At 39.8% G+C, this 56,552-nt stretch overlaps 3 protein-coding genes across 9 annotated transcripts; all 3 read left to right on the top strand.

The window, feature by feature from the left end:
- Nucleotides 1-1,146: 1,146 nt before the first annotated feature.
- Nucleotides 1,147-27,537, top strand: TLCD4 (TLC domain containing 4). 4 transcript variants are annotated; one of them, XM_054285543.1, is made up of 7 exons: nucleotides 1,147-1,342; nucleotides 6,305-6,470; nucleotides 10,979-11,068; nucleotides 13,967-14,025; nucleotides 15,863-15,957; nucleotides 17,823-17,896; nucleotides 21,167-27,537. In XM_054285543.1, the coding sequence occupies exons 2-7, from the start codon at nucleotides 6,316-6,318 to the stop codon at nucleotides 21,480-21,482; spliced, it is 789 nt and encodes a 262-aa protein (XP_054141518.1). In that variant the 5' UTR covers nucleotides 1,147-1,342; nucleotides 6,305-6,315; the 3' UTR covers nucleotides 21,483-27,537. The 4 variants fall into 4 exon arrangements, with proteins under 4 accessions (XP_054141518.1, XP_054141519.1, XP_054141521.1 ...); XM_054285544.1 differs by lacking the exon at nucleotides 1,147-1,342 and adding an exon at nucleotides 1,633-1,719; XM_054285546.1 differs by lacking the exon at nucleotides 1,147-1,342 and adding an exon at nucleotides 1,940-1,996.
- Nucleotides 17,858-36,199, top strand: LOC128942885 (holocytochrome c-type synthase). Of its 2 annotated transcripts, none has more exons than XM_054285542.1 (7): nucleotides 17,858-17,896; nucleotides 31,942-32,091; nucleotides 32,792-32,940; nucleotides 33,543-33,691; nucleotides 34,817-34,936; nucleotides 35,473-35,559; nucleotides 35,982-36,199. In XM_054285542.1, exons 2-7 carry the CDS (start codon nucleotides 31,977-31,979, stop codon nucleotides 36,178-36,180), a joined length of 819 nt encoding a protein of 272 aa, XP_054141517.1. In that variant the 5' UTR covers nucleotides 17,858-17,896; nucleotides 31,942-31,976; the 3' UTR covers nucleotides 36,181-36,199. The 2 variants fall into 2 exon arrangements, with proteins under 2 accessions (XP_054141517.1, XP_054141516.1); XM_054285541.1 differs by lacking the exon at nucleotides 17,858-17,896 and adding an exon at nucleotides 31,483-31,506.
- An 8,867-nt stretch (nucleotides 36,200-45,066) lies between these two features.
- On the top strand, nucleotides 45,067-52,345 carry RWDD3 (RWD domain containing 3). Of its 3 annotated transcripts, XM_054286178.1 has the most exons (5): nucleotides 45,091-45,151; nucleotides 49,251-49,396; nucleotides 50,337-50,815; nucleotides 51,465-51,580; nucleotides 51,679-52,345. In XM_054286178.1, exons 2-5 carry the CDS (start codon nucleotides 49,375-49,377, stop codon nucleotides 51,791-51,793), a joined length of 732 nt encoding a protein of 243 aa, XP_054142153.1. In that variant the 5' UTR covers nucleotides 45,091-45,151; nucleotides 49,251-49,374; the 3' UTR covers nucleotides 51,794-52,345. The 3 variants fall into 3 exon arrangements, with proteins under 3 accessions (XP_054142151.1, XP_054142153.1, XP_054142152.1); XM_054286176.1 differs by lacking the exon at nucleotides 49,251-49,396 and having other exon boundaries at nucleotides 45,067-45,151; XM_054286177.1 differs by lacking the exon at nucleotides 45,091-45,151 and having other exon boundaries at nucleotides 48,429-49,396.
- The last annotated feature ends 4,207 nt before the right edge of the window (nucleotides 52,346-56,552 follow it).

Raw genomic sequence — 56,552 nt, 5'->3', positions numbered from 1 at the left:
AGGAAAGCAAACTTCAGTAGTTCTGATGTTTACACAAACACCTGGTCGTTGGTTCATGCCCAGCAATGGATTATGCCAAGCTGGCTGGAAACAGTTAGAGCTGCTGGCAGTGTGCCCTGCCCACCTCCCACAGGTTCCCACTTCTGCAGCAGGAATGGCTCAATGCCTCATTAATCAGCACCTGGGTTTCTGCATTTTCCAGATTGGCACATTAAGGCAAGCCAACATCAGTTTCTGTTCAGGCCAGAGCATTCCTGCTGTGGGAGATGTTTGGCAAGAGAGATCAGTGTACATAGTGGGGTAGATGACTTGTCAGCTGCAGCTTAAACTGTAGGGTGAGATGTATAGTAGTACCTTCATCATTATTTTGTTAGAGGAGAATTTTTAATTTATTAATCAGAAATCATTAATGGAAATGTAAATTTGAGGTGGTTTAGGATGTGGATGATAGCAGAAGAATATAAAGAGGAACAGTCATGACCATTACATTTTCTAGTTGGTGAAACTATGTCTATCTATCATATTTAATTTTGTCAGCGTAAGATTGCTTCTGTTTTTCAACACAACAGCTCAAAAATGTAAAATTAAAAAAAAAAGAAGTTGTCATAAATCATAGCATTGAACTTAGTAAATGGCAAGTATTGGCAATACATGTTCTCTCTACGATGGGTGTGTTCCCCATGGCTCTGTGCTGTGCAGTGCTCCCAAAGAGTGCATAAATGGATTCCCAGGGCACGAACGGTCACGTCAGCATTTTCCCCATGACACATTACAGACAACCGGGCTGTGCAAGTGAAAGACACAGTGACTAAAATGTTGTTGGAAGGTGAGGTGCAACGGCTGACCGGCCTTTATGCTGGCCGACCACAAGCACCATGAACGTTCAGCGGCGTTCAGGGCCCCTCCGCCCGCACCGGGCGCTCGCAGGGGCTCGGGTGCCGCCGGCGGGGCTCGCTGTGGGCACGGGCGGTGCTGCCCGCGCGCTGTCCCCGCGGCTGCGCTCGGGCCGTGCCGAGGAGCCGCTGGCCGGTCCCGGGCCATCGCCGGGGGCACCGAGCCCCGCTCTGCGCGGCCCTTCCCGGGGGCGGCTGCGGAGAGGGGGCGGCGGCCTCAGCGCGGGGCGGGAGCGGGGAGGGTCCGGGGAAGCCGCGGCCCCTCGGAGGCGGCGAGCGGAGCCCGGCGGCAGGTGGCGGCGGCGGCTCGGCCCCTTTAAGGCTACGGCTGCCGTAACCCGATCCCCGCCGGAGCATCCTGCGCCCGGGAAGGGCTGTCCCGTCCCCGAAGCGGGGAAGGCATGGAGAAGGAGGAGGCGGCGCCGCAGCCCCCGTAACCCCGGTCCCAGGTGCGGCGTGCGGGGAGGGAAGGCGGTAGGGCGCTGGGAGGCCGGGGCTGGCGGGGCGGGGGCGGTGCGGCCCCTTTCCCCCGCCCCGCGGGGCTGCGCGGAGCGGCTCCCTCACTCCCTCCCTCCCTCAGCGCGGGGCGGCCCCGGGGGCCGAGGGCCGCAAGCGGCGGCGCGGAGCGCGTTGACAGCGCAGGGCTGCGCGGGGCCGCCTCCTCCGCCGCCGCGGCCGGAGCGAGCGCGGAGGGTGCCCGCTGCCTGCCGGCTGCCTGCCCGCTGCTGTGCTCTCCTGCCCGCTGCTGTGCTCTCCTGCCCGCCTGCCCCGCGGCCGCTCGGGGCCGGTGCGAACGGCGGGCGCCGCGGGTGACCGGGACCGCGAGGTAATGCCCGGCTCGGGGCAGCGTCCCTCGGGGGCAGCCTGGGGCTCTCCGCGCCCACTCAGTATGGGCGAGCTCCCTCCTGGGGGCTTTGCGGCTCCAGACTGCCTGCGGGGTTTGAGGAAATTGGGTAAATGGTATCGCAGCGGCCACCTCATCCTGAGTACACTGCCTTTATAAGAATGCTTCATCTGCCGGTTGCTTTGATGTTCTAAGAGCAGAAAGCTGAGTGGAGTTTAGGGTGTGAATAGCCTTAAATACAAAAGGGAACGGCTTAACTGTGAGTGGCTTGAATTTTGTTGTGTTTCTCCTTAACGCTGCTTACTGAGCTAAATAAGGTATCAGACGAATAGGATCTACCATTGAGAACCAAGAGCACAGCGAAGCTCCAGCACTGCTTTTGTTACTGGGCTTATTATAAAATGCGGGAACAGTCAGTAGTCCAGTGTTGCTCTCTGCAGATTGCTCTGACAAGTTTTACAGCTATTGGATTTGGCTTTCAATTTTAAGCGGATCAGGAGAGCACAGTATTGCATGCGATGTCCTGGTATCAATAGCAGCTTTACGGTGTAATCTTGTTTGGAAATTGATCCAACTCATCTGGAAATCCAGCCTCGAAGAAAGTAAGGGCTGTGGGCCTTAAACCTTCCACTGCACCTTCTTACCATGTCTCGCTATACTGTTGCATTTCTTATTATGATGATGTGGAAATAGTAAGAGGAGGAGAACATAAATGCTAAATGCTTTTGATGATAAAACGCTTGATAACTTTCCTGCTCCTTTATCCTCTTTATCTTCTTTCATTAAGTGTCAACTTGTTTCTATCAGGACTTCATAGTGTTATCGTATTGGGGGTGAATGGATATTGCTTTTTCTTCTTAATCTCAAGTAGAAACAGAATTGCAGGAAAACCACTGCATGTTAATAGCAAATGAAAACTAATATATTTTTAGCTCTTATGGAGTATAATAAAAAAAACCTGTGTTATTAACCTTTTCAAAGTTATTGGGTCAATGGAGTAATTTGAAATACACAAGGCATGTAAGCAATACCTTGCTGAAAAAAATGTTAGTTTCAAGTGCTTGGTAATGTTTATTTACCTAAAGACTCCATTGGATAGCTACAAGAGTGAAGCTCTGATCATATGTAGTTACTGTCTAACCGAATGTTTATTTGGGTAATTTTGGGTAAGCAAGGCAAATGCTAATGGTGGAGACCCAAGCTGTATATTGTACTGTTTTTCCTGCGTACAAAGTGGTTACACTAAACCTCCTGCCCAGCCAGCCTCCCATTAGCTCAAACCCTGTATCAGCTGACAGAACAGTAATCAATGACTATGCAGTTTAGGTGATAGAGTGTCTGTTCATACATAATCCACAAAGTTCTGTATCTTGATCAGACTGTGCTGTACAGCTAATAGAAGATATGTGGAAAAAAACCCCACAGTGTAGTTGAAGCTGCCTGGCTTACTAACTTTGGACTTTGTCAAGGAAAATTGTAATCAGAAGCTAATTGTGCTTGTTTTAAGTCAACAAGCACAATGCAACAAGCTGCTTAGGTTCAGCAACATGAATAATTTTTCTTGTAAATTAAAAGAAAATCTGGTAAAAACCAGTAAATTTTCATGTTAAACAAGATACAGTTGAAAGCAACCTAGGGATATGAGAAAATAACAACCTATAGATATGGGACAATATTTATAGCTGAACACATGTGAAATGCTGTATTTACACCGGGTCCTTGAATTGAATTAAAATATGACACTATTAATTGCTGAGGTAAAGCATGAAATTATTCTGGACTTGGTACTTACTATACTTGAACAGCATCTTGATAAGCATATATGAAATCAGGCTTGAAAAACTTGAGCATCTGTTAGACCAACCACAGAGGTTTAGTGATTAATTTTTTGTCTGCCTCTCTTCTTCTCTAAAGCCATTGTACCATTCTCCTTCATGGGCATCATGGTTCTGCACTTGCTGAAAGTCAGGTCATGCACTTTGCATGCAACTACCTTTTTTAAAAATGAGTTCCCTCCACAGGCTCCTTAGGTGAAAGATTAGTCCTCTAATGCACTTCTTTCAAGGGATGTTTGCAAGGTTTGCTTAATTCCTTAATCTGTACTAAAATGAACACCTATCAAAAGCTGAAACATTACTTACCTAATATAACCTAATATAATCTTCTGATACTAATGAAACAAAACAAAACATGGCTTTCTCTTGTCCAAGAGATTATGTCAGTGTCTTCAAAACTCAGAGATACAAGTGTAGTCACTGCAGATGAATAAAATGTAGCATCATGGGAATTGCTGTATTTTAGTCAAAAGGATAAAGTAGGTGTGGTTAATGCTTAGTGGTTTTGCTGTTTTTCTGAAGAGATTGTACTTGACCTGGATTTTGGCTTCCTTCATTAAACCAACTGATAATTTCTTTTTCCTTATGTTGTCCAAGAGAAGACTTGGTTGCTACAAATGAGATAATGGAATAACAAAGCTTTGTCCTTGGGGTTAGAATCTGGAACTGGACACCATACAGTGCTTCTCAGTGGGTTTAAACTGGTAGATACTAAATTGTTTTATTCCTTCAAATGGTAAGGTTTTAGAAAGTTGAGCTTAACACCCATTGTCTCTGGTACTTTACACTATGTGAAAAGGATATAAAGTTTGATTTGTGTTTTGTGTCTTCTTCATCCATGGAGGCAAATGGAGAAGTATGTGGAGGATCGAGAATACAGAATATTCAGGATTGTAATTGAAATTGGAAGTTTTGATAGAGTAACGTAAAAAAGTATGCAGGACTTATATGCTGCTGCACTAGAGCAGGCCATCAGAAAATACCTGGAATCAATTAGTAGGATGCAATGCACTGCAGTGTGTGTGCATAAAAATTTTAGTTTGGATTAAAAACGCATTTATGAACTGAATCACCGCCTGTGATTTGTGTTGCATAGCTGTCCCAGAGTCTGGAAGCTGGGTTCCTTTTGGGTTCAACTGGGCAGGAAGATAGGCCCTAGGAGCACATCAAATATGTTCCAAGAATTGTGGAGTCCCTAGGACAGAATTAAAGCTGGTCTGAAATAAGCACTTGAAATCTACATGATAGAGGCAGGTTTCACTCAGCAAATCTGCTCTTATTTGTCCTGCATTCTGTTTTTATACCTGTAGCTCTGTGGGCACTACTCAGAGGAAGTTTATTGTCTTTGGTTATGGGAGAATAAATAGAAAAGAAGGAGGTAGAGGGGGAAAAGTTTGATACCATTGAACCTTCTGCTTCTAAATCTTTGAAGATAAAAGTATGTTTTTTCTGATCTATATGTTTCAATATACTCACCATTTACACCCCAAAGTGAGAATATTGTACTTAATTTTAAAAGATGTTATTTTGTTATTATGGTGGACTTTATCCTCTGTTTTTTCCTCCTGAAGTTCAAGTGTCTTACTATCTGCAATGCAGATACAATTTCAAAAATCTAAGGCGTGTTCACTCATTCTGTAATGCATGTGAAATAAAGGTGGACATAAATGTATTATGTCATTGTATCGCTTTGCTGACCATTTGGTTGCTGTGGTAACATCAGATTATGCTGTCCTAAAAGTCTTCATTTTATTTTTAGATCTTTTCTTAAGTAAAACTAAAATAAGTGACAGCAGGTTTTTAATAGGTATTAATTATTTAAATATTTGAAATGAAGCCATTTGACTTTTTTCCCCCTTTCCAGTTCAACATAATATAAATTGACATTTTTTGAGTTTGTACCTTTTGCCAGTCTTGGAGTGTACACCACTTCACTGTCAAATTGGGGATGCATGTCAGAGGTTTGTGGCTTCTGGGAAAATATCATTCTGTGTTGCAAATACTGGCGACTCAGGAAAAACAACTGAAGCATTTAGAGACTGACAGTTCTGTTTGGAATTGTTTTGGTATTCAGACCTCCTGAAATAGCTGAGCATCCAGCAATTGAAAAGCCAGGCAGCACTGATGGCTTTCCACTGTGCGTGGAGGTTGGAGTTCCGTGGAGGAGGAAAGCTCCAATGGCCCACAGCCCGTCCCAAGGACGAGCTCTTGGCCGAGCACAGTGGGAATTGGGAGCTGCTGTCCCTGCAAAGTGCACAAACTGAGCTGCAGCAAGGCCACTGCTTCTCTGGGCTGACCCAAAAACCTCTCTTCTGGGCTTATCTGATTGCACGGTTGCGTTTTGAACTCCTGTTGGCAGCAGGCAATCTGGCAATAATGAAACAAGTTTTAACTTTGGAGGTTATTGGGACAGGAGTGGAGGCTGCAGAGCTGGCAGTTGGCCTGGTCTGTGGTCGTCACTGTTCTTTCTGTGAAGATAAAATACATGCAATTTTAGGCCACAAAAATGTATACTATGCAAATGTTAAAACAAAACCAAAATGCAACTTGTGTATCTAAAAGTTTGGGCATACTTTTATACTGTTAATGCTTAAGTAGAGACATTGAAAAAGTAGAAACTTTTAGTGAATAATATTTCTGTTGATAAGTTTGCTGTCACAAACACTTTCTGTGCTTGTTTAAAATAGTTAAATGGAGAATAGAGTGAAATTACCTTCTGCTTCTCTTCACAGGTTGAAGAACAATGGCTTCCTTCAGCAACCTGACTATTGGCATTGCTCTTGCTAGTTTTACTGTATTTCAGCTCCTGTTCCACGTTGTAAGTTCTTGGGTGTCAACACGAATAACACCGGGTTTTAACAATCTCAGCCAAAAAAGGAAGATCGAATGGAATTCAAGGTAAAGTGTTCAAAACAGCAACAGTTAAAGACTTGGCTGAAATAATGGACACCTGAACCACCTCTGTGTGTGTGTGTGCGTAAGGCTGAAGAAAACCCTATTAGTTAAAGGTAAAGATCAGAGGGCAGGCTCTAGACACTGGACAAGTAATGCATGTGAAATGCTGTGGCCCCTTCATGGAAACACAGCATTACTAACACTTGCACATTAAATGCTTTGTTAGACAGTGATGCCCAAGTAAAAGTCAGTACAAAGATAAAACAGTGACTAGTGAGAGGTAATAAACTGAAGAGATGCTCTGTGATGCTTCTAGTAAAGAGAAGAGATAAAAAATTCCTTTCCAAACATGTATGAAAATCAAAACTATTGCAATTTATTCAAAATCCCAATGTATCTCTGGTCATGCTTTTGGAAGCAAAGCCGTTTGTTCACCTGCTACAAACTGTTTTATATTGGTTAAGGTTTTCCAAGGAATTTGATGACACTTGGGTGTAGTATTGAAAAGAGTCAGGTTCATGTGTGTTGTAGGGAAGAAGACTGCAGGAGGAGGAAGGGGAAGCTATAGCAGACACAATGTACACATGCAGGAAGGAGTTGTGGAAACTCAGTCCAAAAACATTCCTCACTCTCTCTGTGTTTCTGTGTTTCCATCAGTGGGATGGATCCACCTGCATTTCACTTGTCCCCTCAGATACAGGACTTCTAGAAACTTGTTTGACCCATGAGTCTTTTAAGCCATAAGTAAGTCTTTTAAGCCATAAGCCATAAGATAGTAATTGAAAATGGGGTGATCAATGAGGTTTTATTTGCAACATACTACTCTGCAAGGGTATATATAGTACACAAGGTTCTCCAGTTGAAATGAATAGGTACAGTACACCTTTGCCCATTACAACTTTAAAATATTTTTTCAGATGTTTCCCAAATTCAAAGCTCAAAAATGTGTACTGTATGGTTGTCACTGCACTCAAAATGCATTAGTTGCAGTTCTGTTCCTCCTCAGGGCTGTTTAGTGTCAGGTGGATACTTTTAAAGTTGTTTCCATTGTTCTAGGCAGCATTAGCAACTCAAATAGCCTTGTCCTTCCATCTGGCAAATGTCCACTTGCAGTGTTCTTAAAGGCACCATCTTGATTTCAGTTCCATCTTTGAATAATTACCTATCTGCCAGAACAACTGTGGAGGATGCCAGTTCACAGTATCAGTGCAGCTTAGGTTTACCTCTCTGTTCCGATTAACAATAAGAGGCAGACAGGGAAAGTAAACTAAACTGTTCCCATGTGAAGCTGAGCTATTGTCTATAAGCCACATCAAATGGCCTTTGAATTGCATAATAGGCTTTATGAGAACTTACCCCATGCCTGGTAGTGCTGCACTGGTGTAGTGCTTTGCATAATAACATGAATTGTTTTACACATCACAAGTGTGCTGGAAATAAGCTGCTCCAAATCTCTGGGCTACTTTGTTATAAGGTGTTTAACTGCTCAGTTGATACAGTAATACCCCATACTATGTCCTTTTTTACCTCTTTGCACATTTTTTCCCCTTGGGGTTGATAGCAGGATGTAGATGTTAGCACACAGATGGGTTGTGGTCCCGGGCTTCATCCAGCTCAGGAGTTAGAAGGCATGAAGCACAAAGCATGCATGGTTCATCAGCATCTTGTGGATGTTATAACTGAGGAGGGCACGAAGGGAAAGAAAGGCTAGCTGTGCTAGTGTTACTTCAGCTCTGCTAACCAAACACAGTTTGTCAGACTGCCCTGTCGCTCCAGTGTTTCACCGAAACGAAGAGAGGCCTCAAGGAGTATCTTGCAAGTTCAGAGAATGCAGATGAGTATGTATCTATTCTGCAGAGAGCTATGCAGTTAGAAACAGTTACTATGTCCTACTAAAATCTGTTGGTTTCATTTAAATTATGTAAAAGTAGATGGTTGTTATTTTGTCCTATATTGAACTGGTGTAGGGAGTGCACACACAAATGATTCTGTTGGCAGTGCTAAGGAAACTGGCACAGAGGATGGTTATGCATTTTTATCAGCTCAGCTGGGTCTGGAAGAGGGCATCTGCCTGAAATGAGCTGTAGCATTGAAAATATGTTGTTACAGTTTGGAGAGCTTTGTAATCAAGCATTTGAGCTGCAGCTCTTGGCTGTATTTTCCATGCTGTCAGTTTGTTCATTCTGACCTTCCAAGAATTATGAACCAATAAAGTAATTGCTTCTGGCATCTGAAGTATATGGACACTCAAACTGAGTTAAAAACTATATTTGGTCATGGATGTAGTATAACTCTTCAAGTTGTGCATATATTCTTGTCACCTCTCCTGTAATACATGCTTGTACTGCTATTAAATAGTTATGAAAAAAAATATATTCAATAATAAAAAAGCAAGTCTGCAACCTAGCATTGCAGCTTTTTTTGTTTGCAGCTTAATGAGGAGTTAAAGGATGCAAGCTTTGAAAAAGATTTCAAGGAAATATACAGAGCTTGATAGCTTGACCTAGATTCCTTATTAAAATGGACTGTTGTACTATTTCCCTTTTTCTGCCCTGCCTATGGAGAAGCTTCAAAGTCCAGAGTTAAGGAGGAAATCTGCTGCCTTTTCTTTTCTTTCTTATTTTTTCTTTTATTTCACTCCCATCAAGTGTTCTACTTGTGTATGACTTGTATTCTAAACAGAAGGGTTCAGGTAAACGGCCTCTTCAAAAACAAATTACAACTGTAAACTAATGAGCTATATTTTAGGACAAATTTTCCTTCTTGTAGCATTATCCTCTCCTCAAGTTCAAAAATTCCAGGTATTTCTCAGACACTAATATTGCATGTTCTGCTTTGTTTTAAAAAAGAAGGAAAGTTCCTATCTTTTTTTAATCCGGTGTTACAAGAGTAGACCTTTTAATTAAACTATTAATTATCATTACAATTCTGATAATTAAATTTTCTTTCTTTGTTCAAAAAAGAGGAGCAGAAGTGCAGCCTGTGCTGTAATGATTATTAATTGTTCTCATCCAGTTTTTGACTATCATAATATACTAACCTCCATTCATTTTCTGGCACACTGTTGAAAAAGCTGCTGAAAATAGCACAGTGACACTCTTGAAACAAATTGTAAATACAGTCTCTTTTATGAATAGTTATGGGATCTTCTATTGCCAGTAGATAATAATGCCACTTTTGGAAATGGAGTAGGGATTATAACCCCTTTCTTTGCAAAGTCTTCTGCAGGAAGTCACATGTTTTCTTCAACTCTTGCATGGTAGAGCTTAGATTCCTGAGAGTGCCTTAAGGACATCTAAAATATTAATGACTTTCAAATACATGTATTCAATATGTACAAAGACAGGAATGATAACTAACAGTGTCTGTGTATTTGTGTGTATATGTTGGTGCTGTGAATATGGTGTGAAGTGTTTTCAATTACACAGCACTGAACTTAGTTCTCATCTTTCAAAAAGTATCTGTGATTCCCTATGGATATTTTTTCACATCATTGTTTTTCTTTCTAATTACATTTGCAAAGTGGGAAAGCCAACAGTAGCTACACAGTATTAGGTGCAGCTTATAGTTGTGTTAAACCCATGGCTGGAGCAGGAAGGTTACACATTTTGGAGCCATGCCCATTGCATTGTTCTATCTTCCAAGAATACATGTGGACTGAAAGGGCAGGAGGGGCCCTGGCCTGTGTGCTGGCAGAAACCCTGCTGGGGCTTCTGTAAATAGATATTTCTCTAAAAGTGCATGCTTGTTAGCATGCAGAGTTTATCTACACTGTGCATGCAGCCTGTAAACTGGAGACTGTTGTCTTTGGGGGAAAAATGTGTCTAGCACACAGGTAGGGACAAGGCAACTTTGATTACTGTGATGTTCATTTTATATTTCCCTTGTCCAGTACAAAGCTGCTAATTGATATAAACCTGTAGCTGTTATACCTTGGGTACTCAGCTACAACCAAGTTATATAAGTTTTCTCTTTGAAAACCAGAATCTACTTCAAATGCACTAGAAATTCTATCTGAAGCTTAGGATTTTTCATTTAATGCCACCTTCCAAATCCAAACTAGACTTTTTATGGGTCTTTTAACTTGGTGCCTGAAAGGAGAAACCTGCTGTTGCAGGACTCCTGGGCTAATCTGAGTATGAAATTGCATATACATTTTCCACCAAATGGGACAATACAAAAAACATTTGTTAGAGAGCTAGATGTCATACTGTCTTTAAGGATTCATTAATATATGGGATAATTTGAAGAAAACTTAGATCTCCCTTACTTTTAAGAATCACTTTGTATCTAATATCACCAATCCCACTCCAATCTAACAGACTCCTTCTTCTTGACTGTTTTTTCCCACCTGTCATTGTAAGGGGTTGATGTAGCATAGGGAAAAGATGATTGTCTCCCACGGAAGTATCTGCAGGCAGTTGAGAATGCCTTGGGATACATCCTACCTTAAGCACAGCATGGGAAGTTGTAATGGCAGTACCTCCTTGTGACTGTGATCTCTTTTTCAGGACAGTGTCCACATTCCACGCCTTGGTGGTTGGAGGGTTTTGCCTTTACATTTTATTGTACGATGATGCTGTTAATGCTGACCATCTCTGGTAAGGCGTGTTGCATGCATGTTGTGGTTACACAATAAAAGAACATAACGGAGAAGAATAAAAAAGAATCCTGCAGTGTATTAAATACTGAATTATTGTTTTATTTTCCATTAAAATATGTAGTTGTGATGTGTTCATTTTTATGTCTGTACTATTTGAAAATTTGATAACTATTGTGTCAGTATTAGTGTCTTAGTTTAGTGTGTCTCTGTGAAGTGGAATAGATAAAATACAAGCAGTTGATTTGAAATATTAAATTCAATATTAAAATTAAAAAATCATATTAAATTATTAAAGAATAAACTGTAACTATAAGTCAGTATGACTGAAACTCTGCTATTTACTGTAATCATTTTAAAGTGGAATTGAAAAGCTGTAGTCAGTCTGGATAGCGTATATCTGTGTGAAAGTTCTCCATTGAACCCTGCAAAGGGTTTGGGTTCAGTGGAGAGAGCATGTGGTACTACTGTCAGGTAATGCCTGAAAATAGATACAGTAGATCATAACAGGGATTGGAGCATTGGTGAGCTCCAGGGAGACATCAGTGTTGTGTGTGACATTTTTTGATGGTCTAGGATTTCTCATAAAACTTTTCCTTTTTTCTGTATGTACTAGAGACTAATATAGATGATGTAGAAATTGTTTTTGTAGTGGTGAGAATCACATGGTAGAAAATGTGGAGGTGGTAGAGATCAGATAAGGAGAGGGAGAAGATGTAAATAAGTGGATTATGTTGTAGCTTCATAGGAGAACAGGCTCCTTCCTATGACTGTTCACTTCATAGTCATTACAGTTTTTCAAGTGTGATGTTTGATTAGCATTTTATATGACTCTGTATCTGCAAAGAAGTTTGAAGAAAGTCAGTTGTATGGACTTTTGTTTGTTCTATCTGCCCGTGCATCTTCACGTGTAATTCATTTGCCACACATACCTTCTTAGCAATCACCAAAGAGATAGTTCTTCCCATTTGCTTATTCAAGTCACTCCCTGTTTGTCACTCTGGGCTCTTGCTTGCATCAAAACTGGCCTGCAGACATCAGGGCTCATTAATTCCATTGCACCTTCCATTCAAGGAGATAAAATTTAGTCTAAAATCTTCCAGACTGCCTGACCTAAGTTCTTCATTTATTGAGAATAATTTGGGATTCTGACATAGACTCTTCTTGACGGGATGTGACAGGTGGGACAGTGCAGCCATATATGTTGTTGAAGTGTTGGTTTAGAAAGCCTAGAGGAGGTTTGATGCAAATTAACCATTCTCTGGGGGGAAAATAATGAGAGGAATGAACCATTCCCTGTTCCATCCAGTTAAGTCATGTCTACCATTATCAAGGAACCAATTTCATATACTCAGTCCTTTGCATGTTCTCTGGAGAATATGAAGGCTCTTGAGTGCAGGCTGTCTTGGTGGTGATGTGCTGAAGTGTGTTGGGACCCCTAAGAAGTTTAGTTATGAGGCTGCTGCTGCAGCTGGGAGCTCTAACATGAGGCCTCTATGTAAAGAGTTCCTGCTAAAGTTAGGAGAACATATCTGCCTCTATGTCTAAACCTAAAGAAGCACTCAGCCCACAATATATGTAGCTCATGTAATCAAATTTTGAAGCCATAGAAAAATGTTCCCATTTCAAGCTGTATTTAAAAGAACGTCTATGGCCAGTCTTAACAGATGGAGTGAATTCCAGACTCTCCTAGTAATGGTTTTTCTTCACCTAACAGCAGAATTCTGGTTTAGTGAGTCTTATTTTTCTGTAAACTACCCTCTCATTGAGGGAACAATTTGTTTTAGACACTAAGCTTTACAATTTAGTGATCAGATTGTAATTATACAGGAAATCTCTTCCCACTGCTCCATTCCAATAGGATTAAGAAAAAATAGTTAAGTAATAGCATTTCACTGTGTTCTGGCTGAGGCAGACTTTGTATTGGAGGTGGCTGTAAGCACAGTTAGGTTCCTTTTTTCTGGAAAGGTTTACAACAAGGATTGTTTTCACAGCTTGTCTTGAGCAGTCTACATTGTATGGATCTATTGACCTCTCACTTGAAGCTCAATTCATATTTACACAAAACATAGCCAGATTAGTTGCATAATTTAATTTAAAAATTAAGTTACAATCCTCATGCCAAGGAAAAAAGACTTGCTTACCAAACTCCTCAAAGTAGGAATGCACAGAGAACAGTGGAGAGAAGGACAAACATGGCTTGCTGTAACGTGGATGCTTCCCTTTCTGGAGCTGTATTCACAAGTTTGGGTTTGTTGAACATTCTAGAGGAACTGAAGCTGTGTGTGTGTTACTAAGAGCTTTGCCTGCTCAATGTTTGGCACCAAAAGGGAAGGGATAGAAGGTGTGGAAAGTACTCTGAAAAGCATTTCTGCTCAAAGGTTCTTTGGCTTCAGAGAACTGGCAAATAATTCCTTTCCTGTGTCCTTCCACTCTGTTTATCCCTATAAACATCCATCTGATTATGAATATGAAAAGCACCAGCTGAGCAAGATATTTTTGTCACCCTTACCAAACTCTTAGCATTGGCAGAACACAAAAATGGAGACACAGACTGTCAGTTAAAGGGCTAAGAGACAGAGACTGGGCTGTTCTCTTTTATCCTCAGTTTCCTGAGAAGCCGGCTCAGAGTACTTGCTGGGTTTCAGTTCAAATCTCTTGGCAAGGCTCTTGGGGCAGTTTCTGTGCTGAGGCAGGGGTTGATCCTCATTAGGGTAGCTAGTAGGTGTCTTGTGTTTGGGTGGAAAAGGAATTCACTTGTGATTAGAACCCTTCTTAACTAGATTGCATAATCTCTTACTGATGAGCCAAGAATAATGTGCCCTGATGGCATTGTGTTTGAGATGTGTATGTCCTTTGCAAATTAGGCTGTAACTATGTATTTTTGGTGTGTTTACAGGGGTGACCCTTCAATTGTGAAGCTGAATATTGCTATTACCACAGGCTACCTCATTTCTGGTAATTATGCAACATGTAAACAGCATGCATGACCTGTTTATTTATATTGAGTCACTATACCTTTATGTTTATCCTGAGCCACTGTGGTGGAGATGTGGTATGTGTATACAATACAGTTCTGCTGGGGCTTTTAAAATTGCTGATGGGTTTGTGTGTTGTGGTGAAATCACAGCATCTTGCTAGCAGATGTCAAAGATGGAATATCTCCCCAGGCACTGAGGAAATACCACTGTGTGGCTTTGTCATGGTTTGATGTGCAGCCACCAGCTCCAGCTCAGCTTTGTCCTTTGGCCAGCTGAGAAGGTGTTAGAGCAGTGCCCTTCACTCTTCTCAGTGCCTACAGCTCGTATCTCTTCTATCAGGTGTTTCTTCCTATGACCACAGAACGCTGGCAGAAGAATTTTAGTAACCCTCAATACAAGCTGAGGCAAACGGATCCTGCCTGCCCATCTTTGTCTCCTTTTAAACCAAAATTCAATCATGTATAAAACATGGCAATTATTTATTTTGTATGTTAGTTATTTCTACGTATGTCTTATAGTTTTAATTTTTCTGTCAATTAAAATTGGCATGGGAATTTTGCTACAAAATGCTTTGGAGCTTTCTTTTATGTTATGTGGGGATTATACTGGCTTGTCAAAGCAAAACCTTGTGACTTGGACTACTTTCAGTGAAAACTTCTCATGTTAGGATGAAGTTTCTGATCAGAGACTGGGCCACAGTCTTGGTTATCTCGTACTTCATTTCTGCACCCAGTGGAAGTGATAATCTGGTGATCAGCATATTCAGTTAAACTGTGCGTTACTTTAAGTGTCTGGAGTTTTTCATAGCTTCAGCTGCCATGTTTAAATTAATCAGTATCTATTTTTGAATAATTATACATTAAACTTTCATTATGAATTAATGAATGCCTTTGAACAGGCATCTCAACCTGACCACTCATTCTCTCTCACTTCCCTATATAGTTGATGTTTAATTATTAATAGGAAGTGAGCAGCTATGTCAGATGATGTAGAGCCCTGCCTGAGGATAGCTAATATAAAAGAGATCAAGGCACACTGGACTTTAGAAAGGCACAGGGGTAAAGTCTTTGATTTGGAACCTTGGTCAATAATATTCCAGTCCAAAGTACTCATTTGCAGAAAGTAGGGACAGAAATTGCTTGTTCCAGTAGAGAGAACAAGATCTTCTGAATTCTCAGACCATCATGGGAAAAGAAAGATTTTTTTTTTTAGGTTTTTTTTGGTTTATTGTATGTTAAAACTTTCTTTTTAACACTAACTTGCTATGTCACTTTTGCAGTAATTAGAAAATTGGGATTTAATAAAGTAAATGTGCTTCTTATTCCAAATGCCTCTTGCAGAATAGTTTTGGTAAATGGTACCAAATTTACTAATGTACTTTACTTTTTGATTCAGAGGTTCTCCATGATAGATCCCTGCATTTGTTGCATCTATTTGTATGTTTGCTATGCCCCCTGCAGACCTGCCTTTTTTTATGTCATATGTTCCAGATTTTTGGGGTTATAAGTGTGAGGTCACTATGAGATTCAGGATCCACCTTTTCCTTCCAAACTACTTTGGCTAAAGTTACTGCATCTGTATTTCCATTGATGTGGAAAGTGATAATTTATGGAAATTGTTGGGAGAATGCTGTTGCCTAATACTTTGACTGAAGTGAAGTCTTTGGGATGAAGATGTTCTCTTCAGACATCATTAATTCAAAGGGTTTCTACTGATGCCATGTCTTGGTATATCTCTAAAATGTAGAGAAGCTATTCTGAGGTCAATGATTGTATAATAAATAGTTCTTTATAGTTATTTCTGTTCTCTTGTAGATCTATTGCTTATTATTTACTACTGGAAGGCAATTGGTGACAAATTTTTTGTAATACATCACTTGGCAGCTCTGTATGCTTACTATTTCGTACTGGTAAGTGCTGTATTTTCTTGTAACATAAGCAGATGAGATTAAAGAAACAGCTTTTATAGACCTCACTTGCTTAATGTTAAAAAAAATTACTGGTTAATGAAAGGCATACTTATACTTTGAATCATTATTTTAACTGTTTTTATCAGTTATTTGTGGTAAATGCATGACTTTTCAATGTTACACTACAATAAAAATGTGTAACTTTGTTGAAATTAAAAACTCTTCTCAATTTTTGCTGTAAAGAGACTTTGACAGAAGAGCTTTTCATATGATTATAGAGCAGGGTTTTCAATAAAACCACAAGCTTGAATATTTAGTTGGAAAGTTAGAGGGAAATGGTTTCAAGTGGTTATGTTCTGCTTCTGTCTCCCAGGTTACAAGTGACAGGACAAGGGGAACTGGCCACAAGTTGTGCCAGGGGAGGTTTAGTTTGGGTAGTAGGAAGAACTTCTACATTTAAAGGGTGGTCAGGGAAGTGGTGGAATCGCCATCCTGGGAAGTTGGAAAGGTGTGTGCATGTGGCACTTGGGGATATGCTTTAGTGGTGAGCACACAGAGCTCAGTTAAGGGTTGGACTCGATCTTGCAGATCTTTTCCAACCTTAATGATGGCTTCCCTGCCTACTGTGTGAATCCCAGGCTTATAATACTGAAAGTGTTGAGATGCCAGATTACTGTCAGATTTCCCATGTAAGGGTTTAAACGGGCCTGAAGTATGCTGTCAACTAAATACTCTATTTCTGGTTGAAGATAATTAAATTTACTATTATTATCACGGATGAAAGTGAATTAGAGCTGAATATTAAATAAATTAAAATACCACTACCAAGGCTGATCCTCTGTGCTGAAAATTCATTAACTGTTTCTGGAGGAAACAGAAAGCATAATATTAGTGTAAGCTTCTTTAAAAGCATTTATTTCTATGTGGATATAGCTCTGCCTGTGGATGCTGGTGTGTTGCTCTCAGTCTGTTGCCTTCAGAGAAAGTCACCCCTAAATATGTTATTTCCAAATTGCCTTTTGGGGATAAAAAGAATTTGGTTAAACACACAGATTTTCTCTTTGGTGTAGTGCAAACTGCCATGAAAAGCTTGAAGCAGTGGGTATTTGCTTGCTTGGTGGGGAAAAGAGGAATCATGACACCCACTCCAGAGGTTGTTCAGGGAAGCTAAGGAAATTAAAACCCCCCAATCTTTTTATCCCTACACTTGCAAACTGCTGCTTACTCAGCAGTTGTGTAAGTGGATTGTGTGTGTCACCTGGAGGGGATGTGGTGTGGATGTGCCCCACGGAGGAGCTGTGCCCGACCCACAGGCAGGGCAGGGACTGGCAGAGCCGCTGGCAGAGCTGTCCCTGCCCTCTGCAGGAGGGAAGGAAGGGCTTCCTGTGCCCTTCCCTGCTCTCAAATTAGAGCTGGCAATTCGTCTTTGCTTTGGCAAAATATGCTCCTACAGCAATGCAGGGAGATTTTTCTTCAACATAAAGTGTTTCTATTTGGGCTTGTTTAAACATTGAAAAATCAAAAATGTTTATAATTATTTCAGGCAGTAATGCTATCATGGTTATTAGTAATCTATGACTACTTGTGCAAGTCTTCTCTAGTTAGCTTTTCATGGCCATTTAACTGTAGGTCTTATAAGATTTATTTGAAGTAAGAAGCTACTGATTGGAGATACCTGAAGGACAATTGCAGCTTTTGTGAAAAAACTTGCTTAGAAAGTGCAGGAAACGTGGCCACAGCTGGCAAACTCAGCTGGATTAAAGAAGTTGAGATGATGTATCATTCTGTGTATACTTAAAGGCTCAAATGACAACTTCACATCTACATTGTTGATTTTTGTGTGTCTGTTTTGTTTTGCTAACCAGAGCAAAGGTCTGCTGGCTTATTTTGGAAACTTCCGTCTCCTTGCAGAGTTCTCCACTCCTTTTGTCAATCAGCGGTAAGTGGTTAGGGAGGTTTTCCGTAGCTCTTTTAAAACTGAATCTGCATTACTATTTCTGTCACTTAGGAAGTCTTTTTATAGTTGTGGAATGTCTGCTGACAGGGAATTTATATATATTGAACTAAGGATTACTATATGAAAGTCTTTCTTGCTATGAAAACATTTTGCTGCTATAGCTGCAACAGTATAACTAATGTATTCATCTCCCAGTTCCTTTCTGGATTAGACCAGGCTTTGTATGAAATACCAGCTTTTTATGAAAATACCAGACAAAAAAAAATCACAAATAAAATATTCTTTATTAACTTTTGTATATTCATTTATTTTTTATAATAAAGCCATCTTCAACATGCATGTTTTTTCTTGGATGAGGAAAAGAGGCAAGATATTGTCATCAGAATCCTAGAATGGAATTGCATTGTCCTGTATAATTTGAAGTTTATTTTCCAGTATTCTACACACATGGATCAATATTTATATATGCATTTAATATCTAGAATAATATAAATGCATATTCTTTATTTGCCTTCAAAAACAGTTCTGCAAGCTATTGTCAGCACTTAACTATAATGGTTATGGTTAATCTTCACACCTGTGGTTAGAGAAGAAAGGGGCTGAAGCTTCTCCTGCAGAGCTCAGAGCCTGCCCTGGCTGCTGGTTGAAGTGTTTTCCCTGATGTGCTGCTGTATCAGAAAAGGAGGCTGGTAATGCCACGTACTGCTGCAAGGGGAAAGCTCTCATTGGAGTTCCATGGTGCTGAGGGGAGGGTGGCCTCTCCCCTTACTCTGTAGCCTTCAGGCCACAGCTGGGGGTAGGATTTGCCCCACAAAGACTTCACCTCAGGTGAGGGGCTTTGGTGCAGAGCAGGGCTGCAGTCTTCTCCTCTTTCTCCAGTTTTTTGCAAGGTAGGATGAGGACTTTCAGTGTATCAGATGCCATTTTCTTAACCATGCTTTTGGGCTGTATTTCTGCCTTACTGCTTCTACAAGTGTGGCATCTGTTTGCTTTTCCACATGTCTGATAAAGAAAGGATAATGCAAATAGAAACTGTATTCCTCCTGCAGACAGGCTATTGCCCATTACTGCATTGTGACTTCACCTCTGAAGTGTTTTATGACACTGTAGCATTCCTCAGTGCTCTTACAGATAAAAAAGATTGTGCTGTGGTCCCTTTTGAACATCGGTCTGGTAAACTCAAACTCCCAGGAGGACAGGGTGGGATAATGGAGCTCTCCAGAGGCTGCTCTCCTCTGCCCCAGTGCAGATGAGTGGGAGATACCAGTCTGTTGCAGCCTGTGCTCTGTGTGCACAGAGAAAATAAAGACTAAATAAACATTTCCTCAAACTTAATGAAAAAAGGGTTTATATTGCTATTCATGTCCTAGAGAATTGCTGTTGTCCCAGCTTCTATCAAGATAGGATGTCATCCTGGGTTCATGTGGGTTCCTACTCTGATGCTTACCTTTCAGACTGTGGCATTAGAAAGAATTGTGGTGCATCTGGCTATTAAAAGTAATTTATACTTTTAAAAGTAATTTTATACTTTTAAAATGCCCATGGTGAGATTATGGGTCTTTGAATACTGACATTTAGCACTCTCTCAGAAAAGCAGAAATTGCTGCAGGAGATAATAAAGTCCCTTGCACTAAGAGATGTCATCTCATTAGTGCATGATTTTTTTCCATTAAATTTGAAGTGAATCAGACCCTTAAGAGAGTAAGTAGTGGATAATGATAACGACTTACATTATGCTTCTTGTTTGCATTCTTAGTCTACCAAAAGTGCTCTTATTAAAATATAAAAGATATTCTAATCTTAGAACTGTCTCTGTGTTTCCTGTCTGTGTTGTTAGGGATCTCTAATTGGATGTTGTCTCCATGCCAAGCATTTAGATCTTTTAATGTTAGTATCAACGTTTATGTAATTAATTCTGAACTGTGGCGGGTAAAATTGTAATGGTAACTGTTATTTACAGACTTTTTTTATTTGCTGGGAAAGGGAAGTTGCTAAACAGATGCAAACATACTGGCACATTGCAGTATGTTTGAAAACCATTTTTTACATTAATTTTTGATTCTGCATTGTATATATCTTTGAAAGTGAGAGCTTTGATTGTTAATCTGACCAAACATGTCAGGTCTTCCTTTTCATGTCAGTAAGTGTTTCTATGGTGAGGGCTCTTGCTTCCGGGCTGGACTGCCACCTCGAGTGCCTGGATTTTAATTGTCCTAGTTGCATGCTTAATGAATTTCTAGAATATTTCTGTTAGAGCTGGATGTCTGGAAAATCTTTCTAGTGTATTTATAATTACCTAGGTAATTAAAAATTATTATAATCTGTAGGTAATTAAATTAAAAATTACTTTTAAAACCAGCTTTAGAACTGTTTTTTTGTTAAATCATTTTAGCCTTGTATCTTCTTGGAGAAAAACGGATTATTTAGTTCTCTTCCCCATCCCCCATTAGGAATACAGTGATTTAAGTTATTTTGCTCTGGTCCCATCTGCCATTGCTGCAAAAATTTTACTTGTTTATTCTGGTTTAAGTGTGAATGACAAAGGATTAGTTAGTTGTTCCTTTTTCAACCCTCAGGTTCTGTGTGCTAGGCAATAGATAAGTTAGGCCTGTCTACTATATCTAGGAATAAATATGCACGAATTCTTTTTTAAAGACCATTTATGACCCAGCAGTAGATGGAAAGGCAGTTTTTAGATTTATCTTTTTTCACTGGGTAACGTTCCAAGTTGTGACATGATCAAGAGTTGACAATGTCTGGCTCTGAAAATGTTCTGGTTTTGAGTTGAACAGAAGCAGTCAGAAAATCCCAGTTACAAGAAATTAGAGCTCTGTCTGGATTACCAAATCCAAATGCAATTTTAGAGTTGCTTTCAATGAGACAAAGAATTTTAGCTGCTGTTGGTATAAACTATAACAGCAAGTAATAAATATTTCTTTATAGTTTTATTATTGTATATTATACAATAGTCACTGAAATGCATGTGGTTTGTCAACTGGTTCACAATTCATATCAAGGTTTTCTATGTGTTATTCTGCAGTATACTGGATCTCATACACTGCTTAAGTGGTGGGGAAAAAGTGCAGCCAAGCATAAGGATTAGTAACTAAGCCAAGACAAAGTGCAATAATTTAGAAATTATAAAGGTAGAAGCAATTAATACATGATGAATTAAAAATAAACTTGAAGAAAAATAATTTTTAATGAGATGGCTTCAAGTCTGCCTGGTATTTGTGAACACTTCTTTTGCAGGTGGTTTTTTGAAGTACTGGGATATCCCAAATCTTCAAAGGCCAACATCCTCAATGGTGTGCTGATGACAGTTGTGTTCTTCGTGGTGAGGATTGCCGTCATGCCTGTGTATTACAGCCACGTCATTTCTTCATTTGGAACAGAAGGCTTCCGGAGATTAGGATTTGCAGCCCAGAGTGCCTGGATTATCTCAAGCGTTGTCTTGGATATTATGAATGTGATGTGGATGGTCAAAATTGCAAAAGGATGCTACAAGGTCATTTGTCTTATTGGACAGGAGGAAGCCAAAACTCATAGAAATGGAAAATCTGCCTAGAAATCATACATAAATTAAATTTCTGCTATGAAAATAATTTGGGAAACAGTGCACATTTCTGCCATGGAATGCTCCTATTATGGAAACAAGGTATTACCTCTGTACTGACCTTACTCTTTCCCTAGCCACACTGCCTGCACACCCAGGGCCACGCTTTGCGGATCCTGTCCAGTGAGGAATAAAAGCAAGAGCTCACACAGATGAGCTCCACATGCCTGTTGTAAGCAGTTGCAAGCATCAGAAATTAGAAAGGAGCAGACTGGTTACTGCTTATTGTCCACCAGTGTGTTCAAAGTGTTTCTCTCAGGTTTCTCTGATTAAAATGTTTTATAAATCCAGTGAATACTGACATATCTGTTTTTTTAGAAAATGAAAGATTCCCCAAACTCCTGATATGGTGCAATTTTCCAGGCACGTTTCTATGTTTTCTTCTAGGAATAACAATCAAGATTTCATTCTTGACAACTTTTTAATTTTTGCAAGAAAAGCTAAAAATTTGGCTTTGATTCTATGAAGTCTTTTACTGCTTTTTGTTCTGCCTTATATGAATGCAAACCATTTTGGGAAATTTTGGAATAATTTTATCTAAAATGCTGTATTATAAGACCACATGATATCTTAAGAGCTGTTAAAATTCTCCCATTGATGGGACGGATTCCCATGTGCTGTCCTAGGTTATATGCAATTGTACATCTTCTAAATTCCCCATGGAACATTTTTGTAAGTTAATATTGTAGATGATGTGTGGAAATGGCATAGTTCTTACTGAAGTGCTCTTTCCTTTGCTGCTACTACCTTTGAGAAGTGCTGCAATTCTTCTCAGAGTATTTTTAACCATTGGCTATTTAGATTCAAAATTTAACTGCAAAGATATAAAAATCTTGTGTATATGTGATGTGTAACTTTAAGTAATACTTTTTTCTTTTATCACAAAAATGACCTGTTTGATATGAATCGTTGAGGGTTTTTGTCACATTTTTGATGCTAATCAAGTCAGAAATCCAAGATCTGACTAAGAACACTATTGAATTAACTGTGCCAAACTCCTCTAAAACTGTGTGGTAATTCTGTAGAAGGAACAGTTGACCTCTGTAGACACAATTTTTTTTTTTTGTTTTGTTTTAAACCACACATTTGTCAATAGATACTCATTTACTCTGTCTGTGAACTTGAAGACTTGGAGGTCATCACAGAGGATTCTCACCATCTAGGAATAGTCCTAAATCTCATTTGTGATTCAATTTGAGGAAATTCTGAGTTATGTTTTATTTAAAATTATTTTGAGAGCTATATTTATGTGTAAATTTGTTTTGTTTTACTTCTTTTATCTTGAATTGTGACTGATTAACTTCTGGGGTTTTTCTTCCTTGGTGTAGGAGTGGTAAAAGTGTCCATTTTCACTGCAACTTCAGTGCACATCCCAATTATTGTAGCAATCTGTTTAAGCAATTTATTTTTAAACAGAAAAGTAGCATATTGACTCTGTGTAGGGTGATTAGTCCTGTTCCCTCTGACAAAGCTGGGTGACATGAGCTCTCCCCTCCATAGTCAGAGGTGTGAGTGCCCTGTGCTGTCCTCCCTGGTGAGGGACTAGGCACTCCCCTCATCCAGAAATTGCATGTAAGACCCAGGAGAGCTGCATAGGCTGAAATGCCTCCCAACCAAGGCAGCTGCAATGAGTTTAGTTCCCCAGCTGAAATGCTGTCAGGGAGTATTGTTTGGACTTGTGTAAAATGCACTTTTGAAAGCCTAGTTCCATTGCTCAGCTCGGCAGGCTTTTTTCTAAAAGTTTCCCAATCCTGCCTCGTTGAGGGAGATAGCAAGGATTGTCAGTACTTGTGGGTTTGGATCCCATGGTTATTAACACTTCACAGCCTACAGACAAAAGATTGGGAGAGTTAACAATTCACCTCTTGAGCTGTATGATCTGAGTGAGTGCATTGCCTCGTTTGGGTACCAGTAAATCCACAGAGTCCATGCTGCTCAAAGCAACAGACTATCTTTTATGCTCATTTGCAGAATCTGGTATCTTTTAAAATGTGATTTCAGTATACCTGATGCAAAATAATATTTTCTTTACTTTTTACATCACTAGATCCCTGTGATTAATAGTTTTGTAAAAGCTGGTTCCTTTGTAAAATTAAGTAAATTCAAGCGTTTTGGAGAAGTATGCTTGAAAATAGAAGTCTGCTTTTCTTTTTAGGGAAGTAGGATTAAAAAATTGATAAGATGATTTGGAGAAGCTCTTAGGGTGATAATTCATGAAAAGTTTCTGAAATTTATAATTTCTTACATTGATTTTAATATTTCAGTATTTTAAATATTTTGTTGTCAGTAGAGGCCATTCATTAAAATGCCCTACTTCTTCCACTTCTAGATAGACTTGTGTTTGATAGGGGGGAAAAAAAAGTAAGTCAAGCTATAATAAAATTGATGTTAAAACTAGATTTAGAAACAAAAACCAATCCAAAACTCTTCATACTACACTTTGGCCAACAATCCAGGATTGAAGAGCAGTGAGATAATTCTTTTAGAACAGCTAGTATTTTGCATTGCTGCACAAAATTAGTGTAATTAAAAACCTGTTTTGCAATGCATTAGCTCTAAATTTTATATTTTTTTAAAAAAAGTTATTACAGTTATGTCCTGATGCATCAGAAGAAAATTTTCTTATTTAAAAAACTATTAACAGCTGTGGTTTCAGCAAAGACTTCAGTAAACAGGCAGCAAAGTTGTGATGTACTGAATACAGTAGTATATGGGGCACTTTTTACCTGCCATTAAAAGCTTATAATACAGCACATTAGATAGCTGTGGCACCCATTTTTTAATTGCACTTTATTAATTTTAAAAATGTGGTGAAATATTGATAAAATTTAATGTTGTAAGCTTGTGTCTTTGCTTTTTTATGCAGAAAAGTAAATGCATGGTAATTAGCATCGTAACAAATGCTTTTGAATGTAATATCTTATTAGTGGCTTAAAACTTTATTTTTTAACAGATGCATTGTAAAAGCAGACTCTTGGCATGTCACCAGGTGTCTTTTCTATGGGCATATCAAATGGAAGGAGTGATCTTGTAAAAAATAGCTTGGTTTTCTTTTCTTTTCCGTTCTTCAATACCAGGTGACAGTAGCTTGCTGATCATGGGACAGACTATTGGTACCAGTTAGGCTGTATGTAGAAATGCAAGTTTCTCTTTTATATGGCTTTAATTTTTCATCAAAAGATGAGTAAATACCACTTTCAGAACTCTGCAGGAGAGTGGTAGGTCAGGTGTTCTGTAACTGATTGTGGAATCAGTACTTGCAGAGAGGAAGTATACTTCAAATACTCATTTTCTCAGAGTGTTTCAGTGGATTTCAGTGGAGGCTCACATAACAGGGATGCTGTATGGGTTATCTGTGGGAATTCTTCAGTGGTAAGAATTACATCTCTGAAGCCTACTTTACCTCTATAAATACATGCTATCTTGAGGGAACTCCATAATTTAATAACTTAATTACTTAAAACATATAATTCATTGAAAAATTAAATACGTGCACAGGAAAATAAGGGGAGCTGGCTTCATATATAAGTTCTTAACAATTCCAAATTATGTACTAAAGTTCATTAAAAGTTTAAATAGTCACAGTGTTTGGAAGAGAATGACTTCCATCTTTGCTTCAAATATTGTGGGAGAAGATTACTCATATTGCAGAACTAACAACCTAAGGGTAAAAGCCTACACAAGTGAGCAAATGCATTCAGGCAGCTTTAAAGAGGAGAGGAGGAGAAGACTTTGAGTACACACCTAGAGATCCAGATGTCTTCCTACTGCTGTGCTTGGGACAACAGCAGACAGATACATAGCAAAAAGGTTTAGGTGTTTGTGTCTCTGTTCGCAATGGAAAATGAAATTTTATTCTTTAGAACTTTCAAGCTGTACAAAATGGAATACCAGTTGTTGATTATTGTATGAAGAGGACTTTTTCTCATGGCTTTGTGTGTGTTTAAGCATATGTATGTTCAAGCTTTATGTAAAAGACAATTTAATAGAGAAGTCTGAAAAATTGTTTTGTGATGCTTCTGCTGAGCCAGTCAGGAAAATAAAGGGCTGCTTGACAATGACTCCAGCTTAGGGTCTGCTGTGCTGTTGGCTGCTGCTGAAAGCCATCAATGAAGCAAACAGAAAGGGACTAAAATTTTCAGATGAAAAAATGCAAGTATGGAAGACTGAAAACTATTGCAAGCCCCTTTCATAATTTAATACCCTACTGTACAATAGCATTATCTGGCTACAAGGAACTCCACGAGGGAAGGTTTGTTCCTGGTCAGATTTCTCTGTCTGTGGAATACAGGCAGAAAAAGAATGGAACTTCATTGCTGATACCCTGATTGATGGCGGCCAGATGGAAATAGTGATAATATTTGTGAACTTTTAACCTTCATCCAAACCTGGGTAAAATCTGTATTAGGTGAAATTCTTAGGATTTTCTGAAAGCAACTTGAAAGTTGTTTTTATGGCAGAGAAGTTGAAATATGTGCTGCCTGGGTTGTTTAGAGATCTGGGATAAAGCGTCAAGTCATACTTTTAGATGGTAACACTTGGTAAGGTTTCTTATCCATTAAAAATTCCTACTAGCTACCTCCTTTCAAGTCTTGTTCTATTTATAATAACCAAGCACTTTATAGCTCAGTAAAGAATGGAAGGTAGGTATGAAGAATAAATCATATTGTTTGGTATAAGAAATATTTTGGCAAAATTTCTTCTGAGAACAGTTTCATTGTGTGATGTCCTGAACTGAGAGAGGGCATCTGTTTAATACTAAGTATATACATTTTTAACCTAGTTGTGAGTAAAAGAAGTGTCTGTAAGAGAGTGAAGTATGAAGAGATCAGCATGGCTTGGTATCAACCACATAATGATTCAGTGTGCTATTTATAACTTCCTACTTACTGAAATTGAAAACATAAAAGTAAATAAAATATTCTGTATTGTATCTTTATTTTTAATCTATGTGTGGGATGTCAAACATTGTACTTGTCTTGTGGACAGGACATGCTTTTATGAGCCTATAAATATTTAAGTATATGAGAATCTGCACCCAAATGGAACATGTTGCATGTAAATGGTCTTCTAAGTTTTTAAATTTTGGTATTTTTAAAAATTTGCTAGGTTTGAAAGCAACATTTAAATATGAATACTAAGCTGTAATACAGAATACAAAATTTTGAATGCAATGTGGTTTTGTTTATAGTAATCCTATTCCAGTTTCACAAGAAACACCAAATCATAAGGGGAAGGGAGGAAAAGGGCTAATCATGAGCTCGGCTATATAATTTGCACACTTAATATGCACACATCCAAATGTCCTGGATTTGTTTCTAGCATGCATTTACCAAACAGTGTTTTCTTCAATATTGACAGATACCTATTTATGTAGAATAAGCACAGCTAACCTGTTATAAAATCAAATTGGAAAACCTGTTTGGAACAAATAAGTTACAAGTTAGGCATAAGTAATGGAGCCTGTAATTTGAAAATGTTTATATTATCTATCTAAGAAGAAATTTGATGAGTTTAGCTAACTTATGTGCAGATTCAGGATGAAAACTGTAGATTCTGCTAGACTGATTTCTGGTAAATCTTGACAATCTGGTTTGCAGTAAATTCTAATACTGTCACAAAATGTCAGGATCACATTATTAAATTCAGCTAGTAATGTGACCTGATTGGAGTAGCAATCCTTATCATGGCACAAGAACTTAAACATGCAATATAACAATTCTGAAGATTGGTGATAAAAGTAATCCGTCATAGCAAAGTGAATTATTAAGTATTATGGGTTTAAATTTACTTTCTATTACAGGAAAGAATCTGAATTCTTTGTTAGCATTTCAGTGATATTGTAAAGCATTTCTATATTTTGTTTGAACAGTTTAGGAGCTTGCATAAAATTATATTGGCTGATTTTTTCCCCTTTGATATATGCAATAATGTCAATAAGCAATAAATTGCATGTTGTATGCAAGGTATTGGTACATCATAATAAAGGAAAGAACACAGCTCCTTATTTTGTGAATCTTTCTTTCTTAATATGGTAAGAGCTTATGTACCTATAATGAGTACTTCATGAAAGAACAGTTTGGGGGGTTAAATTCTGAAACAACTGGCTTTAATGGTATCTTGAGATTTCATGCTGTATCTTATTTATTTTAAAGAAGGTGAAGATGGATGTATGAGGTCTGAGCCCCACTGTTGCTCAGGTGGTTGGAATTTTGAATGCTGAAATTCTATGTAGGACATCACAGGGGCCAGGAATGTAACTTAAACTCCAAATTTGTGTATTGGGGAATTGTATATTATGTAAATTTATGTATTGGGGAAGAACTTTTGGATTGGGTAGTATAATTGTATTGCATTGTCTTGCAATACCACATGTGCCAGGGCATAGACTGGACAGTTTTCTGAAGGTTCTGGGGATAAAGAGCTGCTGTTGTCAGCATGTTATAAATATGATGCACTACACAGTCCCTTACTGAATACTAAAATGGCAATTAAGTTCCTCAGTATGGCAATTGCTAGGTTCTCTATGTGCATGGAAGTATGAATTGTGTGGTAAAGCCCACAGGTTTCTTTGAGCATCCCTAGAGATCGCTGCTGTTTTATATCTTAACCACTGGCTTCCAAGCACAGGTTTCTTTGGGTTTTCTTGTGTTATGCAGTGGTTAAATTGCTTGAAGAAAACACAAAGCAGTACAGTGTTTTTACTTTTTTTCCTTTCATTTTTTGAAGGGTATTTAGTTGCATTTGTAGATTATACACTTAAGGTACTAATTTTACACTGCTAGTGTAGTAAACTACTCATTAACTAATGGGTCTGTTAGAAAGCGAGTGGGAGTTTCTGGGAACAGATGTTCTTTGGGGTCAGATGCTATATAGGTCAGATTTCCAACTGCTTGAGGAAGGAAAATGGGGCTTGGTAGGAGGCCTTTGTATTGGCACCAGGCAGCTTTTAACACTGAATAGTGGGAAGGAAGGACTGGGTACGGCTGGGAACAAGGGATGCCTTTCAGTGAGCCATTCTTAAACTGATGCATTCAACAAATCTTGCTTAAAGTGTGAGAAACATTATCTCTCCCTAAGATGTAGGATATAGGAAGTATTTTTTATATCCACTTCTTTGTCATATTTGAATGCACGGGTGCTTTTCATTTTTTTCCTAAATTTTTTTATTACTCTTTGTACTCTTGCTGAAAACTTTGGTTTCTCTCCTCATATTGGTGTGATAATTTTGCACTAAGATTAAAACAAAAAATCAATATTTGCAATGGATATCTGTCATATTTTAGAAGTTGGAGTACTGTGGTGTCTTCTTTTGCTCTACTCTTCTGGAGTTCACAGTGCAATATACCTATGGGCAGACTCTGCTTCATTGAGACTGGGACCTTGGTGCTCTTTGTGAAGAAGCCTTTACATTAGTAAAAAAATTTTTGCTACTTGGCTTATCTTACAGTAGTGAAAACTAGTATCCATGCAATGAGTAATGGTGCAGCTGTTGCTTGTGGAGAGTGATGGTGGAAGCAGGGAGATGGCATACTGACATCTACAGCATTATGTACTTGGAGAGGAAGGAGTAGAAGCAATTTTCCATTTGAGAACATCAGAGAAACAAAATCTGTTTTACTATAGAGTCCTTCTGCCACTGATTTGAAATATATTTAGAAGCAGAGATTTCAGTTGCTCTCTGGGAGGATCTTATTAAATAGTGTCGTTAAGTGAAGACAGGATGGGTGACTTGTGGCTGTTCAGCCTGGAGAAGAGAAGGCTCTGTGGAAACTCCAGAGCCCCTTCCAATATGTAAAGGGGCTACAGGAGAGCTGGAGAGAGACCTTTTACAGAGGCATGTGGTGATGGGATAAAGGGGAATGGATTTAAACTGAAAGAGGGCAGGTTTAGATTGGATGTTAAGAGAAATTCTTCCCTGTGAGAGTGGTGAGACACTGGAACAGGTTGCCCAGTGAAGCTGTGGATGCCCCTGTTGACGGCCAGGTTGGATGAGGCTTTGAGCTACCTGGTGTAGGTGTCAGGAAAATTAATCCACAAACACCTAAGGTTTATGTCTAAAAAGGAGACAGAGGAGTCCTGTAACTTTGTTCAAATAAAAGGAGAGGTCATCGGGCATTCCCATGGGGTCTCAAAATTTTTAGGGCACACAGCCTCCTTTTTACCCTAATTTCCCTGCCGCATTCTTCCTCTCTCCCCATTGGCTGAGGTACTTCAGAGGTACAGACTCCCTGAAACACCGAATACCCCCCACCCTCTTTTTCCTTGTGTCTCCATTCTTTTTCTCTAAATCCAGAGATTTAGCACAGTCTTGAGTGAGTAGCAGACTGTGTCAATTAGTGGAATTCCTATGGAATTTGTGGTTTCCCCCATTGCTTTTCACCTCTGCATCTGACCATATCTGCCATCAAGCCCACAGCTTGTTTTTAAAGACACCTCCTTCTCATTCCTTTCATGGGGAAGGTGTCCCTGCCTATGGCACAGGGGTTGGAATGAGAGGATCTTTAAGGTCCCTTCTAACTCAAACTGATCTGTGGTTCTGTATGTGTAGCAAGGGAAGACATAAAATGATTGTTCAGTGCTGCTTACACAGCTGTTACTGTGAGTGTAGTCTTGGATACTGCAGCAAAGCCAAATATGCCTGAACTGGGAAAGTATGGAGGCAATCAGAATGTTTTCTAGGGCATATAGTAGAGATTCAGTTATTGACACAATGCTAAATTTCTATCTTAAGGTTCTTGATATGCTGTGCTAATAATTTCTGCGTGCAGAGAGGGTAGAAAATAATTTCCTCTTAAGTAATCAAGACTATAAAAGGGCAAAAATGACTGAAAGGATGAATGTTTGGTATTGTATTATACTTGTATTTTTATTTCATTTTCACACTGAATGGCAATGTCCTTGTTAATAAGAAAGATCCTACTTTGAAAGATGGCATGTAAAAGTTTGGATTTTCTTCATCCCATGCTACTGTAATAACTGTCACTTGAAGATTAAATTCCTTTATCCTTTAGTTCTATTTTTAAATGTTACAATTAAATAGACTATTTGGGAAAAAACTATAGTTATTTCTTAAATCAGTTCTAATTGTTGTACATTTATAATGAATGTTTCTCGGCTGCCCACCTGCTTTTTGCACTTGACAGCTTCTTTAGAGAACACGTGGTGGGATGAACATTGAAATAGTCCTGTGGGGTTTGTACCTACTGTTACAGCCAGGTGTTAGCACTTGTTGGTCAAAAAGGGCTGTGATGAAGTTAATGTTCTGTGCTTTGATGCGCACTGAGCTCCATCTTCTGTGTGTTATGCACGGTACTTCACACGTGCAGGTAAAATGCATCTTCTAGCTTGGAAATGAGGCAGTTTGCTTAGGAAACCTTAAAAGAGCTGAAATACTTTTCTTGGCTAGTTGATGTTTAAAAATAATCCTAAACAACTTTACTATTTCCGCAAGTTCAATACTAAAGAGGATACACCTTTAAGGTACCGGTGCTGCTAGTAAGTTGTAGGTTCCTTCTATACTTAAGCAATTATTCGCGGTTGTAAGGGGCAATGATTTCACAAACAAGCCCACAGCACGAGGTGCGAGCGCAGCTGCCCGAGGCTTCCCGCGAGCCTCTCTTGGCACAGTTCGCTCTCGCTGGCAAGTTCGGACCCGGCTCTCGTCCCCGGGCTGCCAGGCCTAGGCAGCAGGGCGCTGGGCGAGGGCTCAGCCCCGGGGCCGCGGGGGGCCCAGGCCCGTGCCCGGCGGCGGGAGGGGACCCAGGCCCGCGCCCGCCCCCGAGAGGAGACCCGGCCCCGTGCCCGGCCCCGCTCCCGCAACCCTGGCGGCGGGCGGGAACACGGGCCGGGAGCTGGGCGGGGAGCCGGCCCCGTGCCCGCCCCTCGCCGGCGGGCGCAGGCGTGCAGCGGGGCCGCGTTCTCGCGAGGAGCTCGGGGCCGCCGCGGAGGCGCCGGCCGTGCCGGGCGAGGCGAGGTGAGGTGAGGAGAGGAGCACGAGGAGGATGAGGGTGCGGAGGATGTGCGGGGCGCGGCGGGGCAGCGGCAGCGCCGGGCTCGGCGGCGCTGGGAGGCGGCGCTGGGAGGCGGCGCTGGGGCGGCCGGGCCGCGCAGAGGGGCGGGCCTGCCCTGACCTTGCGGCTCGGTCACGGCGGGGGCCGGGCCGGGGCGGGAGACGCTGTCCTTCAGGGCATGCGGGCACACACGACGGGACCGTGAGGAGCCTGGGCAGCAGCTCGGGGCAGCCCCGCTAGGGCCTTGAGTTTTGTTTGGGCTGGAAGCTTGTTACTTAAATCGATTTTTCAGTTAATTTTTTAATTTGTGGTGCAGTACTGCACCTGCACTTGGCGTTCACCTTAATAAGTAGCCAGTATAGTTTTGTGTTACGAATGTTTGCTTTCTTTTTGTTTAGAAATTTGATCTTGAAAGGCCCGGTGTGCAGAGGCCATGGGTTTGTCCGCGTCCTCCCCGGCTGCCACAGAGCAGCCACCGAATGCATCCAGGCAATACCAGGCGGCGTCTCCACCTTCAGAATGTCCCATGCACCAAGAAAAAATGAGCGGTAATCATTCTTGAAACCTAAATGAGCTAAACTCTGCGTGGAAACAAGACTGAAAATCTTGGTGGGGGGGAGGGAGAAATTCTTCAGATAAACTTGAGGGTTTTGTTCAACAAAAGTAATTCTCAAGTAAATTTTCCTTAGGAGGAGTCACTTGTTCAGCACACACTGTGCAGGCTGCTTTGTTTGTAGAGACAGGAGGTGCTTACTGTAGAAGCTGTGGGTTGCTTCCAGTAAGGTTTCCTAAGGGCCCTGCAGATCTGTTCCATGGTGTGGCACAGCCACAGAGGGTCAGGGAGCCCCTCAGAGATGGTGGTGAGTTGATTGGTTGTCACTAAAAACTGTGCATCTGGAAAAGGGCTGCACAAGGGTGGAGTGAGATGGATGCCTGGAGAAGGACATCAGCTCCTCTGTTGACTCAGTCAATGCACTGGGTCGCTGAGCAAGTCTCAAGTACAAACAGTTCAGTATTGGGACCAGGATGGGGGATAGGAAATGAGCATTCAGAGACTACACAGGAAACTCAGATCTTATAATGATTTTGGGTCCTTTTGCAGGAAAGAGAGCAGTCAAAACTGTTAAAAAGCTCAGAAGAAATAGTGAAGTACCCGTTTGCATTTACATGAGCCTTCAATTAACTTTTCCATTTCATGTATTAGAGTTTTCATCTTGTAACAAAATATATACTGCTGTTGTGTTTAAGGTTGTCCAATGCATATGAAGACTGCTGATCATAGCACTGAGAACACAGATGATGTTCCTGCACATCAAGAAAGAGCTTATGAGTTTGTAGCATGTCCTGTGAAGTCTGGTGCATCTCAAATGAAAGATGACATAGATCCCAGCAATATGGTAACTTTTGCTTACTTCACATGTTTTCTTTAGTCTTCTTCCTTTTGAAGTATTATACCCAAAAATGTAAATAGTGTTACTATGTAAGCTGGAAACTCTGAGAAATAACATTATTGTTTTATTTTTAAAACTGCTTTTACTCTTTTTTGTGCAATTTTTTATTTAAAAACAAGTCACATCTTATTTAACACTGTATTAAAATTTACATCTCTGGTGATTTTCCTGTTTTTAAAGATAACTTTTGCTCTCTATTTACTAGTTACATAAATGTTTTTTATGATGCATTGTTGGATTTTAGTTTCTGTGTAACAGCAGTATGGTTGAGTTCTGATTAGCATCTCTAAGATTTCCTCTGATTTACAAAAAGCATTGCTCTTTTGAAAATTGAAGTTTACGCAGAAAGCTTTCCTGTAGTCTCCTGATGACAAACTTGTGCAAAGAGTTCTGCTGCAAAAAAAAAAAAAAAATTGGTGGAATTAAGTAAAGGCTGAACTTCTTGATCTTTGTAGGAGTTGATTGATCATGCTTTGATTTTTCGCAAACACTGTAACTTACCAAAATGTTAATAATGTAGTTTGTTTTTGGTTCTCCTTGTTCTCTAGATGCCTCCTCCCAATCAGCAGCCATCTCCAGGTCAACCATTTCCATTGTCAACTGTTAGAGAAGAATCTTCCATTCCTAGAGCACATTCTGACAAGAAATGGGTCTATCCTTCAGAGCAAATGTTCTGGAATGCTATGCTAAGAAAAGGGTAAATACACTGTGAACTATCAGATATGTCTGTGAGCCTAGAATTCATGAACTAGTATCATTAGTTATTGTTCTTGGGTTTTTTTGGGGTTTTTTTTTTTTTTTTTTGAGTGTTTGTGGATTTTAACCAGTAAATAATAAGACAGCTCTTTTAAAAAAGGACTTTTCTTATAAACATCTTTATATTTTAAAGGGTGAGTCAGTCTCAAAAAGCCGTGTGTCTTCTAGTGATTAGGAGGATTGTAAAAAATGTCAAGCAACTGCTAGTGGCTCAGAAGATTTTCTTAAAAGTCCCTGTACAGGGGTAGGCAAAGTTTGCATGATGGCAGTCATGCCAACTGCATGATTGCCAGTTGGTTTCATGCTAATGCTGTGAAATGACAGCAGAAGTTCTATGTGAGAACTTCTAACTTTGCACAATTGCTGAAACTGGGGAAATTTGCAAGTAAATATTTTTAGTATTTACAAAGATTTAGTGTAGGCAAGACTAAAAATCCTCCTGTGCTGATGTTTCCTTGTTCTTTTGTAATGATTTGTCATTCTCTAACAGGTGAAGTTTACAGGTAGTTTACTTTTGGAGCAATAGTAATTCTTTTTCCTACATGTCAATGTGGTTCGTAACTCAATATGACATAAGCAGCCTGGATGGAACATACAGGTTTGGCTCCTGTAAACACTGAAATGTCTTAAGGTTATGCTAGTTGAATTGGAAGCACACATGCAGTCAAAATGCAGTGTCAAGAGAGATGGAAAGTATTCCTAAGTGTTTGCAAAATGCATTGAATACAGGACTTCTGTGCATTAGGAATGCAAGTGGGATTTTTCCTAAGCATTTTTTATGAATACTGTGGATGTGGTGATGTTTGCGCATCCTGATAACTTTCTGATCCAGTTAAGCTGTTAATTTAGCTATGTAGAATTTGTAGATCTCTGTGATGATAAGTTGCATAACCACACTTGTGCACAGAAAATGAAGTGGTTCTCAAGATGCTTAAGCAGATGAGCCAGAAGTTTGCATACTTGTTGCATATAGCTGTAAATCTTCATTCAAAAGTTTATCAGATAAAGCTAGGAAGGTAGTTATGCTGTAATGTTTATAAACTATTTTCAAGTTCTTATTTTTTAGGTGGAGGTGGAAAGATGATGACATAACAAGTGAAGACATGACCAACATTATTAAGATTCATAATCAAAATAATGAGCAAGCTTGGAAGGAGATTTTGAAGTGGGAAGCTCTACATGCTACGTACGTACCTGTGAAATGTTGCATATGGAATATTTGTAATATTATTACAAAGATATGAATTGTAAACTTAGATTAGCATGACTGGTGACAAGACTGTTACTTTTTAGATCAGCATAGTCCCTGTTCCTACAAGACACAGACTAGTTAAGCATTTGGTATTGTAAATTTTTTTCTCTGAAATTCCATGATCATTTTTACACAGTAGTTTGGATTAAGGTTTTCTATTCTTTAATCTGTTAAATCTGTGGATTAGATTTGCAGAGAACTGCTTTGTTGACAAATTAGAACAATGGTTTGGAGCAGGTCAGGGATACTTTATCATACCAGCAGTAAGTGCGGACAGAAACTGGGTGACTTTTCAAAGCTTTAAAAAAAGGAAAAATGTTGGGTTATATCACTTGTAATTAATTTTTTACTGTTGCTTTTTTCTACTCAGTTTCTGGGTTGCTAAAACGAATTACCATAATGGTTTAATCAGTGAAAATAAGACTGTGTTAACAGGTGAAAACTCTTTTCCTTTTTAATTGTGTGCACAGGGAATGTCCATGTGGGCCCTCACTGATGCGGTTTGGAGGCAAAGCGAAGGAGTACTCACCAAGAGCCAGAATACGTTCATGGATGGGGTACGTAGGACTTTTCAGAAAAAAGGTGTCAAGACTCTCAGTCTTTTTTTTGCTATTTTTGACTTTTTTTGAATGTTTCTCAGCTCCCCACCTGCTTTTTGCACTTGACAGCCTCTTTAGAGTCTATGTGGTGGGATGAACATTGAAAAAGTCCTGTGGGGTTTGCAGCTACTGTTACAATGGTTACTGCATTGCCAGGTCTTAGCAGTTGTTGGTCAAAAAGGGATGCTGGAGAAATGTGTCTGAAAACATGGTGTGGAATTAATGTAAAGATGTTTCAGAACTGGGATTGCAAGTTAGAATTGCCAGGAGATAGATGTACTAGTGGGATGTTACAGACAAACAAATCTTGAATGGGCCTCCCTCTCCCAGGTTCATAATCCCCATTAATGCCTCCATGGGGTGTTCCCTGTCCCCTGCAGGTACGAGCTGCCCTTTGACAGGCACGACTGGATCGTTGACCGCTGTGGCAAGGAGGTGCGCTACGTCATCGATTACTACGACGGCGGGGCGGTGGATGAGAACTACCAGTTCACCATCCTGGACGTGCGCCCCGCGCTGGACTCGCTCTCGGCCGTCTGGGACAGAGTCAAGGTGGCCTGGTGGCGCTGGACTTCCTAACTGCTCCTGTGGTGTGTACTCGAAAATAACCACTTTGCTCCTAGACAGTGGACTGTCAGTATCAGGACTTGAGACAGAGCTTTGCTGCAGCTGTCATTGCTTTCATCATCACCACTCTTCTTTGGGGGTGGGAGGGGAGGACAGGGAAATCTCTCCTTAAATACACCAATGCTTTGTGGTGTTTCAAATGGAATAATAAAGTTACAGTGGCAAAAACATGTATCTTAATTTTCTTAAGAACTGGGAAGCCTTTCTTCATCTCAGATTTTGCGTAAGTTCGCCTTCTTTTCATTTCATGACTTCAGTGCTGCTGCAAATACATTGAAATTCCGATTCCGACTGGAATTTTGAGTATTACTTGATTATTGAAAACAGGAAATTTCTGCCATTATTTCACATATTTGAAGTATTTGGATACCTCCATGATGAATAAACGGTAAAAGATCTGGACTCTTTCAAATTACATGTTTTATTTACATAATAAAAGCATGTATTTGTTTTCATATAGACATTTTACCTATTCAAATACATCCTCAGAAAACTTCAGTTAATCAGTTAAAGGAGGTGTAGTGTGGTATGAGTATTTTAAAGGTATGTTATGTAGAAAAGGAGAACACTCATGCCTTAATCTGCAATTTTTCTTTGAACTGAAGAACACTGCTAGAAGCAGGAAATGAGTGTCACTTTTAAAACAGCATTTCTAAAAGGACAAAATTGATATTTAATGGCTATTTACTTGAATATTTAAAAGATGGTTTTCTGATGTAAGAAAATACATTATTACAGTATTTTCATATCTGTAATGTGTGTCATGTCATGAATTCAGGACAGAGCTAAGCCTTATTTAAAGCACCTCCTGCAGTGCATCTGCATTTGGCATCCTGGCTGCATTAATGATATTTATTACAGCATAGTTTTTTATATAATAAGGAATTGCACAAGGGGGTGTGGCTACACAGTCAAACATGTGAGTATAGTGAGGTGTATTACAGGTGTGTACATAACTGGGCTAAAAGGGTATCAGAAGTGCCAAGGGAGGAGGTTGATTGGAGTGTTTTCTAAGGGTGATGCATGGCATAAAGATTTGATTATTGTCTGTGCTTAGTAAGGGAAACTAACTTTTTAAAGTCTTCCACTGTAATAGCTTTAAGTTTGCACGACTCAGCAAGTTTCAGGTGCTGTGCAAAACACTTGGGATTGGAAAGGAGTAAGAGAATAATAGCTTGTTGTACCTTTTCAAATGAGGGAAGCTGCCTTCTTGAAACTCCCAACCTTAATAGGAAAGTAGCTGTACCTTTCATTTTCTGAAAGTGGCCTGTGTTTAACTGACTGGAACTTTCCCTTTCCCTTTCCCTTTCCCTTTCCCTTTCCCTTTCCCTTTCCCTTTCCCTTTCTTTTTTCTTTTGATAGGAAGCCCCTCTTAATATTTCAGGAAAGTCATTTCCCATTTAGGGAAAAATCAGTCAGGGAAGCTTTCCTACTTTGGAATTCCAATGATCACAACTAGTTCCCACCTCATAGACAACTGTTGTGCATGGTAGGAATAAATATTATCCAGAATCCTAAGAGGTAAAACATGCTCTTGCCCGTACGCACTTTGTTCATTCCTTTTTCAGCTTTTCAGTGATTCATATATATATGTATATATATATATAAAAATTATAAACAGGGAAGATAAAATTTCCATCTAAATAGGCAATATATGGATAAGATAAATGAAAAGAGAGTTTGTATGAAGCAAATGAAGGAACTGACTCATGAAGGAACTGCTCTGTTCTAATAGTAAAGATTGAGGAGTACTCTTTTTGGGGTGGTGGGTTGTTTTCCTATGGGATTATTTTGGTAGTTGTTGGTTTATGTATTTGGCAACTTGCAACACTGAGGATTCTGTGTTTCTCATAACTAAATATGGAAAGGCTAAACCGCTGTAGGGAGTACTTCAGAAGCTTCAAAAGCACAAGTTTGCTTTGTTGATTTTGGCAGTGTGATGTTGAGAGCGTGGAAATTGTAATCGCTGCTAAATCTGGGGAAAACTGTCACAAGCCACTGGATGTGTTTACTATCTCCTGTTACCTTTATCTACCACAAATTCAAAATTGTTCTTTTCTCTGCTACTGTTAATGCAATGTACTACTTTGTCATCAAACTTAAAGGAGAATCAAATAAATAGACTTTTCTTAACTTTGGTATTTGGTGATCATGCTTTTAGCTGTAAGAATTATTAAAATGGGCTTTTACATGTGTCCTATGAGATTCTAGTCTGTTACAGCTAAAATCTTGGTATAGAGTACATATTTGATATTGTTATTATCTGTTATTGTATATTACTACAACTTAACTATTGTCACATCTTTGAATATATTCTTACTCATTTTTCAGGTGAATACAAAAGAAAAACCCAAGGACCAAATTCAAGTATTTACTAATCGAAACAGCAGTTCTCAGAATAAGAGCATATGACAAAAAATACATTCATCCTGAGCCTGGCTAACTTGAGAGGAATGCAAGGAAATGTAAAAAAAAATTCTTAAAGACTAAAAGAAAATAATTAATTTCTACAAGCAGTAAGACTTAAGGAAGTAAATGGAGTTTTCTTCTTTAGGCTTGGGTTTCTTGATGCATGATACGTGGATGTTAGAATTAAAATTATAATTCCAATGTAAATTTGAAAAATGGTGATTTAAATTGGGCTTTTTTTAATCCTTAGGAAGGATGTTTTAACTAAGAAACTATTGTTCAGGCTATATTAAAAGAAATGTGTGTATATGCATAAATAAATACATTTAAATCCTTTCTTTGTAAGGATAGGAAGTATATACCTTCCTTTGTATAGGAGGGCCTGGAGAGTTCATGGAGCCCAAGAAAGTGAAGAAGTATCCTGATCAAGTCCTTTCAGGGAATTCTGCAGTGACATCAGGTACCCAGTCATAGTGAGGCTGAAACAGAATTTTGGAACCCATCTCAAACTAAGATTAAACTTGTGCACATTACAAAGGGAAAATGCAGACACTCACTAAAGAAAAGCTGCTTCTAGAATTAGTTCTGTGTTTAGATATCTAAAGTTCACCTGTGTTCTGCTTTGCTATATCTAAGTGCTTGATATTTGCTGCTTGACCTATTTTGTTTGACTCTTGCAGATGAAACAAGTTAGGGGTGCTCTCCTGGCCTGCCCTGAAGATGTGTGCTTAAGGATGTCACAGTGCCCAGAAACTGCACTCTCTGGGACTGGTGGAAAAGGACTCCAGCATAACATTCCCAGCTGTAATCACATGCAGTCAGGAGTGGTTCTGACCTTGATTTCCTGGAGCAGGAAGCCATTCTGCATTCAGGTATGGGTTTTGGCCACTTGCAGTTGTGTCACTCCAGGCTGCAGTGGCTGCCCTGCACAGGGTGCCTGGCACTGCTGCCACTCTACAGGGGCACCAGACTGCCTGCTCTGCCTCCAGCACCCTCCCTGCTCAGTCACAAGGGACCAGCTCTCTGCTCTCCTGCAGTTTGTCCTGTCAGTATCTGGCCAACAAGAGTGCTCTGTAACTGGGGAGTAATTCAGAGGCTAATCTTTCTGGGATGCTTGGAGTTCCTGACTTTCTTGAGTCATCCTGCATTTTGCCCTTGGAGGCAGTTTGGAAGGGGGAGCTGTAGCTCTTCTGTCTCTCATTTATTTTTTTTTCCTCTGTCCCCTAGAAACACCTTTGCTCCTTCCTTTCATGCTATGCTCATGGTCCTAGCTTCAATCCCTCTAAGAATTTTTCAGCTAAGGCTTAAAATTTCTGCCCTGCTTTGCTGTAAAAGAAAGAGACTCTATTGCTGTAAGATAGTTGTGTCCATTCTTGATTATTGCTACTTTCTACTGCCAAAACCAAGTGTTCTGGATTACCACTTCTGAATTATGAGATGAAAGAGGCATGCTAGTTCAGTGTGAAATTTTGTCTAGTGTTTACATAATTTATTTACGACCAGGACTTTAATGTACTCTGTAAATTTGAAGTCTCAAATGTGCTGATAAATACAGTTCTGCTTTCAAAGGTGTGAGAGTGACAAAGGATCTCAGTGCTCTGAAAATGGTCATAAATAGTCTGTCATCTTATACACTCCCATTGTGTTTGTTCCACTCTTGTATCCAAGTGTGGGGGAAGAGGAGCTAATGTGCCAATTGCAGGAGATGAAGGCAGATACATTGCTGTAGCTCAGCAGCCAAAAATGAACTGCTAGACTAAGAAGCACTTCCTAATATTTGGACTTTTACTAAAGTTTGTTTTTTATAGAGGGTAGAAATGCCTCTTTCAGAGCCATCACTTTTTAAAGGCATCTGTTCCCAGCACTTACTAAATGATAGGGCACGCTGATTCTCTGTCTCCTTTGCTTACACCTGGAGGAGAATCCATGTAGTGAGGTTCCACCAGCCAATATGCTTGATGTGGCAGCTGAATGTTTTAAGGATAGATGCTAGATGTGCTTATTTCTTCAGTATCATACCCTTCCCTACCCACAAGTATTTTTACATATGTTATTTTAAAAAATGCACAGGATTGCTAGGTTTTTACAATTTTTTAGTAGGCAACTTCATGCATTTTTACTCCCACTGAAAGAAAATGTATTCTGTTTATCATTCTACCTTTGTACAAGGTAAATTGCATGCAAAGATCTTTATGCAGTGAATCAAGTAAGTATTGATTCTCTCATCAGTGGAATCTATGGTCATATTAGACATGTCAGGTCATAAAAAGCAACAATTTTAGTTTGCATTAGATGGCTAATCACTTTTATGTGATTCTCCTTCAAGAAAAAATGGCTTGTCAAACTCCTAAGGGAAGAATCTTATATTCTTCTATGAATGTGACAGTTACATCTATTTGGTCTTACTACTTGTACATCACATTGCATAGAAGCTTCTGGGCAGAGTACTGGACTCCAGGCCTTATCATGAGGCCTTGGCCTCGTGTGAAATGACACATTATTTCCAGGGAGCCATGGATTCTGATGGCAGCTCCCCCAGTATGGGTCTGCTTATCTGCAGTGTGGGTACAGACTTCTGACTGGAGTCGAAATTAATCCAATTTTCAAAGGATTATGTAAATTTATTGGAAGTATTAGGATAATTATTAGGCTTCATTAAGAAAATTTAAAAGATTAGATTATTTTTTTTTGCTGACATCCAGTTTGGACCATCACCTGTCTCATAAAATAGAAACCATCACATTTGTTTTCTACATATTATGGGGAAAAAAAAAAAAGACTGTCACGTTTTTGTTTTCCCATGTTATGCCAATTTTGTGGTAACTACAGAAAGTTTTAGCTATTTTGCTAATATGCTGCTGTTCTTGCCTCCAGCTTCTGAAGACTATGACCCCATAAACCTCCTGTCTGCAGAGATAGCTAATGCTTTAATTGATCATTAGTACACTTTCAAAATGAGTTTCCATCTGCCAAAAGATTAAGTGTCTCAGGGAATTGACTGAGAGCAGTTTGATGCATGGAGGATAAATGCAAGTGCCTTTAAAAAGCACTGCTAGATCACAAATCCTTGAAAAACTTGCTTCTAAAATACAAGGAAAAGTAATAGGAAAGGTTTTTCCTCTGCTTTGTTTTGTTCTCAAATTAAGTATTTTTTTATATATCAATGAGAATTTGTTGCCTCATTTTCAAGAATTGAAAAGCGAAACCTCATGAAAATGCTGAATTTAACCTTACAGCAAACCATGCAATTTTCGTCAGCTTTAATTTGCAATGTAAATTTTTTGTTAAATGGGTTCATTTAAACTGTAAAAAAAAAACACAGGAAAAAAAAAGAAAATGTTCCAGTAGCTGTACTTAAGAATGCTAGGAGAAAAATACTTCCATGTTTTATCATGTGTTTTCACAATTAGTGGGATTGCTTCTCTTTCTATTTTCTTCAAGCTTTTGCCTTAGTTTATTTGAAAAGATTTTTACAAGTTTCCTGTTGGTTTCTCTCTGCCATTTTTGTACAAGGCACTTTGGGTAAGACTTTTACCATTGCAATAGCACTTACAGTTGTTATTAGAGAAATGGTAGCTTCTTTCTCAGGTCTCTGAAAAAGTGGTGCTATTTAACTCAGGCAAGGACAGCTCTGGCTGTGCCATTCTGGCTGCATTAGAGCTGGCAGCACTGTTGTATCAGAAAATGTGGGCACTGCAGCAGTGCCAAAGGCAGAGGTGTTGCACTGGTCAGCTGCCACCTTCACTGTGGTTATGGGTTCCTCATCAGTGTTGGCCTTGTGAACCCCAAATGGGCAGCTGCAGTGACCCCTATACTTCCTAGTGTCCTTCATGCCTTCTGGAGGATGTGCTTGTAGCATTGCCTGCACTTAGGATCGAGGAGGTGGCAAAGGGGCTGGCATGGAATTGATGGGAAAAGATACAGATGGATGTTCCAAATTTACTTTTTTCCAAATGTCTGTCTGCTCCTGTGGGAGGATGGATTGTGGAAGAATAAGAGTTAGTGCTGAAGGCAATCTCACCCCTGAGGAGCTGCAGCTGTGCTAATTACCAGGTATTAGGAACAGGCCTGCCCTTAATAGGCCACAGGTGTATCCAGTGAGTGTTATAAAAGGGTGGGCTGGCAAGTTGAGAGGGAGTTGGAGTCAGTTGGCTGCGCTGTGGAGGAAGAAGTCAGCTGGCCCTGAGGAGCTGCCTGTGAGATATCATAAAAGAAGGTATGAAAGTTTTATGGTATGACAATGACATACTCCTTCTCTGATTTGTCACTCAGGTTAGGGAAAAACTGGTCCAAATGCACTATTTTATATATATTCACTAGAGATTGTTGAAACAATACCTGGCTGAGGCTGTAATTATACTGAATGGGAGGCAAAGGATACTGTTTTTGCAAATAACCCTGGGGAGATTAATCTAACCCAAATATGAAAGGTTGCGTTCTGTTTGCCTTGTCAGGCAAAGTGGAGATACTGGTGGCACAATTGTTTTGTGACAGGATGTTGGAGCTGGCTTAATGTAGGCTGACTAAGAAGCGAAGCTTTTCTTTTTTAACTTTATTTGCTGTGTGTTGATGGGGAAGTATTCATTTAGAGAATGCGGCTAAAATTCTATCAAACACTTCAATGCTTGAAGAAATAAAGAGAGGAAATAAGATCTTGACTTTCAATTGTAATAATGCAATATGAAGGCCAGATTGTAACTGTAGATGTTCATTTCAAATTTAAATATTTAGCATTTTCAGTTGTCTGTGAATACACGAAAATTTATTACATTAAGATGGAATTTAGATCTTTGACATGAAGCTGATATTTTCATAGAGTGAAAAATATCAAGCTGACATTATACTGTCTCATTTGATGACTTCCAAATGTCAGAGTGCAGTAACTTATTCATAGGGACCTCTATGTCTTGTGATAGTGTCAATTCAAAAGACATTTACATCGACTTTTTTATTTAAACATGTAAAATGGAATATGCAAAGTGGCAGAGATGAAGGGGGAAAGACCAGGGCAAGGAAGTTCTTAATAATAGAATGGAGGCACTTCTAAGGCTAATTTCCACCACAGCCTTCTTTCTGACAGTGGCCTGGCTATGCTGCTCCTTCCCAGCATCTTCTTCCTCCCCTGCTCAGCCACCACTTAGTTCTTGTCATTTCAACACAAGTTAGGGGTTAGAAATCCTGAAAAGTAACCCCCCAGCCCTTGCTTTTAAAAGTGATTTTGTAATAATAGGAGATACTGGATGATTTTGCCTGGGAGTTAATTGATGCCTATATAATTTAGATCAAAGTTACAAGGTGCTTATATAGCTTGAGTTATAAGATCTCAGTATAACTTGATGTATCTATATAACCTGATATCAATATAACCTAAATAATCACTTTTTATATATCTATATAACCTGAATCATAGTTTATTTTATACCTATATAACTTGAATCATAACTTTCATACCTATATAGCCTCATATAAATAACTTTTTATATATTGTAATGGCTAGTATATGGTTAACTAGTTGCTTAATGCTGAATAAACAAAAAAGAAACAGCTTGCCAGGTGGATAGCTTTAGAGATAGGTAAGTATAGTACTAATGAGAAATTGACAAGGGCAAAGCCAATTAGCCACAAAACAAAGAATTTGGGTCGGTCAAGACCAGACAGACCAAGGAACACCATAATTGTGCATGCTCTGATGACGAAGTTGAAAAGTTCAGATGTGAAGAAGACCTTGGAAGCCTTCATCAAAGAGCCCTGACAAATTGGGGAGGCACAAGTGCAGTGCAAAAGAACGGTCTAACAACCACCATATCACACAATGTAAATTAGTTCTGGAGCTTATGTGATGATGTTGTAGTGACACGGTGATACCAAGCAGTACTTACTGCATAAATATACCACAGCACAGACACGGGTGGGTGAGTTAGGGGGAGACAGCCCCCTCACCCCCAGCGCTGCAATAAGCAAACACCTGCCCTATAGACGCTGGTCTGTGGGGATTTATTTCCAGCCTGTCTTTCGGGCATCATAATGGTGCTGTTGGCAATGCACAGCCTCGGTGTGAGGGCTGGTAACGGGTTGTGAAGCCACAGTAGTTAATTATAAGAATTATTTTGTATTCTAGTCACTGTTTGTGCAGGGCTGTGTGTGGCTGTGATCCGTGTACAGCCCAAGGCCGAGCCGGCTCTTCCTCATGTGGGTCAGATCGTCGCACAGCGCTCCGCTGTGAGACAGGGCCGGGCGGACGCAAAGAGGGACAGAGGGACACGGCGCGGGCTCCTCGGGACAGGGCGGACAGAGGGACACGGCGCGGCCCGCACGGAGCGGCCATTTTGTTCCCGTCGCTGCGGCGCGCTCCGGGCCGGCGGCGCCCCCTGGCGGCCATGGTGCAGACCCCGCGGCCGGCAGGGGGCGCGGCGGCGCGCGCCGGCGGCCATGTCGGAGCTGGCTCGGGAGGAGCTGTCGGCGCTCGCCGCCATCTACTGCGAGCCGGGCGCCTGCGAGGTGCTGGCGGCCTCAGGTGATGCGGCCGCGCTCTCTGCCCACAGTCCAGGCTCGCCCGACCAGACCCCGGGAGGAAGCACGGCGGGGCTCAGCCCGGGGCAGCACGGGCGCAGTCGCTCGCTGCTGTCGCTTGTCGCGTGTCCCTGCCCCGCCGGTGTCTGTGCTGGCGGCCGCGCTTGGGGCGCGGAGCCCAGCGGGCCCTGCTCGGTTACAGTCAGGGACCTGCTCGGTGCCCTGCGGCCCAGCGCTGGGAGCGGGCTGGCTGCTCTCTAGGCAGACGAGCAAGTGAATCTTGTACGCGTTAGCAAGCCCAGCTGTTGTCTGGTAATAGCGAGTAGGGTACAGCTGTTGTAGTGTCTAAGAAGCATTGGGTTATCTCTGTATTTTTCTGGGGTAAGCTGACTACCTGGGCACTGTGACGTGCCAGATGTTACTGCTGCTTCAGCAGGATGTTTCGGCTGTAGGTTTTACAGGGTACTGAGGCTGATACTCGTGTCTGCCGTGGGTGGAATGATCAGGTTTGTAGTACTTGCTGCCATTAGCTGCTGGATCCTGTAGACAAGGAGTGCAGTAGATGCCTTCATGGTTTGTGCACCAGCCATGGTGGCCACTGATCAGAACCTAGTATTAAGAGATGGCTTTTTTCAGTCTGTGCTGTATGGTGCTGTGAAGATGCCTCTTCAACAAGGGAGAATAAATCTCAGTAGTTCCAGTGTACAGTAGCAGCTCTGTCAGGCTGAATTGTCACGTAGGATATGCAAGTGTTGGTGTCTAGATCCAGGCCATTAGTAAATTTTGCTTGGTGCCTACCGCAGATGTGACAACCCTTAGATGTTTGTTGGAGAGAGATACACGTGCACATATAAGCCCAGAACATGCTTATGCTGTGTACCACAGGTCCCCGGTGTGTGGGAGTTCTTGCAGGGTTCTGCCCAGCTCCCCAGCACAGCGATGGACAGGGAGCAGCTTCCTGGGGAATGCTGCTGGAGATAGATGCGGTGGTCAGATTTTGTGTGCACATGCATGTATTCAGCCCTAAAGAACTGAGATTGATAAGGAGAGTTTTTTTTACTGTGAGGGTGACTGAGCGCTGGAGGCTGCCAGGAGAGCTTGTGGAGTCTCCCTCACTGGAGATATTCCGAATATCTGCACATTGTCCTGGGCAGTTGTCCTGTTGTAGTGACTGGGCTTGAGAGGAGAGGTTGGATGAAGGCATTAGTGTCTGTAGGGAGCACAATTAACCACAGTAATCTAAAACTACCAATTTTCTATCTAGATACACAACACACCTCCTGCTCCAGTGCAGGCATGTAATTCTGCTATTTAATTATTTTTAATTGGTATTTAGGCTTGTGTTTTTAAAATGTGATTGATGAAATGTTTCAACTGAGCTTTTTTTTTTTTAAGTGAAAATTCCAAGTATGTTATTTTGGGCATAGTTTGAAAAAGCAGTATCCAGGCTTATCAGATGTTAATTTTAAAAAACGTGAGCATATCCGAGCATTGCATATACACATTTGTTCCTCCAAATCTGTTGGAAAATGTAGGCACATTCTTCTCTGTGCTTCATATATGGAAAAATGATTTTGTGTTTATAAGTTACTAGAATCTAAAAGGTTTAAAATCCTTCCTGGACATAAAGTGAGGTGCCACAAGTGCACAATGGAAGTAGACTATTTTATTTATATTGTTATGTGATGTTGGAGGGCCTCTAACCATGTGTTCATGATATGGTAGGATCAGGTATATTTGATTGGTTTACATAGTTCTGCTGGAATTTAAAAGATTATTTTACAACAATGTTGATTTGTATTTTTCTTACTTTTGGAATTTACTTGTTGGAGCTGTAGAATCTCTAGTCAGTATACAATTGACTTGCACTCCAGTCATTAGATTACATTTGCTTTAGCTCTTCAAACCATGTAAATTGTCATTGACCAAGGGTGCACAGACATAACTTCCAGGAAGACTGTTATGTTATGCAATCTCTAAGACATTAAGAGTAATTTGTGTGTAGATCCATGGGATCAAAAAGGAGACCATTGGGGATTCATGGTTTTGAGAAATGTAAGAGAATGCTTTTACAGGTCTCTTGGTATGGTAAGAACTTTGGCTTTGTGGAATTTAACAAAGAAGTATTTAGAATGTAAAATGTATTTTTATCAAAACCAATGTGTGGATGAATTTAAATAAACTAATTACAGTGTATCTTTTTTACCTTACATATCTATTTGCAAAGATTAGTGTTACAGATAGAAATCCATAATTTAATTGTTAATCTGTTCTCTTTTGGTCTGTTCACCAAGCTTGCTATAAAAATATATTTAGATATTCTGAGCTTGTACGTTACTAGGTGCCATTTTCTGAATTTAAAAATAGACTGCATGTGTTGCATAAAATGCCTTTGGGCAGGAGAGGAGGGGGATATCTGTCTGGTTGACATGGAACATAAGAAAAAATCTGAAGTATGCTAGAGCTAAATATACTGATAAGCATGCAGCTATGGGGGGAAATGAGTTAAAATGTATTGAGTTTGGTCTGATTAGCACATTAAATGCCAGCAGAACAGTCATACCCAAGCTTTTATTTCAGAAATAATCATCATGTTGCTGTGAAGACAACTCGGCCCTTGTAGCATGTGCAAACAAAGGAAATATTTCTTTGGAGCCAGGTTGCGCGGGGCGCCGCTGCTTTGCTCTTTGTTCTGCCACTGTCTGCAGCGCTGGTGCAGAAAATGGATGCTGCAAGGTTTAGTTAAACTTAGATGCTGTAGCCCTGCAAAGGTTTTGAACTGATTCTGCTTTCTAAAAAAGTAAAGTCTGAAGCAGATGTAAATGAGCACGGCTGGGCTTTTCCTGATGGCTCAGGGTGATACACCTTGGGATGCGAGGCTGGTCTGCCTCCTTCAGATTAGCTCATCATAGGAGAGGTGTGAGATTTTTGCAGGTTTAAGAATAAGATCACTGCAGCAGGAGGCCCTGGCCTGTCTGTCCCTCTGTTCCTTCTGAGTTGGTGAGGTCTGTTGTGACAAGCTAGTGGAAAAATCCTAGGAGGATTATCAGAAAGGTAACATGTATTTCTGTCACTGTAATTAAGCTGTGCATTTTAAAATCTCGTGGCAACATAGTTGAAAACAAAGTGATTCTCAGGCAGGATTTCAATAGTGCTGGCCCCATTCAGGCAGGTGCCAGGTGGGGCTGCCCTGAGTGGGGGCAGCTGAGGGACGTGGGGCAGCAGCGCTGTCCAGTGCAGTGGCTGTGCGTGCAGACAGCTCCGTGCTGGCCAGGAGGGTGCTGGGGGCCCCAGGACACGCAGGGCAGGTTTGCTGCCTGTGCCTGTGATGGTGTGTGCTGAGCCTGGTGTAATGGCAGAGGAGCTACCTGCTGCTGGCACCCAGGAAGAAACACTTGTTAGGGCATGAGAAAACAGAAATTAGGAGTGGGATGGCTTGAGGTCCTCCTCAGTAACTGCTGGCCATGTGCAAGGGTCTTCTTCCAAGGCTGGTGTTTTTCTGAGGAATGCATTTGTCTTAAAAGTAGTCTGAAACCTTTGATAGGGACTTGGAGAATAGAAGATAGAGAGTCATTTCCTGTTGTCTGGAAATGACTCTTTTGACGTGTGGTGCCTGTAAATATGGGCACGGTTGGGTGTGATTTCATTGAATTCACTGGAATTGCATCTCTGCTTTCACCACTGGATTTGACTTGGAGACTTCTTCACAGTACTGCTAGAATTTGATTATTGGGTTTGGATGTATGCTGATTTTATTTTGCGACTTCTCTGACCTTAAGAGTTTTTTGTATGACCCAGGAAGGAGGTTTGAAAACAAGCCCTTGGATAAGCTTTCTAAAGTACTTCCGTCTGACCAAGTCACTTTTAGGTTCTTTCACTTTTTAGTAGGTTTCACATATAAAATCATACATTTTATGTGAGAGGCACTGTGAGAGGTTGGTTAGTGGCATCAGTAATACTAATCAAACATAATTCATCTGACTGTCATGTAAAGGAAGGTAAGGTAGAGGGGGAAGAGTGCAAGTCACTTCAAAAGACCTTCTCTGAAGCTCAGCTCTCCTCTAATCTGCCTTTCAAATCTGGCTTCTCCTGCCCTCATAGAGTGAATCAACCTGACATTTTAGCAATTTTTGAAAGAAAAGGAGTGAAGTGTTTAGAATGCATCAAAGGGGTGAAGCAGAGAACATCTGAAGATCATCTTTTGTCTGATTGATACCCTCTTACTTCATGGCAGAGGAGCGAGAGAAAGGTCTTTGTCCGTGCTTTGTACTTTGTCAAGTTTTGTATTGTTTTTCTGTGAAACTTCTAGTTAAGAAGGTTTTATTTCATTAAATGAAATACTTTAATATTAAGCATCTTTGATTATATGATTTATCAGGATGATGTGATCTTCAGCCTTTCCTGCTGCATACTGAGTGTATCCTTTCCACTCTGAAAATAATTCTATTCTTAAGTAGCCCTACAACAGATTTGAGCAGCTATGAAGATAATAAACATGCATTAATATGAGTACATGCATAATTAGATATGTATTATCTAGGGTCAGGTGTCCAACAGAGATGGTTTCCTTATGTCAGTCCAACTGTTGTAGAGGAGTTGGCAGAAAAGATTTAAGTGTATTTTCTCTGCAAGTTGTAGGGGACAAAGAATCTGACTTCTTTCTTTCCAAGTCTCTGCTTAGTGTAGAACTGCTTTTGAATGGTTGTCTTAAATACCTGGTGCAAGTCTGTTTGCCTTGCATTAGTATTGATGTTAGAAGTCTTACAGATTTCCGTAGGAGTAAACTTAGGGCAGTGCTGAGTCTATCCAGAAAAGTCTCTATTTTCAGTTGCCCTTGCTTTTGCTGTTGAGCTGTGGAAGCTGAGTTATGTGTTTGAGAGACAATTCTTTATTACTGACTTGTCTAGACTTTGAAAGAGCCAAAAGGTGTGAATGCTTTTTAGAATGTGTTAATAACTTTTCTTCTACTATGTTATAGAAGTGTTTCATTTCAGGATTCTCTGCAGGTATAGCTTGAGCCATTGGCTGCAAACCCCCACCCTGCAGAAAAAAAAAATCACCCCTTCTTATTTTATAGGAAATGTGAATTATTTGAGTTGAATTGTTAAAGAAAATAACATGATTTAGTGATATGTATGTATTTCAACTTCAATCAAACTATTAATGTTGGGATTTTTTCTATTTTCCAGAGACACATGGAATCTCATTTAGAATTCAAATCAGTGTGAAAGAAGTGCTGGATACAGATGTACTTTTAAAGCTGTTTTTTCATTTACCAGTCAATTACCCATCAACTGTACCAGATATTTCTGTTACCTCAGACCAGCTTACAAGGGCCCAGTGTGTGGATGTGAGAGAGAAATTACTTGAAGAAGCCAAGCAGCATCTTTCTGAGCCCATGGTACACGATCTGATTCTTTGGGTACAGCAGCATCTTAAAGATGTCATTAAGCAATCAGCAACAGTTTGCAATGAAAAAACTACTTTGTCAAAAGGAACAGAAGATGGTATCTGGATGCTCCTTTTGCATTTAGATCACATGAGAGCAAAGGCAAAATATGTGAAAACTGTGGAAAAATGGGCTTCAGATCTAAGGCTGACTGGAAGACTGATGTTCATGGGCAAGATAATATTGATTCTTCTTCAGGGTGACAGGAACAGCATTAAGGTGCAGGAACAATGAATGCTGACTAGTTCTATTGATTTACCACTGAAACCTCTGTGTCTGAATATTTTGTGTGTGTTTTTCTAAGATTAACAATTTTGGAAGCAAATTGATCATTATGAGAGTAGGAAGACCCAGCGACTTTATTCTGTATTTAGGAAAAAGGTGTTCTGTTCTGTCTATATCCCATATCCCTTTGTTTCCTGACCTTAATATGCCTAGATTCAGTTTCCTATATTTCCCTAATGCCGAGAAAGTGGACAAGTTTTTGGTGAGGAATTAGTAACAGACAAATTTCTAACTCATTATTAACTGTCTCTTTCCTTAAAACCACATTGTGCTCCTAGTGCATGCCTGGGCTTTGGAATTCTTGTCTGTACGTGCAAACTCCCACTGCTTTAGATGCGTTTTTATGGTGATGTTGGAGGAGAGTGTTTTGGCTTTTCTAACTCCTGTTCTCTTAATCAGTTAGGCCTGCTTAACTTAAAGCTGATGAATAGAAGCAGTTGTGCACTTTTTGGCATGGGCGCTTTCAAAGTTTGATTGCGGTGTTTTAAAAAAAGAATACATTTTTAGTGAGCTTTTGCATTTGACTAAACTTTGGAAATACTAGGTGACATTTAATATTTTGGGATTTCTTTTTGTCATTTAGGAGTACTTGATTCTTCAGAAAACTTCTAAGGTGGATGTGGACTCAAGTGGAAAGAAATGCAAAGAGAAAATGATGAGGGTACTGTGTGAGACAGAACTACAGTCCCAGCATAAAAGGTATAATTTAGTACTGTTGTGGGTAGAAAAGTAACAGAATTGATAATAACATTCTGACAAATCCAGGCATATTCATGAGTTTCCCTTTTACAATGCAGGTTTCAGATGTTTGAAGTCAAAGAATATTCAGCACTGGAAGAGCTACAAAAGGAATTTGAAACTGCAGGACTTACAACTCTTTTCTCTGAGTTTGTGCCTCCTATCTTAAAGTAAAATTAAAAGAAACCACTGGACCTCTGACCAAAGCGGTAGACTGCAGATGCTGATGGAAGATAAAAGGACTAATGTGGCAAAACAATCTTGAAGCTTTTCTGCAAGAAATACCAGTAGTAGTCATCCTTTTGCAAGAAAAAGGCAATTGATACCTTAAGAACTGATAATTTTTTGACATGCATGTCAAAAAACAATATGATGTTGATTGTAATAATTGCATGGCAAGCATGAGAGACTGGGAAGAAATAATGCTAAAAAATAGTCTTCTAGTCAGACTCTGTTTTATAGTCCCTGTTTTCAGTGCTCTGTTTCCTCTCTCTCATGGTAGAATGTGTCAATAATGGCTTGTTAGAACACATGATTAATTTTGCTTTGGAAGACTGTATGAAGATATTTCCATAAAAACATAGCAAACACACATTTAAATATGTGAGGACAGCATATACTTAATGTCCCTTAGAAGTTCATATGCTAATTTTTCCTTCTCCCTTTAATTGATTACAAACACTAGATGGTTGATTTGAATAAAAAGCTCATGTCACTTGAGGCCTGAAAAAACTTACAAGTGTCTTTTTGAATATTAGTTTTCATTCTAAAATTTATAAAAACACCCACATGGAGGATTTAAATTGATGAAAAGCTGAGGTAGAGCCAATTGTAATATTTTCTTTGGTAGTTTACAGATGTCTTTTTGCACTTTATGTGGTTTTACTGTCTGTGCAGCTTCAGGTATCTTGATTGAATTAAACTGTTGGAGCAGTATATATGCAGACTTTAGTCTTCCATCTTTCAAGGCTTCTGCCAAGTTGTTTTTGTTTGTTTATTTGGGTTTTTTGGATTGGTCACTGGCCTTGGCCAACCTGTAATTTTTTTTTATCAGTAGTTTGTGCTTTATATCTGTATAATGTTACAAATTATATGCATAATTTTATGAATTGTGCAAGTTCTGTTTTCCTAGGGAGGATTGGATACTTATTTATTGTAATTATTATGTATCCTTTGGTTTCTATTTTACCTGAAACCATTCTCTAACAAGACTAGATAAATTATCCAGTAATAAAAATTTTGCAATCATGATTTTCTTAGTAGCTGGCACTGCCATTTGCCATTTCAATTGGCTTTAGCTTGTAGATAAACATGCGCTTTACTGCTCTCTAAAATTCAGTCTCAGAAGCCAAATGTCTCATGTATTCTGTAATTAAACAGATTTGATCAATTCAGTATAAATTAATGTATTTCCATTGTTCTGGGGGAAGACCAGAACTATTTGTTTAGTTCCGAAAGTGTGGTTTGGCAAATCGTTATGTAAGATCTGATTTCCTGTTTCATGCTCAGACCATGAGATCATACCTCTTCCTTTATATATTCTAGAGAAGTAACTAAAGCAGACTAGGAAGATTTTTATATTTTACTCCTTGAGATATCAGCTGCATAAAGGGTTCTGTATTGTTTGAGAGTCTCTGAAGTTTTTCAGGAATTTGGTGATTTTTCTCATATAGTGTGTCTCAAATATATATGTTGCATGTTATTTTATGCACTGATGCAAATTTACTGAGATAGTAGCAAAGTTCTTCTTAGCGAGTATTTCATGTTTATCACATACAGTACTTCAGGCTCAGTAGAAAAGAGACTGGGTTGAACAGATTTTACAAATCTGTTCGATGTTATTTTGAAATTGCTTCCTGAGGGACAGGAAATCTAATTTTCTATCATTTTAAGTGCATGTGAAGATGAATCCTCACTTTTACAAAGAAGAATAAAACACAGAAGTATCTTTAAAATATTAAAATAACATGTATTTTAAATTAGTTTCCAGAGTTGAGCTGTTCTCAGGTGTTGAAAAATTATGTGTCAGTGCAGTATAAAGTTTTGAAAAGCTGCAGAGAGTCTCTCCTTATACTGTGTGACACATCTGACAAATATCAAACTCAAGAAAAGGCCTATGCATGTGCAGCATAAGGAAACATAATCAGTATCTCTCTGCAAAACTGAATTGTTAAGATTTTGCATTGTAAATCTGCTGATTTTAGAAATCAGGTTGAATGGCATTACCTGCTTGTGTGATCTCAAAATGCATGTGACTTCAAAAATAATTGAGCCATAAGTTGTGATCATCTTTCTTGCAAGATTAGATGCAGACTTACTAAAGTTTTCCTCTCTTCTAGAAAAGCCATTTGTGGTGTCAGTGGCTGCCAGTTGCACTTGAATATAAACACATGTATTTTTTGAGTTTTACTGCCTGATACCTTCCTGGTCAACTGCTTGGCCAGAGCTGGCATTGGAACAGCCAATTAAAAAGAAAAAGTTAATAATTGGGTAAGTTGCAGCTGTCTCCTGATGTGCGCTCATCTTCCTGCCAAATGAAGTTGTAAGAAGCTGGATGATTTCTGTGTTTCAGGAGATGGAAAATGCAGTTTTTACATCAGATTTTTACCATAGTTAAATTTGTTACTCACTAGCTCACACTGGACAAATCCACAAGTTCACTGTAGGAAAGGACTACAGTTTATAGCTTGGTTTGATGTGCCTCAGGAAAATCACAAATCTGATCAGCTTGATAGTGTTCAGACAGCAGAGAACATGAGAACTGATGTCAGTCTGATTCTGTTAAAGCAAATGCTTTTGCCTACCTATCAATCAGTCACTTATTTTGAAGGGTAGGAGGATATCTTCTGTTCAGACAAGTAAACAATATTTTTAAAGGCTGTTCTTCTGGAAGGATGTTGCAGCTGTCTGTTAGCTGATGGTTTGTTTGCATTCATTGTAAAAAGAGATGAGCTAGCCTGTGAACCTCTGGGGCACAAAAATCATCAGAATGGGTCCTGTGGTGCATGTTCTGCCTTCCATGGGAGCTGAGGCAGACACAGGAGAACAAAATGCACAGATACAGAAGAATAAGAAGCAAGGGAAAAAATGCATCACTGTGTAAAAAGTTAGTGAAGAGGATGTAACTATTGGAATCTGTCAATTCATTTGCAAGGAAGAAGAAATCCACAAATTAAAGGTGATTTAACAAATTAGAAGCTAACATTCTTGTGGGTGTGATGTTATAAACACTTCTTCAAACAGCATGGTCAGTAAGGCCTTGTTTCCTGTGGCCTTGCTAGTTTCTAAGATATAGCACACATGAAGCCTTCCCTGCAGGAGGTACATTCCTGATGGTGTTCTCCAGGTGGGTTCCCCTGTGCCTGGTATTGATTGTGTATAAATTGGTTATTTCTTGCATAAATCTTTAATGGATGAATGGCATTTTTTCACCTGTTACCTTCTTCATCAAAGTTGTAGGTACTTGGTTTCTTTCAGGTTGTTAACTTTTCATTTTAATTGAAATGACTTAAATTCAGAAGTTCTAGGAAAACTTTGTAATAATAATATGCTTGCTTCTGTATGGACAGCACAGATGTATAATCATAGTTTCCTTTAAAAATCAGGCTAAAATGAAAGATGTTGCAATAGGAATGACAACTTGAAGAATCAAGTTTTTTAGGACAAAAGAGGTTTTTTTGGTCTTTTTGAATACCTTTTTTGGTCTTTTTGAATACCTTGGTATTGGAATATGAATCCCAATATTATCAGTTAGATGGTGCCTGGGCCAGTCTGACCCTCGCTGCTGGGCCAAAGGCAGCAACTGTGGTGTAAATCACCCCAGAGATACCTTGGCTGCTGGAGATTGCAGCTGGGCACTGAGCAAGTCCAGGCTTGTCAGGAACTCCGTTTACCTCAGGAGAGAGAGCTTCTGGCGATGGTGAAGAGAAAAAGGAGAGGATTCCGCTGGAAGGTTTAATGTCCAGAAGTTTATTCCATGGTTACAGAGGCCTGAACGGGAGCAGCTGCTCCAGCAGAATAATGAGCACATGGCCTGATCACCTTTTAAGCTCCCGGGGCAGGGGGAGGGGGGGGGACAGGTGATCACCAACCAGGTGAAAGGGGCGGGGTCTCAAGGGACAAGGGACACCTAGACAGGCCAATGACCCCTGGGCATAGGGGCATCTTTTGAACTTGACCAATCACACGATGCCTTGCTGGAATGTTAAGCAAGGGGGCGAGGGGGAAGGGAGAGGCATATAGGCACACCTGGGAAAGGGACCCAGAAGCTTAAGACACACCGCAACACCTTGGCTTATTGAGTATGAAGAAAACAAAAAATAGGTTGAGGAAACAAGAACAATCCCGAGGAGGGAGATAAATGGAGGACATCAGTATTGGGAATTCACCTGGTTTCCATGCTTAGTCTCAGTAATTCTTCCCTCCACCCCCCCCTAAATTTGCTATTTGATATTACAGGGAGGACAGGACACTGTAAGAACTCATACATGAAAATCCTTGACACAATCAATTAAAAATAAATGAAAGTAGATTTGATTGTTTTGTGGATCAGGCTGATTTTTGTGTTTTTGTAGTTACATCTCGTTTTCCTATAATAAGAGCATTTGTCTCTTACTTCTGGTGTGAATGACCCATAAAACCCACTGAGATGAGCATAAATTATATGCAGAGGTAATGTAATGAGCCTTAAGAAACTTCATAGTGGAAAAAATATTTTGTTTACGTTGTTTCTTTTAAAAATAGTTTAATAAACCCTACATATGGATGATTTAAAGCCTAGTGTCCCTTGATTTGTTTAGCTTTATCTGTGAAAATACAAACATAACCATGCTATAGTACATTTGAAATAAGATGATGAAATGTTGCACTCACTGTATTTCTGCCAGAGTTTGAGACTGAAATTGCTTATATTATGAAATAGTGCAACTGCTGG

Source organism: Melozone crissalis, unplaced genomic scaffold, assembly GCF_028551555.1.
Source record: "Melozone crissalis strain CALT ecotype California unplaced genomic scaffold, PUWL_Pcris_2 ptg000045l_1, whole genome shotgun sequence".
Classification (NCBI taxonomy): Eukaryota; Metazoa; Chordata; class Aves; order Passeriformes; family Passerellidae; genus Melozone; species Melozone crissalis.
The sequence above is the reverse complement of the archived record's forward strand: the minus strand, read 5'-3'. Positions and strand labels throughout refer to the sequence as shown.

What these genes read in the sequence shown, in the direction of transcription:
- RWDD3 (XM_054286176.1), top strand. Translation starts at nt 45,067, where the DNA reads ATGTCGGAGCTGGCTCGGGAGGAGCTGTCGGCGCTCGCCGCCATCTAC. An exon ending in GTGACAGGAACAGCATTAAG is followed by an intron (nt 50,816 to 51,464) that starts GTGCAGGAACAA and finishes TTTGTCATTTAG; the next exon opens with GAGTACTTGATTCTTCAGAA. An exon ending in CTACAGTCCCAGCATAAAAG is followed by an intron (nt 51,581 to 51,678) that starts GTATAATTTAGT and finishes TTTACAATGCAG; the next exon opens with GTTTCAGATGTTTGAAGTCA.
- LOC128942885 (XM_054285542.1), top strand. Translation starts at nt 31,977, where the DNA reads ATGGGTTTGTCCGCGTCCTCCCCGGCTGCCACAGAGCAGCCACCGAAT. An exon ending in GCACCAAGAAAAAATGAGCG is followed by an intron (nt 32,092 to 32,791) that starts GTAATCATTCTT and finishes GTTGTGTTTAAG; the next exon opens with GTTGTCCAATGCATATGAAG. An exon ending in AATGCTATGCTAAGAAAAGG is followed by an intron (nt 33,692 to 34,816) that starts GTAAATACACTG and finishes CTTATTTTTTAG; the next exon opens with GTGGAGGTGGAAAGATGATG.
- TLCD4 (XM_054285543.1), top strand. Translation starts at nt 6,316, where the DNA reads ATGGCTTCCTTCAGCAACCTGACTATTGGCATTGCTCTTGCTAGTTTT. An exon ending in AAGATCGAATGGAATTCAAG is followed by an intron (nt 6,471 to 10,978) that starts GTAAAGTGTTCA and finishes TCTCTTTTTCAG; the next exon opens with GACAGTGTCCACATTCCACG. An exon ending in CACAGGCTACCTCATTTCTG is followed by an intron (nt 14,026 to 15,862) that starts GTAATTATGCAA and finishes GTTCTCTTGTAG; the next exon opens with ATCTATTGCTTATTATTTAC.